Source organism: Nothoprocta perdicaria, unplaced genomic scaffold, assembly GCF_003342845.1.
Source record: "Nothoprocta perdicaria isolate Ctin4 unplaced genomic scaffold, notPer1 scaffold_5, whole genome shotgun sequence".
NCBI classification, from domain to species: domain Eukaryota; kingdom Metazoa; phylum Chordata; class Aves; order Tinamiformes; family Tinamidae; genus Nothoprocta; species Nothoprocta perdicaria.
In genome coordinates, this window is record NW_020455754.1 from 8,074,601 (window position 1) to 8,135,729 (window position 61,129).

The 61,129-nt window shown below is 47.9% G+C and overlaps 1 protein-coding gene across 2 annotated transcripts; it reads left to right on the top strand.

Annotated features, from left to right (window-relative positions):
- The first annotated feature begins 24,841 nt into the window (after positions 1-24,841).
- On the top strand, positions 24,842-50,254 carry ADRB2 (adrenoceptor beta 2). Of its 2 annotated transcripts, none has more exons than XM_026047580.1 (2): positions 24,842-25,962; positions 49,545-50,254. In XM_026047580.1, the coding sequence occupies exons 1-2, from the start codon at positions 24,885-24,887 to the stop codon at positions 49,577-49,579; spliced, it is 1,113 nt and encodes a 370-aa protein (XP_025903365.1). In that variant the 5' UTR covers positions 24,842-24,884; the 3' UTR covers positions 49,580-50,254. The 2 variants fall into 2 exon arrangements, 1 of the variants encoding a protein (XP_025903365.1); XR_003250689.1 differs by lacking the exon at positions 24,842-25,962 and adding an exon at positions 46,737-46,845.
- Positions 50,255-61,129: the final 10,875 nt, after the last annotated feature.

Consider the following 61,129-nt stretch of genomic DNA (forward strand, 5'->3'; position numbering starts at 1 on the left):
AGTGAATGGGAAAATATTCTGTAAGCACAGCTTTGTTAATGGAAATACACCCTCTTTCACACTCGCAAGGGATTTTTTTTTAAATAAGTTTTAAATGAGTCAGCCAACTCCATTTACACCTCTATTCTTTTGCAGCTTCATCCATGGTACATACTCCATTTTCTTGTTGGAAATAAGGGATCTGAGATCAAGGGATCTCAGAGTAAGTATTTGAGGCTCCTCTATTTCCACAGAGGTGAATGAAACTGTGGAGGCAGGAAGACCAGGCTCCCCAAATCCCTTCAAGAGGTGTTGTGTGTGTGCAGGTTTGACTTGGATTCATATTTATGTGAACATCCATGTGAGCAGCATGCGCGATGTCTTTGCAAGCTTTCAGAATGAAGCTACTTTTGTTATAAAGCCCTTGTTAGTGAAATTTTTCAAAAGCAAGACACAAACTTGCCAAGCTAAACTCAGTCCTGCAGAAACCAGCCATGGGTGCTAACACATGGCAAAATACTGTGCATTAGTATCTGGGTGTAGCTGAATTTAAGGATTAGCTGAGATCATCTCTAGCTCCTGACCCTCGGGCATCTGGGAGCTGTTTTGTGAATGGTACCTGTGAGAACCATCCGGGAGTGACTCAGCTGAACGGCTTAAATATTCCTTTGGAAACAGTCATATATTTCCCCGCCTATTGAAGATGTTGCTCTAGTACCTTAAAGCCAAACTGTCCAACCGTTGTGAATCACGGCTGCAATGCAGCTCCCAGCAAGTTGGGGCCATCCCTAATTTGCATCAAATAAACCAATTGCTCTCATTTTCACCCGCTGAAGAATGGGAGAATGGTCCCAGCAACCTGGGCTATATTTAGCCCAAACCTGTGGGAAAGTGCTGCAGGCGTGAAGTGTCACTTCTGGTGTCCCTAGGCCTCGTGTTGACAGCAGGACAAGAACCAGACCACTGTTGAGGACGATGAATCAGTAATTTTAATTTCCTATTCTTTCCTCAGTCCTTTTGTGGGTTTCTGCCCAACATTTCAACAACCAGCTGACCAAAACCATGGCATCAATGTAGAAATTGTGTTTTTGTTTTCAGCCTCCCTGTTTAAAGAAAGACTGGAAGTCTAAGAAACCTTTTTCTCATGCCAAGGAACTGAGGCTGCAGTGATTTATGAAGCATCATTTCTTCCTCCACCCATGTGTTCTGTCTGTGTTTGTTGCTCCTGGTCATGTTGCCCTCACTGAGCTTCAGACCAATTTCAACTTTGTTAAAACTTTATATCACCCATCCAGGAAGGGTTTTGATTGTCTCAAGCTGCGGTCCTCATCTTTCCTTATCTCAAAAACAACAGCACCAAGTGAGCGGAGTACTGCAGGCAGCCTCAAGTTTTATTCTATCAATCAGCCTCAATTTTAACCTTTTTTTAATTCCTGTAGCCATGATCACACACCTCACGGTCCTGCATCCACGGTGTTTTTTTGCAGGCTGTGACCTGGCAACTTCAGGGTAGCATCCTGAGTCAGTCAGGACTGCTCTGGAAATGTAAAACCCAGGATATAATGAAATGCACAATACTGATTTTTTAGATTCCTGTGACTAGATCACTTTCAGACAGAAATACAGGGTTTCCTGCACCAAATGCTACAGAAAGTCAAAGTACACCCAAGTGCAGAATGAGTTACTTCTGCTCTTGGTCACAACCATCTCTATCAACTGTACCAAGCATTATCAGCATGTGAATCAAAGGGAACTCAGGCCCTACAAAATAATTTGTACCTGCTGTGTTAAGACAGATCTGGAAGGACCCTCAAGATGACATTTACTTCAGCCCCAATATTATCTCATGGTCACTTCACGTGTGGTGCTGCCAACAGCAAATTAAAGAAAGAAAGATGATCCCATCTCCTTAAGCTCACACCAAAGATGCTTTTTAGTCAGCTATCTTTTGAGGTGGGGTAACTGTTCTGCGCTGGGAAACATGCCTGCATTCTAAAGTGACAACCAAGGCAGAGGAAGATAAATGGAAAGGCCTCAAGCTGTTGGCATATGAAGTAAAATGGAAGAGGTACAAATTAACCGATGACTAATGGGACACCGTAACCGTCTGCAAACACAAGAAGGCTGTACACAGGATGAGAAAAAGAAAGCAATTAGGAGAACATTGCAGGTATAGTTAAGATAAATAGAATGACTAATGAAAGGAAAGTGTAAGCTGAATGTCAGGAAATAATTCCTAACTGTGGAACAAGCTCATCAGAAGAATGGAAATGCAATTTCCTGAGTTATTCAAACCTGGACCAAACACTTGAGGTTTCAACCGTCCATTGATCTGACCACTTCCTGAGCCTTTCATCCTGTCTTGACTGATTTAATGGCAAAAGATGTTAAAGTCCATAGAGCCCAGCTAGATTTCCCATCTTGACCATGATCATCTTTCATTTCTTTAAACTCCCGGTCACACAGAGACCTTGAGTCTGTGTCTTAATGTGGTTCCTTAACCATGCACACCTTGGGTAAGGGGTAAGCAGCTTGTCATAGCGTTTTCCAGCTCTGATAGTGTCCCTTGGGGATAACCTCCTCTTGCTGTTCCTTTCTCAATGTCTCTTGCAGTTCTGGCAGTAGCACCCAACCTCAACTAGCAGAGCGTGCCATAGAAGAGAAGAGATGGCCTTTTCACAAAACTTGTTTTTGTGAAACTCTAGGCTCCAGGGCAAGACAGTAACGTGATTGGTAATAAACAAAATGGATCAGAACGCAGGGTTGTGCTGGGCTTCAATTCACTCCAGTCTCTTGAGCAGGGCTGAACTTTAACAACTCTTTCAGCAGAATTGTTAAAATCTTTCAGCCAAGAGTTGCAGAAATCATTCAGAAAAAGAATTCCAGGAGATGGTCAATACTGCCTGACTCCATGCGGTGCCACTGCTAGGTGGAGAGATGATGCCGAGGAGCAATTCACATTTGAAGGATTTCACGTTTTGTTTAAATATTGGGGTGGAAAGAAAACATGAGCTGTTTCTTTAAAAGTGAATTTTCCATCTACCTGCTGAATACACCTGGTGCAGGAAGTTGAAAACCCTTCAGCGACTTTTGAGCAGCGGTACAGGCTGAGAAATGGCACAAGAAGCATATGCGGAAGTGTCATGATTTGCAGGCGTGATTTCCAAGGCACCGTGAATTCCCCAGCGTGGTCACAGCAGAGAGAAATCAGCAGTGACAAAAGCAGCTCTTTGGGAAGGCTTGTGTGCGTATGCACACCGAGAGCCTGGGCAAGGGGTAATTCCCATAGCACGCTAGTGAACTTTGCTCACCACTTGTCATAGAAAGAGGTAATTAATGTTACTTAATGTTTGGCTGTTTCTCTCGGATTAGATGTTGTTGACTTGCTTGGTAGCTGCACAAAGAGGTTAAATGTTCCCTTCAGCCAGAATAGAAACAGAAAATAATCACCGGCCCAATGGTGGACACAGATCAAATCCTCCCCTTTAGCTAACAAGTAGAACAGGCTGCAAGGGAGACAACGTGCACTGTAGAAATGATTAATCTGTAGGTGATCAGGACTTAGTTTTTCTACAAACCTTTCACTATCCCAAAACTATCCCAAAAGGCACTTTACAAACCTGGTTAAGTAGGATGGGAGTTTGGAAACGAAACTGTGCTCTCAAAGAGGACATTAGACACAGCCTTGTGCTTTATTCATGCCATAGGCATCAATTCTTGGATTTGTATGATAAAATTTCCTTTTCTATTGATGAATATCTGTTTTTTTTATTTTATTTTATTTATTTATTTATTTTTTTTTTTGGGCAGAAGAGGGTTTTGCTCCAAAATAAAGGAGAGAAAAAATACTCCAAATAATTTCAACTTGGATGAAATGGAACATTGTATTGTATTCTGAAGACCTTCATAAGGTTTTTAACCAATGTTCTCTAAAAGCTTTAGAAGAAAAATACATTTCCTACTGAGAAAGATGCGCATTTATTTTACTTGAAATAAATGAAAGGTCTCATTTAGAAAATGCTGACTTTAAATGCTTTCCGCAGGTGAATTAATTCAGCATAACTATTCAAGTCTGGGAAAATACTTACCTATTCCAGCAAGCATCAGCTACCCAAACTTAGGAATTGAAGAGATACTTTTTCTGTAAAGCTGTAAAAATTACATATAGATGAAACAGAATAATCAGTGGTCCATGCTTTTCAAACTCCGGGAGCAAATCCTTCCCTTGATCCAGGGGAAAATGATGACAGTAAATGCTAGCCCACCCAGGTTAATCATGCATTTCATCCCCACTCCCTTCCCCAAGAATGTGACAAGTGGCCTGATTGCTGGTAATGAAGCTGCTTCCATCTTTCAGCAGACCATGAATCACTCTCCAAATGAGTCTACCAGAAAAGGAAACATGGAGAGACCTTGTCTGAGGGTAATCAGGAACCTTTCTTCTGAGCTTGGACTGTTAATCCTGAATCCCACAAAAAGGCTTTCTGGGGATTATTCGCCTTTCAACGCCAGACCAGCTTTTCTATAACCTCAGAGTTTAAGATCATAGTTCCTGATGTCACTGATTTACAGCATAGCATTATAAGATTCAGCCTAGGTATTGAATAGAAAACGCACAGCTGTGGGCATTGTAGAGGTCAAAAATCTCCTAACAAGTTACAAGGAAGGAATGTTACATTGATAGGACCAGAAACCCTGACTAAAATTGTGAAAATGTGATTAAATCCCCCTTCTTTTTCCTGCTAACTGAGTAACACTGCCTGGACAGCTACACAGCTTCAGGTGGAAGTAATTTACACTTATAGAAAACAAAGCATCTAAAATTAAAGAAAATGAGAAAAATGCCTTTTTTTTTTTTTTTACAATTCCCTTTGTACTTAATTCCAAGTCCAAGTAAAATTTAAGACTCATTGAGCTTAGAAGAGAACTTGGAGACTATCTATTAGGGCGTTATGCTGAGCTCACCAAAGAGCTGGGCTCTCAACAAGTGACAAGCTCTTACACCCATCTTCAACAGCAGGTTCTCGTGAAATCCGTAGCACCCTATTTTGACAGTCGGAAGGAGACCGTAAGCCCTGCACAAACACTGCTGTAGAGCAGAGAGCCCAGCCCTCCAGCAGGAAGCAGGTTATCTGCCCAGCTCATCTTTCAATAGACGCTAAACCAGTCTGTTTAACAGTCTAAACCAGTTGGTGTTTGGGGCTTCCCTCTTTGGAGCACCTGCAGTGATCTACGTAAGGACAATCTGCCTTGGAGTAGGTCTCCCATGTGATGAATTGCAGCCTGACCCTCCTCCTTGCCCTAAATTCATCAAATCCTGAGATCTAATCCCATCCATCAATTCATTAGTGTGAGGCAATATGCAAACAAGCCTTGTATTCCCTGAAATGTCCCCCGGGGCAGGTGAAGACTTGTGTGTCCCTAAGGAAGCTGCAGGACGATGCCAGCCTCGTGTCTCTGGGCTTTATAGCCCTTGCCAAGGCAGCCTGCGGAAGCTCTTGCTGCAGTTGGCACCTTGGCTGAAGCTCCACGGTGGCATTTCATGAGCAACAGAAGCTGTCCAGGGAATACAGGCAGCCCAAGAAAGCTGCAGGTGTTACGTGTTCCTCCCTGAAGCGAGGAGCTGTCTGCCAGAATCATCTTTGACCTTGCATCATAAATCCTGAGTGGTTTTTTTCCCCATTCCTCCATTTTTTCCCCCTTTCCTCCATTTGTGAGTGTTTTTTTCCCCATTCCTCCTCCCATGTGCTTTCTCCTGCCCACCCAATGCTCCCAGTGCTGTGTATCTGTAACTGGAACCACTGTTCCTAGAAAGGGCTCCCTGGAATAACCTAGTGATTGGCTCGCCGGCCTCCGGGGTGCAAGAGCGCTGTTCAGATCTGGCTGAACACCATGCTCTGACACCAAAACCATGTGCATTTTCTCACAAACACATGGCCCAATCTGCTGGCACTCGCTCATGAAACAAAAAGCTCAAATTGCTGTCTTTTTGTGTCGAAACATTTGGAAACTTCAGAAGATGTTCTGCTCTCTAACATGAAGAGAGTGGCGGTAATAACTTTCTTGCTATAGCTCTTTGAGTTCCAGCCCTTCAGCCTGGGGATTAAATAGACCTTTGGCTGTTTTGCTTCTGTTCCTGCCTCTGAAAATGAATTAAAGCCACAACAACAAACCTACATTACCAACACTGGACTCCGGCCAGAGCTGGAGTACGTTGCTGTTCAGTTATTTTCAGCTTGGAATTCCCTATCGTTTTCTATCATGTTTCCCCAGCCAAAACAGTGCATTTCAACAGCGAGATAAACGCAAACATGACCTGGAAAAGGTCTACCTAATCTTGTCATCATCTGCTAGCTGTGCAATCCGAATGGCTTGACAGGAGCTGCTCGTGTGCAGTGTTTTATCCCGAGCGTGGATTCTCATGCTTCCAGATGCTGTTTATCAGCTCCCCCGAGGAAGCCTGTCCCTGCGCTCACAGGGGACACGTTCTGCTCTGAGTCACACCAGGATATGTCTGAAATGCTTCGGTTGCCTCTAGTAGCACAACCGGATTTTTATCAATGTAACCGAGACAAGATTCTGCCCAAGATGTTCTAATAAAAACATGAGTCTGCCCTGGGAACCAAGGGCATGTGATCTGGGTTTCTTGCAGCTCACTCAGCACTATGGAGCTGAGAACAAGGTGCTGCTTGTGGCCTCCCAGAGGTGCTGACACCCTTCATGCCTTTCACATTACAGGGACCAGCTACACGGGGCTCCCAGCTGCAGACACGGAGGCTTCACATGGCTTTGAACTTTGCTTCTGATGGACCCTGTACCAGACTGATAGAATCAGTTGCAGGGGCAGGAGGTCCATGGACAGCAGGGAAACGTGGAGCTGCCATGGGTGCTGACACTCACAGCACTGCAGTGACTGCATTACCTGCACAGGTGCTTGCTACAGTTTGCAGCAGGGCTTGGAACTGCTGTTTTTATTTCCTTTTATAACCTTGCAACTAGAGGGGGCTAGTTATGCAAGAGCAAATGTTGGGTCTACTGTTCATTTTTGATGCATGACAGTGAATACTTCGCTGGCTAGATCTCTACACGCTAAGAACATCTTCTGCCCTTTCTTACCATTATTTTGTAAACAGTAATAATCAATTCAGTAAAAATGACATTCTAGGTACAGAACACAGAATAAACAGATACAGAAATACAAGTGACAGGAACACGGTCAGATTTGTGTGTCAGCAACACGTTTGAATTACACAAACCCCAAATGGAAGTGCAGAGCAAAACCACATTACCACCGCTGGCACCTGGGAGGAAGGAGAGGCTGCAGGCAGCCTCACACTCACACTTCCCCTTCCCTCCCCTTTGCTCCTGCTGCGGGAAGGCTGTAGGATCCACAGCTGGAGAAAACATCCCGGGGGGCAGTTCTGTGACTGCTGACACACTCCAAATGCTGTCCTTGTCCTCGGTGACAGCCCTGCACAGCCTGCTGTTCCTCTTCCTCGTGGAAAGCAAGCACGTCTGTGGGCAGTGGGTCAGGGGAGATGCCTGCCTTATTGCTTGGTGGAATTATAAGAAGTCCTGCATCCAGCTTCACGCAGTAAAAACTGGTTTGCGCTTTTCCAGAGCTGCTTCGTGTGCTTTTGGGTTCACAGCAGTTCAGGCTCACCGGGCCAAAGGCGGCTGAGTGCTTACGTACAGAATTGCTTCATAGTGGAAATGCAACCACAGTGTCAATAGGATGGACGGGCAGCCCGTCCAGATCGGTACGGACTGCGAAGGAGGAGAACTGAACATCGCATAGGGGCGCATGTGCAGGAAGGCTGGAGGACTCATGAGAAGGAAGAAGTGGTGTTGTGAAAAGAGTTGTGGAACTACTCGCACTGCAAACCTCCAGTTTACAGGAATGTTGTAATATTGGTGCTGCTGCTCGTGTGGATAGTGGCTGCCATGCAAAAGCACCTGGAAAATTATCAGAATTTGCAGGTTTGGGCTAGACTGGGCTGTGAATTTCTGGTGTGGATATCCAGGTGATATGGGCATGAATATAAATTGTCTACCTACTGCTGTAGGCATAGCCATGCTGATGTTGCATTGATATCATTTAACATCAACACACACGCATAAATCACGTTTTCTTTTGATTATTGAGTTCTAAATCAGATTGAAACCAAAAAACCCCAGCAACTCCAATTCTATTCACTCGATCTTTTTGCTCACTCTCCTTTTATTTGCCAGAAAACACGGGATACCATCTATCCACTTCAAATAAATAAAAATAAATGTAAAGGTTGCTCCTATCTCATCGCTGTGTTATTGGGTATCCAGAATCTGTAGCAGTGTCTGTGTCTAAAGACGTGCAAGAATGCTTTCCTGACCACCTCAGAGTACATTGTTTCCTCTTGCATCAGATGTACGAACGGCAACGTGGCAGTCAAGTGTTCTGGGTCCTGCTCCTGGTGCTGACACTGCTCTTGAGCAATCTGCTCAGAGTAGTTCTCCTGATCCACTTCTCCCACCTGGACAGTGTGTTGATGATCCAGGTGTTGTTATGATGAATGGACTCTCATTGGAGGTTCCCCAAGGAACGAAAGCTTTGCATGACCGATTCCTTAATCCAGGAGGCTGTGAAAGAGCCTGTAAACAAATAAAATATGAGCGGTGTTTCTGCCAAAAAGCCAGATCTTGCTGTCCTGCTCTGACAGGAGCAAAAGAAAGAAATGCAATGGCTTGGGCCTGGAAGAGCATTTTACCCTGGGTTCTGGGGAGTGTTTTTGCTCTTTTCCTGCTGGGACTGGAGCTGTGCCGAGATGACAGACAATCCTCTGCCTGGTCTAGCAGCTTCAAAGGCTGCTGCTATTTCCTTTGAGTCATCCTGGTGAAAGAGCTGATAAGGCTGGGCCAAGATGCAGCGCAGCGTTGGCCTCTCGCTGTGTCTGTTTGGGAAAGGCAGATCTCTCCAGAGCACCGTCACTCGGAGCCTGCCTGGCTCTGTGAGTCAGGGCTGGACCTTGGCGCTGGTTCCTCCTGCGAACAAACATGTTTAGTCTTCCGTGTGTATTACCTCCTTTTGGGAAAAGCTGCACAGAGAAGGTCATGCCAGTGGGAACTTGTTGAAGGAGCGGACCTCACGCTGTGGATGAAGTAAGGATGTTCCAAGCTCCACGTCCCAAAGCTTTCCAAGCGTCCTGAAGTCCCTCCACAACGTTTAATGGTTCAAGATGAGCTCTGACGCAGGTTGCTGACCCTGTGGAACTGCGGGAGCCCAAGCACGCTTGGAGCCCACCTCAGGGGACCCCGCGGAGGAGATCTACGTGCACGAAGTGCAGTTCTCCAGCGCGCAGACACAGCTTCTCGGCATGGGCTCTGCGCCGCATCCAGCTGCAGCAGAGCACGGCCACGGGGCATCAATATCCTGTGGCAATGAAAGAGAAAGATGGGGGTTTATTGATGTACCTAAATGGAAGTTCTGCTTTTTTCAGGGGTGAGGAAAATTCTGTAAAGTGTATTAGTTTTGACGTGGTCTTGAATTTTTAACCCAAACCAGCAATTTTAATAGGGCAGAAACACTCTGGGCAAGGGCAACCCAATGGGGTTGTTTTGCGCTGGTGTTTGGTTTGGGGAATGAGTTTCTCATTCCCAGTCCTGTGCCTGCCTGTTACCAACTGGTTTGTCTTTGCTGAAAAACACTCCCGAGATGAACTCACTGAATGCTGAGGAATAGCTAAGCTGGGATTTATAAAGATTTTGACTGACCCAGGAAACAGCCTGACACTCCATTTCCTTCTGCCAGCTTTTTTAAAAAAGAAGTGCTGTTCCCAATGGCCAAGATCCCTGGAGACTTTGACCACAAGCCGCTAATCCTGGCCAATAAAAGAATCAAAATAAGCTCAGCTGAACTCTACACTGAAATTCCTTTCCATTGCAAAGAACCTTTGTGAAAAATGAGAAATTACACTTTTCTATTTCCCTCTTTAGCTTCTAAAGTGTACAAACAAACAAAACACCCTCCTTGCCAAACTCTGTCTTTAAAACAATTTCAATGCAAAGCTGCCCAGCTGCTCTGAAATGATGACTCTTTCTTTACATCCATCTTTCTCCATGTTGAACTTTGTGCAGAGCTGCTTGAGTTTGCAAAGCGGCCATCTCATGGGAGATGCCGAGAGAGCATCCCAGGGTAGAAATTAAAGAGCAATTCCCGAATAGACTGGCACGGACGGCTACGTCAGCAGTATAAGACCAAAGCTACAGGCTTTGAAAATCACTCCCAAGCTGAAGCATGGTAAGCAGCACAGGGAGGTTTGCATGAAGGTTTGCCATGTGGCTTTGTGGAGTGTGTATGACCATTTAGTGAACTCTGTCGAAACAAGGCAAAGCAGGTGTCCAGAATACCTGGCTGGAGCTCTAGGCCCCTAAATCATGCTTGATATTAGTGGATTTCATTATTTTTTAGCGATAAACGTGCTGTGTGCTGTGATAAACGTAGCAGGGACACAGCTGTGGCATTGCTTTTTAGAGGGCAAGTTAAAAGAGACACTGAGAAGCCAGAAAAGCGGCAGCTTCCAAGGGGCTCGCATAAAAGGCTCGATGGATCGTTTCCACCCGCCACTTCCAACATCCCCTGTGATTCCCCGAAGTTCTTCCAAGACAAACAAACCCCCGTTTGCTGAGGCTTTCCCAATCCTCCTCCTGACACAAAAACTCTCTGGAGCACAGACAAATTCCCTGAAGCCGCTTGCTGCAACTGCTGCCTAATGACTCTCATGCTGCTCTTTCCTTATAGATTAATTCAAGATGCTGAGAGAGCCTGGCTGTCAAATGCAATTGGTTCCTCTTCGGATACCTACAAGAGACGAGGCTAAACAAAATAAATGTAAACCAAAGCAAACTTATAATGCAGGCTGCTGAGGAGCACTGCTTGCCAGGTAAAGGTCAACTGCTCCCTGACTGCTGCTGAATTGCAGGATTTTCTTTCTGCTCCGGTCAGGGAAACAGACTGAAGCAAGTGGGCACTGGTATGAAAGCCAGATTTGATGGGGACCATAATGGGCTGTGTGTCACCATTAGGAGCGGGTGTTCCTGGCCAGGGGCTGGGTACCCCTCCATGCACTCTGCAGGGGGATAAAATATGTTTGGAGGGCTCACACAGAGCGTTTGGGAAATGCAGCTTTGAGGCTCAAGTCTCTTATCGATCCCCTCTGTGACCCTGACTAACTCGCTTAACCTTTTCATATTTCAGTTTCTCATGGATAAGGAAAAAAAAAAAAAAAAAAGAGTAATGATAGCATTTTTCTGCCTCCATGGGGTGGATAGTGAGGACAATGACCTTAAAAGATGGCTTGGATACTTTGGACCTCACAGACTTCTAGGTCCTAGAACACCAATTCAAATTCTCATGCTAAATATTTTGCACAGTGTCAAACAAAGAGATAGAGCTTTGATTTTGCTATGGAGAAGTCACCGCAAAACTATGTATTGTTCTGAAGAACGCCAGAAATTCTATTTAATTTTATTTCTGTGACAAGAGGCTCTGTTTACATCCGCATGCCCAAACTGTAAAGAATCTCCAGACTTCACTGTGCAGGGCTGGGAAGCTCCCAACAAAATTCCAGGATGAGGCTAATATTGCCTAGTGGCCAAGTGTGCTGAACAAACCCTGGAGTCTTCTGCACGTTCAAACCATCATTGTTCAAAGTGTTCAAAAGCTAGGGGATGTGATAACAAGCGTTCTGCAAAGGATGGATTGCTATAACATCAGTGGAACATGCATGCTGCAAAAGGAAGAGTTCATCATGTATTCCCAGATGCCTCCACCAAATAATAGGTGAACACTTGCAGAAGCCTCTTGTTTGTGTTCTCAGACTTGAAGAAAATGACAGATCAAGCAAACCTGCCCTTATTCAATTTGTTGCCAGGTAAAAGTGAGTTTGAAAGAGGTGCCCAAAGTGGGAAGCAATCAGATTTTCTGCTGTTCAGAGATAAAGCACTGTGTCATGGTACCTCTTCCACCTGACTTGGTCCCTTCTCACCGTGTCAGACAAGTTTCATTAAAACTAAATGCCATCCAGCTGTGTGGATACTGTGTTTGACAGAAGCAAATCAGGCTCGTTGTCTTCTGCTGTCAGCTAATAACAGCAAGGGGCTTGAGCTTTCCATGCTTCAGATCAGCGGTTGCTGCAAGGTGCTTCACTTCACAGAACAGTCAGGCACCCTTTGGTGACCAACTGCCCAAAAGGGGCTCTCAGCAACATCTCAGGCCATTGAGGAACCCTGGCTGCCACTAGGCCTTTAAGAAACCCATGATTTATAATGTGCAATAGCAGCTATGCAACTTTTTTTTTTTCCCATTGGGTGAAAGATCCAAAGCTAACAATGCTCTGTCCTTATCAGCAGGAACATTTGTTGGGGAGTGGTCCAAAATCTACTGACGCAAGGCTCAGTTCTTCGAAGTGCTTTGTCCTATTCCCATATGAAGAACATTTGCCTCCAGTTAAATCCTTCAAGCTTTATCATTGGCTGTACATATAGATGTGCATAACAACACAGAGAGGGACACTGTGGTTAGAAAAATAAGGTTTCCACAAGTCCTTCTCCAAATCAGTACGTTAAGTGACAGATGGCTAACTATATTTGAGCTGTACTATTAATTACAATAATGTGGATATAAAACATCTACTTGCCTAGCCAGGAGTGGATAGCTACTATCCATTATCCAGTAATAACAGAGATAGGAGGATCTGGAGATGAACAGACTCATTTTAGACAAAGAGCAGCTGATTTGGCTCAACTGAAAACACGGATAAGAAATTCAATAGTGTTTCCACCATTACAATGGAGGGAAACTAGAAAAGACTTACTAAATATATGTCATTTCTTTCTGTTGCTAGAGACCTGTGTTTGCACCTCAGGCGTACCGCAAAATCAAGACACAACCTTGCATTTACTTTCAAGTCCAGATTATTAAGTTTTACTCTTTGACTAGGTGGAGTTTCACTTGAAAAGACGGACAGAAGTCAATGCATGGGATAACAAGCTGAAGTCAGGACGCAGAGATGTTGTAAGAACTGGTTTGCAGGCTGAGGTCAGAGGAGGAGATACTACTGCAGGTCCCAGCTGGGATGCACTGGCAGGATTCTGTGCAATTTTTCTTGAAGCTAAAGCTGTTCCCTGGCAGAGCTTTTATTTAAAGCTGCGCTAAAATTCTTTCAAAAAATGACAAAACCCAAAGTAAACTCGGCCCTGGTGGAATTCCAAAACTGTCCCTTGGGGTCTCAGCATTGTGTGCAGGTCCTGGAAACTTGGCTCCTGCAGTGGAAGTGAGTGCTCAGCCTTTGCTTTCGGTGCCCTAGGAGATGGGCCTGCTGCAGAATGTGATTCATGAGGCACACGGGGCTCAGACTAACAGCACACTGGGGACCTGGCCTTCAACCTTGCTTTTCCAACAGAATCCCACCTCTAGCAGCACAGAGGAACAAGGTGAGCCATGGGCATGTCTTCACACCCAGCTCGCCCACAGCAGACCCATGACCTGTGGAGATAGAACAGAAAGAGCGGGGTGAAGTCTCAAGGAGAAGATGAATGGACTATCCACTGAGGTTGCGTTAACACAGCAGGATTTCTTAGCTTGTTCCTCCCCTGTGACAGTGCACCAGGTTGGCTGTACAGGGATTACAGGCAAGTGGGGTCCGAGGAGAAGGCTCTTGCATCTCAAGAGCTCTCTCCACAATGAAGAACATCTTTGTCACCGAGGGAAGAGACCTGCTGCAAGTTTTATGACCTTAGCAAATTTGCAAACATTTTTACTGGCCCCTGGAGCCCAGAGAGCAGCAATAGTAAGAGCAGTGCTGCAAAGGCAGCAAACAATTATGAATGGGATTTTCAGCCTTGTTACATGTTGCTTTTGAGGGAAGAGAGGTTTTATTCACTTGCGTAACATTTCCAGCCTTGGATAAGTTTACAGCTGAGTTTTAAGCAAGATTACAGGTCCCAATACACAGTAGACCATGACACAGGACGACTGACTGTTACAAATGCTCAGAGCAAAAAAGGCTGTGAGTTTTGAGTTCCAGCATCACCCTCAATCACCTGCAATAGTACCATCATTGCTCGTCAGGGGCACTCTTATTTTAAATGTTTGCATGTGGCCCATGGCAGGAAGAACCCATTGCACCTCACCTCGGCTTCCAGGCTCCTTTGGGGTCCCAGCTGTCAGACTCTACACTGGGATTAGACATCCATGCCCATGGCATCCGAACAGGAAGCTGAGAGTTAACAGGAACTTTGCTTTCAAAGGGGATAATCACAGGCACATCAAACAGATCTGGAGCGCTCCCTTAAGCCAGGACTGCTAATGAGGTGTTTCCTTTCTTGTTGTTGATGCGCTCCTAATCAGATTCCTGTCCTATTCCTTTTCCAAGAATTGACCATGACAACGTTCTGACAGTGACCTGCAAAACTGGCTGTTTCTGGGGATGGAGCCTACTTACTGAACTATAGACAAGGCAGAGTGTTTTGTTTCTCCCCTTTCCTTCATCCTGGATGTGCTTGGTAGGTTGAGCCTCTCAACTCCAATATCTACAAGGTTTCTGAGATTCACAACCATGATTTTCTTGCCTGCATTTTTTGCCTAATTTTGCGTGCAAGTAGACTATAGAGGCTGTCTGAGAAGGCACAGATGGCTTTATGAAGAGGGCCCAACCCTGTGAGGTCGTGGAGATCCCCAGGGGACCGATCAGAGCCTCCAACCAGGCTCTGCTGAGCTGCATCTCCCAGGGCTGCGCCAGGCGCCTTCATTGCTGCACTTCCAGCCACCAGCCTGTGAACTGGGGTCTCTCACGGCTCCCACAAAAGCTGCTGACCTCATACGGATAATAATAATAATACAGACTGTGAGGACTGTTTAATTAATGAGCTTCAAATCCTTGGGGAAAAAGAAAGTGGCAAAGTGAATGCCCAAGCCAGGGCTCACGACTTCTCGGTCTCAAACTCTGTCTGGGGGAGAAGCCTGTTGTATTTGGCGTCACACACAGGGGAGAAGCAGCCGCTCTGTATTCTCTGGAATTTGGCTTTACCTCTTGAATAAATGCTCCACATCCATCCTGTCTGGGGAAATAGAATCCTTGAAGTCAAGCTGATAGCAGGTAAATGATAGACGTGCTTTTTAAATTATTATTATTTTGATATTTATACCCTTATAATTCCTTTTTCACATACCCATGTTCATTGTTATTTATTTTGGAACTCAAACAATATTTTCATTTTTAAAGCTGCACCCACTCAAACCCTGCAGCTGCTTTAACTAATGCAAAAGGAATGAACTGAGACTTACAGGAAAGAGAACACATACCTTCCTATAAATTGTTTCTCTCCTATCAGGGTTTATCAGCTAAAGTCACCCCGGTTTTCTAAATCTGGAAAGGAACAACATTCTTTCTCCAGATGAAGAGCGATCTTCTCTGGGATATGCTGTGCAGGACAGTTATAGACAGGGTAGCTGTCATCAGAGGTAAGGAACTGCTGGGTCTCCTCTGCACCTCTGTTTTGCCCCTAAAACCATCCATGGTATTTTAAGTTCAGACAGTCGCTTCGGAAGGCATTTAAGTTGTCACAGAAAGTATTTAAAGGAGTGAATTACTTCACCTATTATGCCCTTGTAAGAGAAAGACCCATGCTAAATTCAGATAGAGGTGGTCATAGCTCCTGGCCATTTAGCCATCCAGGCTGAGTGTCAAGGTCATCTGCAAAAGTTGGTTGACTTCTTACCCTGGAGAGGTAGAGTTCAGGCAGATGTGAACACATCACTCTCAGCCGTTTAATTTAGGTAAAGCAACAACAACAAACTAAAGTTCCTTTACAATATCCTGGCCAGGAACAAGAGTTTTATAAAGAGATGCCAGGGAAAAGTTCCTCTCGTTTCCCTCTGGAGCAATATATCTCCATTTGGATGTACACCAGCTCTGGGATGTGCGCCTTGTTCTCTCAACATCCTTCAGTCTTGAGAAGCAAAGGCGGCTGCTCCTCTGGGACTAGGATGTCTGTCTGCCACATGTGCCCTAAGCGGACACAGTGCCACACATATGGAAGAAGCTGGCGTTGTCCATGCCCCACATCCTTCTTGCTAATCCCGAGCAGAGGAAGCAGTTCGTACCAGTACCGATGCACAGAGATCTCTCCCTATGAGTATTTTTATCCACAACATACATATATCCAGCTGGTTGCCTGTAGTTACATTATAAATGAAACAATGATGACTAATGAATTCATAAGTGACAGGGACAATGGGAGCAAGGAGGAATTTTGGTGGCATGCAGAGAGTGAAAAACAAAACAAAACAAAAATGTCCTTGTCCCTTGTGCTCCTGCTGGGAAGCACCTTTCCTCCCCCGTGAAACTCCCAGGAGATGGGACAAGATCAGAACACAACACAACGGCTCTCATTTGACATCGGACATCACCGTAGGAAACCATCCAAGACCTCCTGTCTTGGAGGACCTCCAAGATAGTTTTACTAAATGAATAAAACCGCTTCCTTTACCTGCATCTCATCATCCAGAGATGAATGCCATGTATGAGCCCTGTGCATGCTGCTTCTGCTCAGCTGTGCACAGACCCTGTCAGGAACACGTCAGGCAAGCATGGCCATTCAACAAGAGCCCTTCAGATCCTCAGGCCAAGGGTCCCAGCAGCCATGTAGTCCTCAGGCTAAGGGTGTATCTGGGCAGAGCAGCCAAAAGGGATGCTAGAAGCCCTGCAAGCAAAAACTTTGTAGCTTGAGGAGAGGATCTCTGCCCCATGATAACATCTGTGGTGGCATTGCTGTCTTCTCCCCTCCCTAGCTATGCCTCTGCCACTCAAATTCTCTGAAACATCTCTCCTTGCTTTTCCTTTCCATCAGATGGTTATGTAAGCTGTTACAAAACCAGATGACTTTGACCTTTGAAGGGGGAAATCAATGGTTAGGCAGGGCTCAATTCACTGCAGAAACATTTACAGGCACTTCGAGACCATTGTATTAATTTCTTTCATTCTGAGGAGATGGCACTGAGCCAGCAGACATTATGCCCAATTCATACATTAAACACTTCATCATAATTCTCAGTTATTCTGCCCTAATATTCAGCTGTGCCGAATATTGACAGCTCAGCAGAAGTCAGAGAGATTTTCTGGGAGTGAAGTTTCTAAACCTGGAAACATAAGTGTCAAAGATCTCTAGAGGTAGGGAGGTCTCCATGGACAAAGAGAGATGGATACAGGTGTCTGTGTGCTAGAAGCAGGCACAGAGGTTGGGGTCCTGAAGAAATAAGCTGGTTACCAGGGCAGGACCATCACTGCAGCAACATCACCAGTGAAGACATTTGGATCGACATGTCCTGCTTGCCTTGTAGGAGAAGCCAAGCTGCAGACATGACAGGGATCGTATACCCGGGAATGCAATCAAAAAAGTCCTAGGACATAATGTGCAACCCTTTTTTGATGAAAGAAGCTGAGCCTCACAGTAGCATTCTCACAGCAATTGAAGGGAGAATGTTCCTGTTCCCTATGGATGTGTAGGGGATGCTGAAGGATACATGGCACTCAAAATACTCAGTCTATGTCTCCATCAAAGTGGTTAGTGTCCTCAGTAGAAAAGAAAACCCAGGCTTGCAAGCTCTTTTATCTATTTAGAGACAGACTTAGAAGTAATTTTTATTCCTCGTGTTTTGCACATGAGTTGATGGAAGGGGAATAGTTGAGTTTGTTTGTGCCTGTGAAGAGAAAGCTTTACACTAGCTTCCTCAGGTCTAGCTTCATTAAAAAAAAATAAAGGAAAAAAATCTCACCACAGATTAAAATCATCCAATTACCATACTATAGCAAATAAAAACACTATCCAGAGATGTAATCACATGTGCTATTAAAATACGGTAATAACACAAAACACCATTCTCAGATACCATCTCCTAGATGAATGCCACACACAATAGCCCTTCTGAAAGCAATTACTTACATTGTTTAAGGAGCTATACACAATATTTGTTCTGACGTTTCAGAGTGGGTTGAGGTAGGTAAAGAATCTGGGTGGTCTCAAGATTCAGTGCCTTTCACTTTCATGTGGCTACTTCAAATTTAGCCTATGTTTGTTAATGAGCAGAAAAATTGGGTATGGTTGATGTGTATGAGGTAGCGTACATGATATGAGTGGTAGATGTGCTGATAACTTCTCTTCAGATTCATGGATAAATTAAACACAGTTCACAAAGCCTGATGAAGTTGTGTATCCTGACCTGTCTGAGGAGGAAGGACAAGCAACATGGGAACCAAGTAGGCTCAATTCTGCCTAGGTTCTTTTGTCATACCCATCACCTTGGTTTCTTAGTGCTCAACGCCCTTCTTGCTTCTAGACATCATCTCCAGGTAGGTGAATTTGTTGATGTTAACCAGCAAAATGAGCATCTCTACATGTTCTGCAGATGTTTGTGGCCAGGACTCTTAATGAGGTCACTTTGTGGTATCGCCAAAGCCCTTCTTCCTGCATCTGTACACATACATCTGTATACCGGCTTTTAGACAATGGCAAAGGCCTAGTTTACATTGAAAAAAAGGATTAAATGAAGTCAAAATACCTCAAGATTGGCCCAGATGAAGCACATGCCTGTGGCATTACTGACTTACAGTAATGTCTGGGACTAACTAGTCCTCCTCTGGCTCTTGAATGATCCCTCAGAGTGCAAGGAGAACCTGATCTGACCAGCAGCCACACAAGCTATTTTGGATTTGATACGCAGCAGATTTGATAAGAAAGCTCTCCGGAAATAACAAATTTCCTCTTGGACTTAGTAGTACTGGGCACATATTCCGGCACACTGAGTTCCCTTTCCTCATGAAGTAGCCTTCTAAAATTAGGAATGAGGTGAAACTCTGGCCCCATTGAAAGCAGGGAGAACATTCCCATCATCCATGGGACCAGGATCACTGTAGACCAGCAGTAATGGCAGAGGGCTGAAAAGGGCAGAGTGCCCTTTATTTTGTTGTGTTATTTCTGTGGTGCGACATATATTTATGTCTCCATTTACATGTTTACAGTGGGGCAGTGCAAGTCTCATATAATATGGCCCTGCCTAATGATACTGAGCATTATCTGAGGATCTGAGACTTCCAAGGCGGAGAAAGATGACTGTTATCTTCAAGTGGGGAAAATGAGGCACACTAGGGAAAGTAACTGGTGGCATGGCTTGCTGTCACACTGCTGTCCTGCCCACGTCTGACCATTCTCACCAGCGTACCCTGGAAGCTGGGGCTCCCTTTGAGACTGCTGCTGCTATGTGTTCCCTGAAAGGCACCAAATCGTGCTGCAGTGACCATTTTTGAAAACATAATGTTACCAGGAGCTAGGGTGGACAGCTTCAGAAGAGCCCTGGATTTACTGCATCACCTCTGAAGAGCTGGGTGCCTGCCCTGTCTGTCCCATTCCAATCACAGCACTAAAGCATCGCCCAAGTCATTGCTCTGGATCTGCAATGGACAGAAAACGTCCTGGATGGATGGGAAATGACAGACACCTCAGTACGGCCACAGCATTTGTGTCAGAATCAGACCTGTCCATCTCACACCATGAGCCGTAAGCATGCAGTTCGGCCTGGCCCTCAGCCCAGCCTGCTGTGAAATGCGAGCTGCATTTGTGCAGCCTTACCTGCTCTTTGACCCTGGTGCCAGATGAGCTCACTGCTGAATGCTCTGTGTGTTGTGGCTAACGGTGCAAAACCACCAGGGTGCTGATGATGCCTTCATGGTGGGATGCCCTTTGCATTTAAAGGGCTGTCACTGTGCAGCGAACCCTGGCTGCAGCCTCACATCGTTCCAGAAAAGGAGATACCAGAGTGGAATCTCTGGTATCAAGAGACAATTGATGTCAGGATGGGCTCAGAGACTGCTGCTAGAGCTGGGTCAGGAGGCAGGAGGTGCGGGGCTGTGCCTGCAGATGGTCAGTGTCAGCAGGTCCTTGTGGTTACGAGCGTGATGCAGAGCTCCGAAACAAACAGTAACAACAATGACAAAAAAAAAAAAAAAAAAAAAAAGGCTTGATTTCTATTATTTTGGCACTCTCTTCTATTTCTCTTGTTCTTGCGTTTTGTCATTTTATAATGTGTATTAACCATCAGTATTGATTTACAGCCAAACAATTTGGTATTTGGCACCGGGACAAGGAATCTCTGATGCTCAGCTGTCCTAACCGGTGTCATGTTCCATATTAAGTATCTAAGTTTTCACTGGGGTCCTTGCTCATATTCACTCCTTAGTTCAGGCTAAAAAGGAGATAGCAACTGCCCCCTCCTGTGCCTGTAATAGAGATTAATAACCATAATCTTGCACACTCATCAAATAGGCTGAAAGATGCACAAAAGAGACCAAAGGATCTTGAGCACTCTGCTGCAAAACAGATTTTCTCCACTCTCTTTCTTTTACAACTCACAGCATCCTCTCAAATGACCTGCTCTTGTAAAATACTCTCCTCAGCTGGCTTGTCCTGCCTACTTGCTGAGGATGTAATATGGAAACTGCCTCTTTTTGCCTCCAGCAAGCTAGGAATCTTCCCAGGGCAGTGAGGTGCATGTGTTTGTTACCTGCAGCCTAGACAGCTGGACTGATGTCTAGGATATCTGATGCTGGATATGAAAACAGTATCCAGTATGAAGTAGGACTAACTGTCCATATCCCCCATGTTTAGACCATGCTCAAACTCTTCCAGTAGTTCTTAGAAAGTTGCATCCACCATTGCTTTTGCTTTATTTGTGCTCTAGCTGCTGTAAATCACTGGTTACCTCAAAGATCCAACAGATCTCAGAAGATGTGTGTTGTGAGGGTACTGTGCAGACCACAAGGTGCAGAGTGAAGCGTACAGAAGAGGTGGCCACAGAGCATCTCCATGCAGCGCTGGCAGAGCGGGTGTTCACAGCCAAAGCAAGGCACACTCAAATAAAAACATTCCCCAACCAGGACGTGCAGGATGAGGCCCCTCAGAGCAGGCGCTACCGCATGGTCTAAGCTCTGCTCTTTGATGGACCAGCAGCTTGCCAAGCTGGTCATCTACAGAAAAGCCTGGTATTAATCAGCAGCCACAGGAAGAGGACTGCTCTGATGTTATTTCCATACTGCTTTTGCTGCTTTACAGCCCCGCTACAGTGACATACCGTACAAACAGTATTATCAGTTATTTGCAAGAAGAGAATTTTACAAATTCCTCTCTAGACAAACACTGCCACTTCGGAGCCCTTGATTCTGGCCAGCTGCTTAATATCAGGCTGTCTTCTGCCTTCCAGGTTGCCATAAGCATCGGGGGAAGCAGGGTAGGGGCCAGTGTCCCAGCTGGCCCCACTCCTAAGCAAGGTCTTGTGGGCCCAAAGATCAGCTGTTTTTTTTCCAATTATGTCAGTTGGGCTAATGAAAGTGATTAGCTCTTCCTCTCGACCCTGCCTTTCTCATTGGTCCCACAGGCCCTTCTTCAAATGTCACCCAGCAAGGAGGGAGCACACATCCAATTATGAGAAGAGAAAAGCTTAGCGTGGTGACAAAGCAGCGGGGTCGGTGGCAGAGATGTGCTGCACGAAGCAAATGAGATGTGCCTTGCTGTGGCACCAGGCATTTTGGAGTAAGCAGAGTCCCAGTCCTGCTGACAACCCATAGAGGAAATGCAAACGTAACTCTTTTCCTCACCTCTCTGTGGAATTCTGCTATTACATTTGTTTAAATAAGAAGCCTCAAACATCCTTGAATGTGGATGACCACTCCAAGCACAGTTTTGGGCATGAAAACCTCCAAAGCAACACAGTCAAATTTAGGGTAATTAAATATATTTTTATGCGGGGCCAAATCTTGCCTTTTTGAACTTGTGTTGCCTAGTCCCATTTGCTATGGCCCATGGCTACACTGCCAAAGGCAGAAGGCACCTTGTGCAAGTGGCGTTCACTCCGACACACCTTATGCAAGTGAGCAAAGATTGTTCCTGCAAATAAAGAGCTGCAGGACCTAGAAGGAAATACCAGCCTTTTTGTATTTCCTCCACCACATCCTTAACCACTTCAGAGGCCCGGGACTCTTTGAATATAGCGCAACAAAGGCAAAATATTTAGATATAAGCAGGGTTTGATGATTTCTGCACCCTGGGCCACAGAGATTTCCGGAGTCTGGAAGCAGGTTCTGGAGAAGGATATGAGATGGTTACCAGAGAGCCTGCACTTGTCCATGTACAAGATGGCCTTGATGACCCACTTGTACCAAAGCAAAGACATCAGCTGTGACTGTCCCAGAGCTGGTGTTTTCTACTGAGACCCCAGATCTGTTTCTCCTCCTTTCCAAAGAGTGCTTCTTGCAAGGATGAATATTTTCCATGTTGGAAGCCAAATCTTTTTAAAAATGGTTGTTTGAATGTTCCTAAATGTTAGCATAAGCCACATAAAACAGCACACGCAACAGGTTATTAGAGAAGCTTATCTTTATTGCCTCCTGGAGTTTCCTGATCAACTTCTTAAAAAAGAAGGTGGAAAAGTGCAGTGAATATAATGCATAGTTACTAGAACTGCTTTTTCTTCCTCATTCCGCTCTGCGTTCCCAATATTGCACCTGTTTTACACCTCCATTTTCCATCAGTTTTTTGCAGTACTTCCACTGCAAGATGAATGATGGACAGGAGCTAGGGATCAGATATTGAGCCAGTCCTAAGTGAGCTTGCCTATGTTGGGATCAGATCCTTAGCTGGTGTAAAGTTGGTGAACACCCATAGAGAACAACAGACGTTTGTCAGCTGATTACAGTTGTGCTGATTGATTCAGGTGGGTATAAAACACAGCCCTGTTTACCTTAACAGTGATCAGTGGAAGCTCTTTGCTCAGCTAAGGATGTTGGGGCTTCTTGAGGTCAGTAATGGTTTCTAGTCTTCTATTTACCCAAATGCCCCTGGTTTCCAAAGCCTGGCATGTTTGCAGTAGAAAAAGGTGTCCTGTAAGTCTCCTCTTCATGTCCATTTATGTTAAAACCTCCAAAGTTTGCAGAGGAATATGGAGACAATAGTAGACACTTATATCTTAAGATCCTTGCCTAGAGAGCAGTCTTGCACTGTTGAAGCTGCCTATCATTTCCTGATGTTGACACCTCATTTGCCCCTCTGTTTTAAACCACAGAGCTTCCTCTGTGTACAGCCTGTTCATCTATAAATAGCCCTGGGCTCGGCTTGCACGGTTCGTGCACAACATGGGACACCTAGTGGCTTGCAGGGCCGAACCACGCGAGGTGTCTGGCTCTTCCACGGGGCGCTGGCACTAGCTGGAGAAACAGCAACCGGGAGCAGCTCCCCTCTGCGACCTGAGCCTGTCTGCATCTCCTTGGAGGCTGCACGAAAAGTGAGGCAGAAACCTGAAGCCCTGTCAAATTCCAAAGGCTGATGTATTTCAGAGGAGATCCCAAATTAGTAACCCTTTAACGGCGGCAGAAGGTTAGGCGAGTGTCTGCGGCCGCGGAGCCTGTCCTGAATAGGAGCAATGTTGGTATTTCTGGATGCTGAAGGGGCAGTGAGGGGGCTGTGTGTGCATGGGGCTGGGGTGGCTTGTGACCATCTGCCTCGGCAATGCAGGTGCCTACGGGGGCAGCCACACGCAGCAGCTCATGGCCCGGAGGCATGCGGGTAAATGTGCGCGAAAGCAGCTCTTTGTGTTCTCCCTTTCTCAGACCTGCAAAAATTGTAATTACTGGGCAAATCGCTGTCTTCGGTCTCCGCTGTCCTCTGCAGCAGCCCCTTGCGCTGCAGGAAGTGGGTGCGTGTTTACGAGGGGGTAGGATGAGGTCAGATGGTTTCAGCCCAGGCAGAAATGAAACTGAGCGGTGGAGTTACCTCCCTTTCAGTTAGAACGGGGTTTGCAGCATTCGGTAGCCCTTATTTAGCAAATATGTTTGCATTGGAGGGAAAATACTGGGGATGGTCTCTGGCATGTCTGGCTGCAGCGTGGTGGGCCTCAGTGCCCAGCAGTCCCCAACCAGGACACTGTCAGCCAGCGGGGGGACAGGGTCGCCCTGGGCTCATGTGGCTCCCAAGAAAGCTCAAATCCCAGCCCTTGGCCATGGAGAGGGGCTCCCAGTGCAGCAGGGGACTTACCCTAATGGGGACTGAGCGGGCACTGGGGGCATGTGGCGATGTGGCAAGTTGGGATGTGGGTTCAGGGACACCGTGGGACTCAAGGACACTGCGGAGCAGGGTGATGCCTGGAGCGCAGGGAATGTGTGGGGCACGTGCATGTGGTGGGGGGATTTGGGGACACAGGCCAGAGCACACGTGGGGCATGGGGACAGTGCAGGCCAGGGAGCACACGCAGGGTGGCATACGTGTGAGGCAGAGGAGCCCCTGAGACGGGGTGACGCGTGGGACAAAGCAGCGGGCATCGGGTGGTGGCACATGTGCATCGGGACAGACCCTGCAGAGCGTGCGAGGTGCGTGGGCACCGTGGCCGTGTGTAGGGAGGGGACACCCCGCAGGCTGCAGAGCGCTTGCTCACGGGGACACCACGGGGCAGGGACGCAGCGGGGTGAGCGGACCCCTCCGGCGGGCAGTGCTGGGGACACGGCGGGGCGGGGGGTGTCCCGGGGGTCGCGGGGCCCCGTCGGGGCGGGCGGCGCGCGGGGGGCGGCGCGGGGCGGCGCGGCGGGCGCTGCCATTGGCTGCCGCCGTGCTGATGTCACGCGGGGTGTCGCTATAAGGCGCGCGGCGCCGCGCGGGCTGCGGGCATTGGGACGGCCGCGCGACGGGACGGGACGGGACGGGGCTTAGCGCAGCCCGGCGCCTCGTATGCGCGGGGCCCCGGGGCCATGGGGGTGGCGGGCGGCAACGCCAGCGCCAACGAGAGCGCCGCCGCCGACCCCACGCTGTCGCGGGACCTGTGGGTGGTGGGCATGGGCATCCTCATGTCCCTCATCGTGCTCGTCATCGTCTTCGGCAACGTGCTGGTGATCACCGCCATCGCCCGCTTCCAGCGCCTGCAGACTGTCACCAACTACTTCATCACCTCGCTGGCCTGCGCAGACCTGGTCATGGGGCTGGCTGTGGTGCCCTTTGGCGCCAGCCACATCATCATGGAGATGTGGAATTTTGGGAACTTCTGGTGCGAGTTCTGGACCTCCCTGGATGTGCTGTGTGTCACGGCCAGCATTGAGACCCTCTGTGTCATTGCTGTGGACCGCTACTTTGCTATCACTTCCCCCTTCAAGTACCAGAGCCTGCTCACCAAGAGCAAGGCGCGCGTGGTCATCTTGGTGGTGTGGGTGGTTTCTGCTCTCACCTCCTTCTTGCCCATCCAGATGCACTGGTACCGGGCAGAGCGTGTTGAAGCCATCCTGTGCTACCAGGAAGAAACATGCTGCGACTTCTTCACCAATCAAGCCTACGCCATTGCTTCCTCTATTATCTCCTTCTACGTGCCACTTGTGATCATGGTCTTTGTATATGCCAGGGTCTTCCAGGTGGCTAAGAAGCAGCTGCAGAAGATAGACAAGAGTGAGGGGAGGTTTCACATTCAGAACAAGGAGCAGGAGCAGAACGGGCGAACTGGGCACCGCCGTTCCTCCAAGTTCTGCTTGAAGGAGCACAAGGCTCTCAAGACCCTGGGCATCATCATGGGCACCTTCACGTTGTGTTGGCTGCCCTTCTTCATTGTGAATATAGTGCACGTCATCCAGGACGACATCATACCCAAGTACGTGTACATCCTCTTGAACTGGCTGGGTTACGTTAATTCTGCCTTCAACCCTTTGATCTACTGCCGGAGCCCGGACTTCAGGTACGCCTTCCAGGAGCTGCTGTGCCTCCGCAGGTCTGCGCTGAAGATGTACGCCAACGGGTACTCCAACAGCAACGGCAGGAGCGACTACAACGAGGAGGACAACAGCTACCCCCTGGCAACGGATAAAACCTGTGAGCTCCTCTGCGAAGAAGGCTCCTTCCCAAACCCTGAGGGCTTTTTGCACTGCAAAGGTACTGTGCCTAGTGGGTAGCTTTGAGACGTGGTGGGCTCTGATGCGGCACATGTTCGTTGTGAGAACGAGCCTTTCTATATAAGGAAAAACAACCCCCCCAAGAGAAATAATCTACTTCTAAAATGCATCTAAAATCTGGTGGCTGCAAGAAACCTAAACCCCAGCGAGCCCCGTGCAAACAGGTGGAATGTTGCTCCGGGAAGGGTCGGATAGGCTGGTGCTTTGTGGAGTGACAAACACCGCAGCACCTCACTATTTAGAGGCAAACCCTTCCTGTGTGGAATGGGGGGTGTTTTCAGGCTGTGCGTGAAGCTCATCCCGGGAGGAGCTTCCCGAGCGGGCTGGCTGTTGAACTACCTCATGGACTTAGCGGGAATACGGGCTGCTGCGGTGGTGCCCTCTGGCACTTTGTGAGGGTGAGGATGCTGCCTTTAAAGTCTTCCCTGGTCACAACCAAGCTCCCCTGGCAGGTGCTGGCCCCTAGGACCCCTCTGTGGCCAGTAATGCAGCCTCGGGCAGTAGTCGCGGAGCTTTCCAGCCCTGGGAAGCGCGGAGATGCTGCCCTATGGAAAAGCCCCCGAAGGGATGCTAGGACCAGGGCTGCAGGGTCCGCGCGTGGCTCGGAGGGACCATGTGAGATCTGCAGCGATCCCCCGCAGTGGGGGCATTTAAATACCACCCAGACATAACAAACCCTTTTTGCCAAGTGCTATAGGATTTTCCTCTGAAATAACAGAAATAAATGGACTGTTTGCCCAGAATATGAGACTCTGGCTGTGGGAATCAGCAATGTGGTACTGGAAAGCTGGGAGAAATGCTGCTAAAATCACGGACCATCTTTTTGCTCAGACTCTGGCCAAAGCCTCCTCCAGGCTTTAAAACTCTTTGAGTTTCTTTGACTTCAGCTCCCAAGTGACAGTGAAGCCGCAGAGGCGGGAGAGGAGGCGACTTTATAATTTTCTTTCGAAGAGGACTGGCGCTTTGGGGGCCCAGCTGCAGCCCCGGATGCCTTTGGGTCAGTTTGTTTGTTTGTGAAGGGTTTTTTCCCCCCTCGCGGCAGGCTTTGCATTTTGTTCTCGGGTTGCAGAGCTTGGCTGCGCGCTCCGGGCTGTCAGAGGGGACGTGGAGGGGCAGACACGGGCGGGCAGGTGGGAGCGGGCGGCTCTGCCGCTGCCCGGTTATTCCCAGAAAGTCCCTACTTGGAGGAAAGCGGCGAGCCGGGCTCGGAAAATAGAGCGTGCCCGTTGCCATCCCTCCTCAGCCGCTGTGTGAAAGGGGGAAGCCGAGGGCTGGGAGGATGTGGAGGTGCCACGTCTTTTCAGAAGCTGGGGAAGTGGGTGATAAATGGGCTGGGGGGAGCTGCCACCTCTACAGGTAGCAGAGGGGGCTTGGGGTGATGCTCCGAGGAAGTGGCTTGCAGCATCCCGGGGAGATGGGAATCTGGGAGCAGGGGCAGAGCTGGTCTGTCTCCTGCAACCCCTGTGTGGCTGCTGGTCTCGCCTGCTTTGGGAGGACCTGCCACTGGTGCCTGAAAGAAGCAGCCCCTGGAATCACTCCTGTAAAGACGGGATGAATAGTGCGACCTGCTGGTCTCTGCCACAGCTGCTGCAAGGGGCAGGACAAGGACAAACTTCTTTGAGCTTTTGACACTCTGAATTACGAGGTCTCACCAGGTTTTCATGGGAAAAAGATAGGAACACCGGGAGTCTCCATTCCTTCCTTTTTTTTTTTTTTTTTTCCCTCCCCACTCTTTCTGCTTGGAAAGAGTGCAAGAGTTGCAAGAGTGTCTTGGAAGAGACCGAGCAATAGCTGTAAAAGCCCAGTCCTTTTCTAGCCCTCTGATGGGTGCTGGCTCAGCGACTCTTGCAGGCTTTCCAGATCAGGACTGCAGGCAGAGACAGGGAATGTGCCTGAGAAAGCTCTTTGCTCCTATCTCTTGCTATCAGCTCCAGCCTGAGTGTGGGGATGCTGGCCCCGGTCTGTGCCCTCGCCTGCTGCCTCCATAGGGATGTCAGCAGCTTCGGAGTGCACCTGAATTCCTTTGAGTTCACTCTTAAATTACTGTCTGTGCTGCTTAATCAAAGGAGGGGTGTGATGACATGGTGTGGTATGTGATTGCTGGAGGGAGAAGGTCCCATATTGACAAAAACATTTGCTCTTCTGATAAACATTAACAGGCTGTTGTGCTGGGGAAAACCCAGCACAGCCCCAGCAACCTGCAGAATCGGGTGGTCTTTGCTCCGTTCTACATGGGGATTTATGTTGTATAGCACATACGGAACCACACACTGGTTAGAGATGCACTTTAGATTAGTGCAGGTCCTTTATTGCTGTGTAGCACTCATGGGGATGTGAAAATTAACCTCTTGGTAGTAGCAGTTGATTTTTTTTTTCTTAATCTTGCCAGGCCCTTGCAATTTTTTGCAATATCCAGGGGCGAGGTAGGTTAGTGTTACTGAGAGCACAGAGGCAAGGGATGTGCAGTGGCATTAACTGGCTCCAGAGCGGGGACATGCGTGCCTGGCCTGCACCAGCAGCCAAACTTGCACCAAATTTGGAGCAGGAGCAGGCTGCCAGCACGGAGAAATCTGCTGTCCGCATTTCAATTGCGGTGTGCATTTTTACTGTTATTAATAATTGTTTGCATTTCAGGGGCACGTGTTGTGGACCAGGGCTTGACTGTCTAAATAATTGCTCTCTTTGTTTGGCTGCTTATATTAACACTTGAGATGTTGCTGCTGTAGGCTGCCAGGCGAGTAGCTGTCTTGTTGCAGAACAATTGCACTATCCAGAGCAGGAAAACGTGGATGGGGCAGGGTATGTTTGGCTCTCTGCACCAGGCAGTTGACACAGTGCTCAGAAACAGTGCTAGGAAACCTTGGGCTCAATGTGCCACTCATTTCTTTCCTCTTAGAAATTCTGACATGGGTAAAACTGGTGACCTGCTGAGTTCTGAAGGAAGCTCGAATCCGATGAGGTGGTCAGCAATGAGCCCCTGAAGTCCAGCAATCATTGAGATGTCTCAGATAAAAACACACAAAATAGTTTGATATGAGCCCAGTCACCCCTGACAAACCTGCCCAGCTCCCTGGCTGAAAAAGTTGTATAAAGGAATCCTCCTGCCGATTGAATTGTTTGCTAATGAAAAGATAATTTTATTTTTGCTAGACATTTAAAAATAGAGTACTTAAATTAAAACCATAGCTGGATAAAATGATTTTAGGGTAGTTAGGATTTTAGCCTAGCCGAAAATTGCCTCAGTTCAAATATATCTAATAAAACACACTGCAGTGACTTCGCTTGAGGAAAGTCCAGTGCTGAAATACCAAAAATGTCTATTGCAACCAGCCTGGACTGCAGTGTGTGCTGCTGGCTTTACCTTGCTCGCCCGCTGCAGCGGGTGTGAAGGTGCCTATAGCCTAGGTGGGATGCTGCTGAGCCCGGGGTGAGGAACACGGAGTGTTCCTGGCCACTTCGGCCAAGCAGAAGGTGTTATTGTTTTTAATGTCTGAGTCAAGATCAGTGCCACAAAGGCAGCTTTTGTGTTGTGACAAAATACTGACCTCCCTGTGGGTCTTGCTTTGCTATTTTTTTCCTTCTGGCAGCTGTAGTTTCCCCATGAGGAGCTGTCTTTGCTGTGCCCTCCAAAACAGGCATAGTGTTGGGAGCCATGGGCTCCCTCGCTTCTTGGGAGGCGTTCTTGGAGCGCTTTTGCTTTCTGGGAAGCCCAGGTCTTGGAATAAATTCTGACACTTGCTGCAGTACCAGGAAGCTTTGGAAATGGCTGGGGGAGTCAGTGCTGTGGAAGCAGAGGATGCAGAGCCCCACCTGGGAGCTTGACTCAACTTCTTTTTAGGCTGAGCAAAGAGCCTGGGAAGGCTCAGATTCAGGCTCGGATGGGACCTTTTCCTCCCACTGAAGTCTTTCTCAGCCTGCTTATGGCCAGTATGGGAAGGAAGGTTATTCTCTGCTGGTTACTTGATTCTGTTTCTGCCTCAGCTCTGGTTTCCTTAGTCCCAATATATGGTTAATGTGGAAGCTTTTACGCCAGAATAACTGATTGCAGAAGCCTGCAAAGGGCTGATGGCTCTGGGCAGCGACAAGTGCCAGCGGTGCCAATCCGTGCGTATCCCGTGGGATGCCAGGGCGGACACGCGGAGCGGGGCTGTGAGTGCTGGACACGTCCCGGCAGTGACCGCGGCGTCCCGTGCACGTCCTGCAGCAGCACCGTCCTGCCAGGCGCACGTGGGGCTCTCTTCGAGGTGCCTGTTGGGACGCGGGGTACGGCAGGGAGGGAGCGAGGAGCACCGAGTTGCTAAATCCTCCCGGGAAGCTGAAAATGTGCCAGAGCTTTGCAGTGAAGAAAGGAGAGCTCCGCGTGTCTGGAGAGAGCGCGGATGTGTGAGCAAGCACACAGCGTGCTCTTCGGCGCCTCACGTCACGGCCAACGTGCTCCTCAAAGGGCTTATTTATGTATTTATTTACTATAAGGGAGGTGTTTTTGCTGTGGAGGGAGAGTATTGGTAGGGCTGGTGAGGAGTAAACAGCAGGCTGCAATCCCTGTGCCAGCATCTCTTGCCCTTCTGGTGTTACAGTGCTCCCGCTCCGGGAGCCAAAAGCACCCGCAGTGGCTTTCATCCCCTTGTCCCTTTGCCATCCGCTGCTTCTGTGTGTTTCTTCTCACTGGCATGATGAATCCATTTCCCATGGAGATGTGGTTAGGAGCACATTCGTTCCTCTGGCAAGAGGGGGCTCTCCCGGCTTGAAGGTCCCTTTTCTGCTTTGTGTCAGCAGATGGAAAGTGCCATCCTTTTAAAAACACCGGGGAAGCCGAGGCTTCCTGGCTGGCGTTGGCAATGCAGACGTGAAGGAGGCTCAGGCAAAGCTGCCTGATGGGTGCTCACCCGTGTCACCCCAGTCTTTCCCCTTCCTCTTTGCAAATGCACCCAGTCTTGGTGCAGCACCTTGTTCCTTGGCTGGCCTGTGTCTTCTGCTAACTCAGAAAAGCTGCACTAGGGCCACGCTTTGTTTGCAGTGCACGCAAGGCCCAGGGCACTTCTGTAGATTTAGATGACGAGTCCTTTAGAAAAGCCGCCTTGGCGTGGGGTGTTGCTCTTGGCGGGGAGGGATGTTGTGCCCCCGGCTCCCTGACACCAGCGTTTCCTAAGGATTAATGTTCCTTTCATTGTAGTGTTTTAAACTTATATGTGGTTTCTCAGGTCTCCAGGTAGGACTGCAACTACTGTTTGGCATCTCCCAGTGCAGCAGTCTCTTTTGATGGGAAAACCTGGCTGGTTTTGAAACTTGAACCAAGCAGCCTGAGCATTTCTCCCCCTTGTTGTTTTTCAGTGGAGCTGTTTGGAAAGTGAGCTTTAGCTCCAAGCTTCTTGGGGGCAAAGCGAGTGTTTTGCAAGGAACACACGTGCCAGGCTGTGAGGCTGCAGCTGGGGTAGCTGCACCCTGTCCTCATCACAGACTTTCCTCCGGCGTGGCCGGTTCCTCTGGGCACCCAGGGAAACCTGCACGTGCTTGCAGTGCTATTGCAGACCAGGGCAGCGAGTGTTTTGCCTAGTGCTGCCTCTTGAGAGATGCCCAGGGCCCGAGCTGCCGCGGGGTGCCCAGGCAGGCTGTGTGGCACAACAGTCCCCTCTTGCACCCCCAGCTCCTGGACGGAGCCTCGTGTTTGCCTGCAGCAGAACAAAGTACAGCCAGATCGGTCAGGAACACAGGAGCTTCCTCGGGGTCTTAGCAGCACAGCCTGGGTCTAGACAGGGCTGTGCATGCTGGAAACTGGAGTTTACACATATCTGAGGAGGTTATCTCTCCTGAGTGTTGCAAGATCTATTTGTGCAAGCTGGACACAACCCTGATGCACCTGGATGTGGCAGTGAGTGTCTGCTGGAATTGCTGTGTGTGAGGGTGTTGATTCAAGCTCAGTATTTTTATAAGGCACTAAATATTTACAGCTCTTTCTTTATAATGAAAAAAGTGGATTTGCTGCTTCTCCGTGCATGCAATTTTAGTTTTTCTCCTGTTTTCTCACCCTCCCAATGGTAGGTGCATACAGTCAAATTTCAGTGCAATATTGTTAGTGCCAGTGAGAGTGGATTGGGAAATATTTACTGTTTACTGTCCTTGGTAAGGTCGATTTTTGCACAAGTGCATATATGTTTAGATATATGTGTGTACATGCGTGTATATATCTCCATTATCTATATACAGCGATATATAGATCTGTATATAAACCAGGAAATGTAAAGGCAATTTGTTATGCTAGATACATAGATGAAGATCTGTATGTTCAAAAGCTTGAGTATTTATTGCAGGTCCTATTGATTGCCATTGTGTTCAAATAAAGCATATTTATGGTATGCTTGTAGTCAAGTGTCATTGCTTGAAGTTGTTTTGCTAGATGTATTTCCCCCAGATGCTTCAAGACCAGCTCTGGAGTTCTTCCAGGCTCTGTGAGCCCTCCTGGCCTAGAAGAAGTGAAGAAGTTGGTGTTCAGCATCCCTGGGTGAAAGGGCTCTTCTCGCTGGCACCTTTTGTGTCAAGGCTTTTGCAGGCAGAGTGGTGGCTCTTAAGCCTGTTGTTTTTCTGGCCTCTTGGGCTTCAAGCAATCAGAGGCTGGAGAACAGCTCCCGGGCTTTCAGGTTGGACGGGGCTGAAGAAGTCCTGTCTCACAGCTGGGGACTTTAATCCCTTGTTGCTGGCCTCCAGTGCCAAAGTTCCCTGGGTCTTGGGAGAGACACAGATGTCCTGAGACCATCCGTTTAGGGAATATGAGACACTTGGAAAATGTAGGCTTTTCGGCTACGCCCAGTGCAGTCACTGCCATGTCATTGAGGGGCAGAAGGTGATAGCACAACAGCACAGGTCATTTTTAACTGTCCCAGGCTGGTTTGTCTCCTAATTAGGATTGGTAAAACTTCTTGGGGGTCTTTGGGAATGTTATTCTCCTGGCCTGTTCCTGTTGCCCAGCCCTGTTGTCCTGGTGCCTTCATTGCCTCAGGTGGTAGTGAAGAAAGAAAATGGCTAACGTCAACCAGGATCCTAGCCCAGCACGTTGCAGTGACAACAATTTTGCATTTTGTGGCATTTTGGACCGTGTTGAGAGCGTTGGCAGCAAAGGCCAGTGTGTGGCCTGCGTGTTTCAAGGGTTCTCTTTTCCAGAAACAACTGCAGGGAGCCATTATGCGGCTTAGGCAGGGATTAAAACAGGCACTTCCAAAACACAGCAGATGCCCAAATTTTAATCATTTTTGCGTTTTTCTAACTGTGTGCTTTCAAGGGATAGAGAGCCCTAGCCAGAAGTTGCTGATTGTATGTGGCCTGAAGCGGGAATCGGACTCATCCCTTCAGCTAGAGCTGCCATGCAGCTCCCCTCAACCCCTTTAAAATGGGGTGTTATTGGAAAGCTTTTCCCATCATGTCTTGTGGATGGTGCTTGCTCCAAAGAGGTTCTACAACCCAGACCCTGCTTCCCTGCACCGTTGGTGACTGGACCAAGTCCCACATGTCTCTGATCTCCCAGTGGTGCCAAGGCCGTCACCCTGCCAGAGCTACCTGCAGCCTCTCAGATGTGATTTGTTGCAGACAGAGGCAGTAACAACTGACAGGGGATCTCTTACCAGCCCAGGACTGCAGCCTATCATGCACACCACCTCCTTGGCAGCTTGAGTGGACTCACACCCTGCCACTGAGCTCCACAGCCTGAGCCCAATCCTCAGAAACGCATGACAACAAACAGGGCCTCAGGGAAACACCTGCCAAGTCCTTCCTCCCTCATGTAAATATTTTCTTCTCTTAAGTGTGTGAGAGTGTGAAAATTCCTCCTTAATCTTTTTGCTCTGTGGTTAAAGGAAATGCTTTGTTCGTGCCTGCATGGGGGGCAGCTTGAGTTTGCATGCATCAACTTGCACAAGAGTCACTCTGCTAAAAACTTTCCCCGTGGCCACCATTACCTTTCCTGCCTCTCAAGCCCACTGGTATCAGTGCACGTGGTGTCCACCATGAGCAATGTGCTGCAACTACCTTCCAGGATGTCCAGCTGCTTGGTGGCTTTTGGGTGGAGGTCCAATTTGCTCCTAGGTGTTTGAGGGACTGTGGTGTGTGGACAGCAAATGGGTTAGGGCAGTCTTCAGGAAACCTTCCAAACCCTTGCAAAATATCCTGGTCTGAAGTCTGTGATTTGCATCCTGTTTTATTTGACTTATGTTTGGAAATGAGTGGCGATTTTGCCCATGAGAAGCTGCAGCTGAAACCCTAGATAAGTTGCTTTAAGCCTGAAAGCAAATTGCTCAGTGAGAGACATTTTTCTAAAACACTTTTAGCAGAAAAAGGAAGAGTTTCTACATGCAGCACAGACCGTGAAGCCTCAGTGCAACTCCACGCAGGGGTGCGGGGAGGAGCTGCCCTGGCCCTGGGGTGAGCTGGTCACAGGGTGATTCGTAGTTCACAGAGAACACAGTTCAAGTGACTTTTCGCTGGTGGCTTCAAATGGGGCTTCCCTTCCACGTGATGTGGTGCTCCTGCAGGAGCGTGTGGGATCAGAGATGCATTGTGATGTCAGAACCGTGGGAAGACATTTGGTTTCAGAGAGAAGGCCAGTCCTCAATAATTGTGTGACGTGATCTGTACAGCTCATCTGGAAAGCTGAAAACGTTGAAAAACCTGTGTGGGTCCCAGTCCCTCCAGGGCACCCTTCTTAAAATGGGGATCCTTAAGTTACATATTTATAGCGTGGAAACCTCCAGGAGTGCCAATGTGCCATCCAGCCCCGATGAACCTCTCCGGTGCTGGTGGAGCAGTGTAGGGCAAGAGGCCAGGCTTAATTTATGCTCTTAGAGCATAGAAAGTGAGCGTTGTTTTATTTTTAAAGTTAACCTCCTTCACCCCACACCATGCCGCCTCCCTGCAGAGAGGTTCCAGTTTCATGGTGAGGAAGGGAAAAACAACCTCCATTGGAGTACAACATACTGGGTTTGCCCATAAATGGCATCAAGTATTTTATGGCATCAAGTATTTCCATTTCAAATCATTTCGCTTCTCTCCCGCCTGAAAGAATTAGTGCAGTTTTATTGTAGCACTAAACCCTGGCCCAGCGAGCAAGCACCTTGGGAAAACGATCTGGGCATGGAATAGGGGAGCAGGCAGGAGGTGGGGACAGGGTCTTGGCACAGGGCAGCAGGGCTATGTTTAAACCTGGATCAGCCGAGCAATGAGTGCAGGGAGAGCAGCCCATGCCAGGTAGCTTCAGGTCTCGCCTGGCTGGACCAGGTCTCTGTGCATTGGGACCCTGCGAGGGAGCCAGGGACAAACTGCAGCTGGATGTTTTTTCCATGCAAGGCAGAACACCTAAATCTAAAAGAGGAGTCTAGTGACATGTAAAGTAAGGTGGTGTTCAAGCGACGGCTCAACTGATAATGTCAGAGAGAAGGCAGGCTGCTTGGCAGAATTTCCTTTCTCCAATTTTTGATGCCTTGCAAAAGGTTTGGTTTCTCCTGGGGATGAATATTGCTAAATTAGAGCTGTCTGATTGCAAGCACAAAAACCGAGCTGACTGTGTCCTCAAACTTTAAGTATGGATTTAAATGACTAAACTTAGGTATTCAAATGAGACTTGTATGGGGACAGGACTCTGCAGTGTTCCGCTGACTACTGAGTAAATCATCTGGGATGTGTGCAGCGTTTGGGTCTAACGAAGGTATGTGGAGGGGGTTTCAGACAGAAAGGAGTGACAAAGAGACAATTGATCCTCCTGATTGGTAAAAATTCAGCAAATTCTGCCTCTAGGTGTCCATCCGTTGCCTTTTCACTCCTCCAGTCACAGGGCCAGGCATCACAAGACAGCAGTATAAATCCATTCCCTAGTCATGCCCCAACCCAGCCTGTCACTGGAGAAGGCAGAGAACATGCTCCACCAGCCACAGCTTTCAGCAGGCTCATTACAGGAGCTTTATGGCTCTTTCGTGCTGCTGGAGCGGGAAGAAAAGGCAGGGATTTACTTAAGAGGGAAAACTGCTACTGCAGCCTGAGATGGGTGCTGTAGAGCAGCCCTGCATTAGGGTGACAGCCCCCTTTGCAGTGGGAATGGGGTAAGGATAGGTGTGTGCTGGGCCGTAATGTTCCTCCTTCCAGTTTATCCCGCAAAATCAGAGCGGTGGAGGCTTTGATGCCTCCCTGCTAATATATAGGTCTGCCTAACGTATAGGTCAGATGAGTCTCCTACAACTCTCGCTATTTTTTTTGCGCTTGTTTGAATGTGAGGTAGAGACTTAAACTTTCTGCTCTGGAAGTTTCAGAGTGAGACACTGTCATCAAACCCTACAGCATGCACACAGAAGCATATCTGGGGAGATACGTGGGGATAAAACGAAGCTTGCAGGAGCACAGGGCAATTATTTCAAAGCAAGCAGAGCAGCCTTTCTACTTCCTTTGATCAAATATGGAATATGGTGGTGCAGGACGGGGGGAGCAGCTCAATAACCGGCTGGGTTGGGGGGTGACCAAGCAAAGAAGGGTTTCAGAGAGAGGCCTGGACAGGAAGAGAGGTGGAAGGCAGCCTGTGCTGCACAGTCCCACAGGGCAATGACAAGTTTCCATAGATGGTGGTTTATTGCTGGAGTCATGTGAAAAACCTGGCAATCCCCGTTTGCATTTTTATGAAGAGCTCCTGTGGGTGAGGTGAAGTGCTTGTGCCTGTCCCTCAAAGGACTGCAGAACAAATGGCCAACAACAACAACAAAAGTCCCTGCCAAGGGTAATGTGGGTTTTTCTTTTTTTTTTTTTTGAGTAAAAACCATAGCTTGGGAGAGCAGCAGCTGATTTGCAAACTTTGGGGCAGACATGATTGCAGAGTGCCTGCTTCTTCTCTTGTTGGCATTAATTGGAATTTTTAACTTCTGATGCCCACAGGCTTAGAAGCTGTTTCTTAAAAAAAAAATAAATAAATAAAAATTTGATGGGCTTTCTAGTAGTACTCCCCTCCTGTAGTTAGATGTGCCCAGTGCAAGTCAGTGATGGGCAATGGATGAAGACAGCCTGCTATCTTTACCAAAAAAAAAAAGAAAAAAGAAAAAAGAAAAAAGAAATTAGCCTTATTATACTCTCTTGATTCCCCTTATTTTCCATCCTTACCCTTCTGGATCTGGGACACTTTAGTCCTGCAGCCTGGTTCTTTCTGAGAACTAGTCTCAGGTGCACCAGATGCACCTTTTGCATCTTCTTACCTGTAGAAATCACAGAGCCAAGCCCGTGTGTTTGCAGACTCCCCTCCTACGCCTTGGCCCAAGGCAGCATGAGATGAGGCAACACATTTGCAATCTTCTCCCACTCCCTTGGTTCCTGATGCTTTGTGCAGAGCTACGATTTCCTCTAAAATGGTCACGCTTCTTCTTTCTCGAAGGCTGTTCTGCTGATGCCAAGGCGTGATTAGGGAGAGGGCATTTCTGTCCTTCCCCAACCATGTGGGCCTCTGTGGTGAGTGTGTCTGACAGATAGACAACCCAGAGAACCTTCCCTTCACCCTGGCACAGCAGTGGCCTTGGTGATAAGCAGGAGGTGCAGCTGTGAGATGGCAAGTGGGGGGAAATGGGGTTTTTGCACCGAGGGGGGTAGCTGCCTTGCGTGGGAGAGCTGAAGAAAAGGCTTCGGTACCCTTTGGTCTTCTAGGATGAGGACTCTGGCCCATTAGGGATGTGAACTGGTCCATGGTTCAGATCCAGGCTGGATTAGTCCTGCTGTACAAGTTACCTTGGAGTAATGCCTAGATACCCTTGATCTGGGGTGTCTCTAGTCCTCCCAGAGAAACAGTTATACTGTCCCTGGTGCCAGAATATTCTGCAGGCTTTGTGCATTATTCCTCAAGACCTCAAAAGTCTGCCTAAAGCCCCATAGCTGTCATGTGGAGTGATTGCTGAGTTGCAAGAAAATACACAGCGTGAAGATTTCACCGTGCTCTGAAGTGATTAATATCTAGGATTTAGGCACCAGACTAGAAATGGAGAGAGCTGAGGTCTGTGCTCAGCTGTGGTGACTCAGCGCACGTCTCGAAGCCACAGGGCACCTGCATGTGAGATGGAATCTGCCAGGCACCCGGTGCCTTTGCAGGGCCTCTGCGAAGGCTGTCAGGGAGCTTGGATAGAAGGTGCATCCCAACTGCCACATACTGTCATTTCTTGGCTTCTGCGCCAGGAATCTAAACCTCAGACCGCTACGCTTTCACCTAACGACTAAACCACTTTGTGACTTTGCCAGAGCTTACCTGGAGTGCTGGGAGGTTATAGGATGACTATCATTATGTCATTATGCTGCAGACACCAGGACTGATCTGGGAAGGATAAAATGAAATTGTTCTGACCAAGAGAGCAACTCTCGCTAGAGCAGAAAGTCCTCAGGTGTTGTATTTGTCAGATAGCCTTGGGTAACGCTGCCTAATTTAAAAGTAACTGCATACCATACCCCCCACTCCTCCCACCGCAAAACCTTATCATTTTCTTTAACCCTATGTACTCGTTAAAGTTTTCTCACCCCATTTCCTCATTTCAGCTAGTTATGGAAAAAAGGTTTTGTTTGTAAAGAACTTCCTTCCTTCCTCCCACCCTGCTGCTTGCATGATTCATTCAGGGATGCCGCATTCCTTCGTGGGTGATACAAGAAGCCAGCACTGAGGAAGCAATTGCATCATGAACATCAATGTTCAGGCCAGAGAAGCCCTGCAGATGCTAATGGGTACTTTTTTCTTCACATGCTAATTATAGCATCAGCAAAGCCAGGTCTGAGCTGAGGCTTTGCTTCAGGAAACCCCCAGTGATTTTAGCCAGGAGTTCCAGTTACTGCTAGTTCCAAGCAAACGACTAACAGAAACTAGACCTGTTAGGTCATTTGGGGCATTGCTAGAGTGCTCAGTGTAAACATGAGCACATAAATGCTGTGTTTGCCCCAGTCAGGGCAATGGGGTGCTCCCCAGTCCAAGCTGTTTTAGAGACACCGTGTTTTCATAGTTCATTTGTTCAATACTGACAGCACGATCAGCATGGGGCAAAAAACCCTTGCCATCTTCCTTTCCTTCTTTTGTATCTATATAGCTTAAATATCAAAGCCAGCCCCTTCCTGCTATTGTATTTCCTGTGCTTTTGAGCTGCTCCTCACTTTTATGTTGTTCCCCTCCATTCTTTTCTCATTTTGTCTGATGGATTTAACTAACATGTTGGCTCATTGCAAGCAGTAAATCTTTAGAGAACCCCTTTGATCCCTACATTTGATCCCTAGTGTAATACCAAATTGCTGTAGATTTGTATGCTTTTGAGATGGAATATATGTTTCTGCTAAAAACTGTCCAGTATTGCTATATGTCTTGAAAATTCACATGAACTGCCATGGAAACTAGGAGCTCTTTTTAAAAACCGCGTGTGCTCGTCTCCCTTCTGAGCACCTCTGTCTGGAGTGTCTGGCTTGTCACCTCCTGGGCTTTCTCCTGCTCCTCTGCTGGGCTTCTCAGGGCAGGCTTGTGGTCCCCATGCGCCAGTCTACGAAGGATTGCAGATAGTAAGCACGTTATTGTTAATAATAGAGACAACTGTGAGATGAGCTGCTGAGTGATTAAAGGGCTGGCTGGACTGGTCTGTGAGGCAAGATTAATAGAACTGAACATATGCATGCATCTTGCTGCTCCACCTTTTATCTTCCTCACATGGAAGTTGTTAACTTCTGATTTTCAGCAGTTTATGAAGAGCTCGGCTATGATTTCCTTGCCGACTTTCTCTGGATGGATTGCCAGCTTTCTGAAACCTTTGTTTCTGTGCACATCCCTGGTTCTTTATTGGCCATTTTAACACACAGTTGAAAGCCCCAAGGATCCTGAACCCTGCTACTTCTCTCACCATTGTAATGAGCTTTATGTGTCAGGGTCAAGCAGGGAGGAATTGGACAACTTTATAGAGCTGCTGGTGTGTCTCTGATGGGATGTTGCAGGCCTTCAGATTTCAGTGCAGTGAGAACTATGAAACTGATTAAAATATAACAAACCCGAAGGCCCTTCTCTGTCAGATCATCAGAGCAACGAGGGCAGCGTGGTGGCACCCCTTGTTAGCTTCTTCTAGGGTTGTCTCACTTTTGGGGAACCAGGAGAACGGGCCTTACCGTTGGGTTATGTGTAGCTGAGGTTTGTGTTGGAAAGCAATGGGTTCTCTGGATAAAAAGCCAACTCAAGGCAGAAACAGCAATTTCAGCAGGGGTGCTGAAGGAGAGGGTGCACCCATCAAGGGCAACAGGTCACCGTGCCTGAAACCATGAGCTCATCAACAAGCCAAGCTCCACTTTGCATGGAAGTCTTTTTATATCCCAGTGGCAGATGCCAACCGTTTGCTCACTGCCGAGCTGCTCAACCCCTGAGGGCTCATGTGGTGCAATCAGCAGCTCACAACTGGGCTCTGGGAAAACATGCCTTCTTGCTGCTGCTGTATTTATCCAGGTGTGATGTGCGCTCCACCCAAGGATTCCAGGTCACTGCCTTCATGTCGTTTGCGTTGCAGAACGAATTTAGTGGCCTCCTGCAAGGCTCTGTTGTGTCTATCTGTGATACCATCAGCCATGGCCAGCAGCTCAGGGTGCCAGCTGTTGCTTTGGCTGCTGTAGCTTTGCTTTGATGAAGGCAACCGTAGCGTGGTATGAACTCGGCGCCACGAGTCTGTGCGTTCCCTGCACAGGTTTAGCCCTGTAAAACCTGGGAGTGTTTATCAGTCCTGGCATAAACCTCTGTGCTCCACCCGCCAGTGCGGATGAGCAGGATAAGGGAAAAGGAATCTAACTTATTCTCAGCAAATAACATCTACTTAGGTGGGGAGTGGACAAATTCCCAAGGCAATTTTGAAAAAGGTTCTTAAGCTCCGGAGCTGCTGCTGAAAAAGTTACCGGAGACTTGTTACACAAGAGAGAGAAAACGGACAAGCAGGGCTCCATCTCCCCCTTCACAGTCATGGGTTCTAGTTATGTTCCTCGGTAATTTAGTGGGATGACAGAGCCTCTGGACTTCCCAGGAGCAACACTCTCCCCAAAATAACGATACAGCCAAGACTGCAGAAAATTGCCACTTAGGTTCCTCTTTAGGTTGCTTGTGCAACTCCAGTATACACAGGGTGAAATGGATGTTCTTACCCTCGAGTTTCTCTTGTACAAGTGAGAGGAACGACTTGTTCTTTTTTTTCCTAATTAACTCTATACTGCTTGAGGAGGGGGAAGGAAGGAGTACGTTAGATGCTGTACAGTGAAACCATACCCTGGTACGCAAGGGCAGTTCAGAAATAGGCTACTGGAAGAATGTGGCACAGGCCTAACATGCTGTTCAGCCTTCAGAATGGGACTTTCCATTTGTTATTAATGCGTTAGAAATCGTTGGGCTGGGATCCACCTATCCCAACCGGGAATCTCAGGGCTCGGACACCTTCCGTTTACTTCTCCGACGCCTCATGGCTCTGCAGCTCGGCCAGAGCAGGACACGTTCCTGGCTACTCAGGAGTCTCTGGGCTCTTTTTAATTGCAAGAAATAGAATTGGGAAACTACAGTGGCAGAGAAAACAGCGTGAGAACCCCCAGCAGCAGGTCAGGTTGTTTTAGGCAGTGCCCGTTCGGATCAGGGACTCGTGCCAGGAAGGATGCCAGCCGTGAAAGGGTTAATGTCACCTCCACCTTCCCCAGGCTGTTTCTCTTCCCCTTTTGTTATTTGTGTATTGGGGTAGCAGAGCTGCTGACACTGGAGGAAAGAACTGGCTGCATCTGAATGGTCTCCCTGTGCTGAATCAGTCACACTTGTGTAACTGCTCTTCCCCCAAGTGCTGAAAAAACTTAAGAGTTATCCAGTGTCTGCATTAAGAAAATCTAAAAAAAAAAAAAAAGGAGTTTTTTTGGTCCTTTCTTCTTTCATTTGCTTTTCTTTTTGCCTGCTCACTCTGAGCCTTTAGTGTCTGTGCCAGTGTCAGGTTTTCGAACTGCTGTTGGCCACCTCAGGGACAGGAGTGTATCTGTTACTTTCCACTCGCAGGTCAAATGTCTTCGAAATTTAAGGCTCTAAAAAAGAAACCCTGACCTTTATGAGTCCTGTAGTCACTCCTGAGAACAGAGACCACTTCCTGCCCCTGAAATGTAAGGAGCCTTACATTTCACCCGTTTCTCTTTCTACTTCAGTTCTCATGCATTGAAGGAACTATCCTTTCTGTCTATACCCTGCCAGGTCCGACTGAAACTGGTCTTGAACAAACCCAAACTGTCGGGCCTGAACAACCCCCGAAACACTCTGGGATTGTTTTTGCAATGGGACCACACCTCTGTGTGCAGCCCTCAGCAGGACGACCTGATCAGAACAGATAGTGGTGGCTTCCTCTTTCCAAATAGTGACATTCAAAAATGTGTCATCAAGTTCATCTTTAGGAACTGATGAGTTTGATCTGTCTCGTGGGCTGGAAGCTTTTCTTGAATATGGATTTATATGATGCAAGAGTAACACAGAGTCCCAAGAGCTAACAACATGTCCTTTCTCCTATAAACATCTCTCCTGGTCGACCATTATCCTGTCCCTCATCTTTTTTTTGCCACACCCCCATCCCAATAAATTAAGCACTTGAATGATACAGGGTTTTGGAGAATAGTCTCTCAAAAGGGAAAGGTCTGGCCTTTTACTTGCAGATGTAATATTTCATTTGTATTTGCAGTATTAGCATTAGCTCACACAGTCATTCGGAGTTGACAGAACTCTTGAGTTCAGGGGAGCTAGAAGCTGGCTGCAAGAACTCCGCCTAGTCTTGCAGCCTCTGCAGGGTTCACAGGCTGCCTGGGGATAAGGGACTTGGCGCGAAGGCTGTGAAGCATTTCCCACATCCGAGTCTGTTCCACTCGTGCCCTTGGGATCAGAGATCATCGGCACTGGAGTCTCCCATGGGAACTACGTCTGCAAGAGGGACAGCCACAGAGCAGAAATGCACGTGCGAGATGGACCTTTCTGGACGCAAGAAACACTCCTCGTAGTGCAGTGCAGGGAGCCCAGTGCCACTGCTGATTGTGGCAGTGATGCCTCCTCTTGATCTACCTACTGGGCTCAGTTGAGGAGCGAGGAGAAGGGAAGTCAGCCCCTGCCAGCAGCTTTTGAGAGATGCCAGTAGGACTCAGGATGGGTATCAATGCCTCTTGCTATGTCTCTCTTGATTGAGACAGGAACGGGGCTGAAATCCCTGTTTTTTGTTTTTAAGCCTGTAGGAACTGAAAGAAATATATGAGAAACTGGGTGCAAATCCACCTTCAGGACAAGTCTACACTCCCAGCAAAGAGAGGAAATTGCCACGAACCAACAATAGCATTGTCTATGTTATCAGCATGCAGGAGTTTGGATATAATAATGCACTTATCTCTGTCATCATTTGGGGTTTGCAGTGCGCCACAAGAGAAGAAAATATGTTTCTGCGTCTCAAGAGCATAATAAAACCCTGCATACATGGTGATCTGCACTTGGTTGTGTTCTACACTTGGCCAGGATGGCAGCGAATTCAGCTCCAGCAACAAGATGCAGCATCACAGTTAACATTAACTCTGTGGTTAACATTAACATTGCACGGGTCTCCTAACTCTGCAACAGACAAGCGTTCAGGTCAGGGATGCGGGGTTTTACAATTTGATTTTATATGTTCAAAGAGAATTGTTGTTCTTTTGGAATCTCCTTGAATCTGTTTACTGATTAAAAAGGCCAAGCAAACAATCTCCGTTCCACTTCCCCCAAATCCAAACAGAAACAAACATCCCCCCTCTGCAAAGTCGGGGCAAACAAAGAAGAGGGCGAAGTGAGATAACATGGCTTTTAAAATCCTGTTGCTTTGCAGCTGTTGCACATTCTGGCTGCATTCCAGAGTCACTTTGATCACCCACTGCCAGGAAAGAGAAGTCCTTTAACACTTGAATTCAGCGTGGACATCATTTCTCACCAAAGTAAATGAGGACCCATTAACGGGGGACTGTCACACACGTCAGTTTAACAGCCAGTGATCTTTGCTGAGACCCTGACATGCGAGAGAGAAGCTGAGGTGGGAAATCTGTGGTCTGTAACCATCGATAAATGACAAAGAGGACTTGGATCTTTCAAAATGTTTGATAACCAACAAGCAGAAGTGTTGAGTTAAATCGGTGCCAGGGTAGGAGGACACGAGGTGGCTTGTCCTTAGGGCTGATGCTGGCTGGGAAGTTGTGTCACAAAGTTGGTCTTGGCTGCATCGGCTGCTGGATCCCTGTTCCCCTAAGAGAGCTCATGGAGAAGGAGCACAAAATAAGCATAAATGGATTCGAAGGACAATGACAGGAGAGAAATGCCAGCTCCTGAGCTGATTAATACGTTATGGAGTGTTCAGAGGCATTGCCAGGTGCTTCCTTCTGAGATGCAGTTTTCTGCTTAAGTAAGTCTGCTCATAAATTAGCCTCTGTGATTGATTGATATATCTCGGTGTTCCTTCTGCTGTTGTGTTAAAACACAACTCAGCTTCTTTCCCAGTAACGACTGTTTCTTCTCTTACCTTGGTCTGTGAAGAAGCACTTGATGGTCCGTTTCATGTTAGTGTAGCCTATGGTCCTTTTTACATCCTGCACTTTAACATATGCTGCTTAAAGATCATAGCAAGATTTGCTAGCAAATAGGAGGTGACAGGTTGTTGAAACATGATAAAATAGCAAGAATTTTCAGTGTGATATTGAAAAAGGCAGGAAGGGAAGAGGAGAGAATCTGTGGGCAGCCTGCACTGAACACCATAAGGACCTAAGTCCCCTGTTGAGAAGCAGCAACTGCACAATGCAAGGCTGCCAACTGTCCGGTTAGTGGAGGGATGCTGGAAGGCTGTGCACTCCATTTGTCATGTCCTCGTTCCACCCTAAAACCTGCTGATGGTTGGGAGCTGAGTCATTCAGCTACGTCGTGGATATCTCCATTAGCTTGAGAACTGCTCCCCTGGAAGGTTCTGTCTCTTTTCTCTGGTGATGAAGCAAATCCAGAGGACTACCTTGGATAGATCTTCACAGTGTAGAATGTGATCAAATAAGGTGAAACAAGTCTCATCGTGATCAGGTAGAACTCTGGGTTTCAGAGCATATCTGTGCAACATCTGCCCCAGGGGCATCTGGATCTTGGCTTTATAGAGCTCATCCATGTAGACTAGAATTTGGGGTGAGCTGAGCAAGAATGGCTGAAGGGCCCTTCAAAGTCCTTCACTTCTTAGTCCTGCTGTAGCTGTGAGGGTCACACTCAGTTCCCGTTGACCAAAAAGGTCATTTTTATTTTCACATCAGCTCTTTACCCTCTAGAACGGCTGTCCTCTAGCGGAATCCAGATGTCTGCATAGTGAGCAAGGTGAGTGCACCTGATCCATGTCTGGACCACATCGGGTGCTTTGTGGGATGCACTAAGTGCATCCTCTCGTATCTGGCTTGTGAGCAAATACAGGTCTTCCAGCGGTGAGCACACATCAGTCAGGAACAGAGACTGCAAGATTTCATCATTTGGCTCCTGTTGCAAAAATTATATTTGGACTTGTGAACTCTGAGGAATTCAGGTCTCAGAGCAGAGGAAATGTTGGAATAGGTCAGGCAAGCTGCACTCCCACTGGGTTACTCGGGGCAGTAAATAGCACACATTCCAGGGCAACATCTGATTTTGTGCTTTTACGAGGCAGATGTTTAGGAGAAATGATACGCTGTTTATTTTAATTGCCATCTTCCAAACCTCCTTCGTACATGCGCGCACACATTCTGCGACCATAAATAAGGATTCTTTAGTCTTTGCTGTTATCTGTGTAGTTAGCCCTGTCTTCCATCAACGCCTGGATAGGGCGGTGTACTGCACACCCAATTCTTTTTGCACATCAGTTTTACAGTAGTGTAAATCAACTAGGTCTTGCTCCTTTCTCCACGACACTAGCATAAATCTGGAGTCACTCCACTGACGTCAGGGCTGCAATAGCAATGTAAAGGAAGATTAGCCTGCTTGACTTCAGAGCCTTGCTGCTGATTTACACCAGAACAAGAGCAGAAGTCGTTGGGCTCAGCGTGTACTAGCATTGCATTGCTGAGCAGCAGGCCAAATTTTGCTCTGGGATACGCAGGTGGAAATGCAGAACAACTCCACTGATTCCACTGGCATTATATTGATGAAAATGAGTTTTACCTTAACCACAGTTTGAGTCTCAGGGACCTCTGTGTATATAGTGCATTAGTGAAGGAAAAGAATAAGCCAATGCATTCCCATTTCAGGAGAGTCATATAGGGATGACTTCTCAAGATTTTCCTGCCTTCTATAAGTCTAGAAGTGAAAAACATTGGCTGTAAAAGGGCTTCTCATCCCTCGTGCTGGTGTGCTGAGCCATCAGCCCCCAGACTGCAGATTCAGGCAGAAGGACACGCAAAAGGCAGCCTTGCTTCTCACATATTTGCTCTCCAGGATAAACCTGGGCTGAAAAACCTGTTATCTGTAGGGATTCCCATACAACCTCGCTCTTTAGAAAGACTTTGGCCTGGAGGGTCTGGGTTTCTGGCAGCTGCTGGCTGGGAAGGTATAGGACCAAGTGATTGCCTCAGCCATCAGCAGCTTTGCTGAGTTAAGGTCTGTCAAGACAAGCTGATTTACACCAGCTGGCTGGCAATCTTCTGTTGGCATCTGGCCAACCCTCTAATTGTTCCTAAGTGACTTTCTTCTTTAGTAGCACGCGTTTGCACTGAGTGGCTCGGTTTGCACACAGGGAAATGCAGCCATGGGTAACACAACTGCTTTAAACTCAGTGAGAGTGAGTAGAAGCAGGACCATTTGACCTACTGGGTAGACTGGAGATGTCACAGAGCAGGATAGGACTTTGAGCTGCAGGTAATTAAGCCCTCCACCTATCCTATACCTATATATATATATGTATGTGTGTGTGTATATATATATAAATATATATGTATGTGTGTGTGTATATGTGTATATATATATATATTTTTTTTTTAATGGAGGACCTTCTTTACCCAGCTCTCTTTGCAGAGCAGCCTTCCCTCCACTTGCAGAGGCCACAGGCAGCAGGAGAGCCTGACAACAGTGAGAAGAACTGCAGTCCATCCCTTTCCAGTACTTTCTGTCCCAGGGTGTGCACGCAGCGCTCGTCTACAGAGCAAAGAAAATAAGACTGTTCTGCAAACAGTTGGGGCATAAGGTGGTTCCCAAGGCCCTGCTGTGCCTGTGCAGGGAGGGATGCCTGCTGCGAGGTGCACGTGTGGGACGAGGAGCTCAGGACAGCCAGGTTGACACAAGCTGCTGGTCTCACCAGGGATGGTGCCTGTGCTTGCTCAGAGGCACATGCTGCTCTCACCTCTCTCTCAGTTAGCACACTGGAAAGCAGCCCTGTGTTACTCAGTAGAGAAAATAATTTGAGCTAAGAGAATGCAACCAAATTTTCCCACCCTTTTTGTTCTCTGTAAAGTGATAGCTTAGATGATGAGTTCACTGGCAGGAGAATAGTCATGAAACAAAACTGTGATTGTTGTCATAGAAACCTGACTGTGAAAGTTAAGCTTATCCAATGAAGGAGCAGGAACAGGCCGTAGGACTTATGGGTCCCATCAAAACTAATCTGCATGGCTTGGATTTAGAATACTAAAAAGTCACCATTAGAATAATAATGTAATGAAACCTACAGTTATTGAGAAATATAGACTTCTTTCAGGCTGTTCTTAGTAAGAACTAAGTCAGGACCTTGGGGACTGATCTGTGATGGATGAGCATGTTTAGTTAGCTCCATTACAAGCAACAAAGCTCTTTCCAATTAGAAAAAGAGACAATTAAGTCACAGAGGTTGAGAGAGACAAAGTCAGAAACCTAGCCTTGCTTCAGGGCTCCCTTTTCTGAATGTGCACATGCCATTTGTTCCTCCTCCTCCTTTCCAGATAAACTCTTTCTAAAACTGACTTTGCCCTTGGAGTTTGCAGCGTGGTTCCAGTTTCCTTGCAAGCTTAAAAGCTCCATCTATAGGAGAGTTGAAGAAGAGCCCTTTGGCTTCAGCTCCTTGTAGAGGGCAGAGAGGCTTTCTCAGAGATTCCAGCCTTGTTCTGGAAAGCCTCCAGCACGCTTAGCATAGCGCATTGCAGAATGTCACTGATTTCATCTTTGTTGCTTCATATTTGGGTATGGTTTTCTTCCTCTGTTAAACCTTTGGTTCTGTTCTGCATGTCTATATGGGGCTGAACTGTCGATTGAAATCACAGGAGTTGCGGTAGCTGCTGGTATTCTGCATGGGAAATCTCAAGGATTTTCCAAGAGCTCCTGATTTGTAAGATTTCTGGACCATATTTATGACATTGTTAGGTTTTGATAGCCTGCAGTGCCAGGTATGCAAAACTAAATGATAACATGATTAATATGTCCAAATCATCTAAATCCAACTCATTTAGCAAATCAGTTTTTCCATAGCCTGGCTTAATGATTGCCAGCACCAGTCTACACTTCACTGCGCTAGCTGCACCAGCGGAAGTAGCAGAAGTAATTGCAGTCTGTAGATACTTTTTTTTTTTTTCCCCAAAAGGAGGAAATATAAAAGGTGAGAGACTTTTCTTCCTTATTTTTTTTTCTTCACTGTAGAATTCCCCTTGCCAATAAGTTCTGCAGAGTGCTGTTGATTTTGTGCTCAGGGTTTAACTCTGCATCCTTAAGTGTTACACCCTAACATTAAGAGTTGCCTTATCACTGAATAATCCCATGCACACATATCTTCCCCTGTCATTCTGCCCTGCACATCCACAACCATGGACAGAAGGGGTGTTTCCCTTCCTTTGAAAAAAGCTCAGCCTGCAAAATCCTCCTCTTTGCCTCAGAGAACTCAGGGCTCTTCCTCCCATTTGCTCATATCAGGATGCAGAATAAGCTCCAACTTTCACAGGACTGATTCATTAGACAGCACAGCCAGAGATGCTTGAAGGAGGGAAAAGTGGATGGGTGGACAGGCACTCTGCAGGGCAGATGGAGAGTAGATAGATTTTTTTAAGAAGTGCTGGCAGCTGGCACTGCTGCAAATTGTCTCTTTCATATCAGAACTTCAACTTCCGTTTACACAAGAAATATAACTTCATTTTGGATACTCAAAATTCTTCTGAGGGAGACACTGTGTTCCCAAGGAACAGAAATGTTCTATTTTTCCCTTCTTCAGAATCACTCTGTCTTTAAAAGCTTCTTCCCCCCAATGACAATCTTTGACATATATTTATTAAACTATCACTTTCAAATAATCAAAAGCACAAGCATACAAGTACTTGTTCTTTTCTCAACCTGAAGGTTCACTTCCCGTTTCTTTATTTAATATGTTCTTTATTTAATCTATCATCATTCAGATATATCCACAATCTCTATTCGTGGCTACTTTGGGTACTTTTGGGTATTAAGTCATCCAGCTATCCAGAGGATGCGTTCCCTACTGAATGCTTTTGTAGATCACTCAATTAGATAGCTATATACCTCCTGGCTTTGGTGTTTGAATACTCCTTTATCCCCAATGTCTACTGAACTGATTTTTTTTTCTTCATTTCTCTGTCCCACAGAGATCCCAAGGTGTCCAGGAATGGTTGACAGCTGAATGGGTTGATGAACTCTCTTCCTCACCATCCTGAGCTCATGGGAGCTCTGAAGAGATCAAGCAGGAGCACGGCCTCACTTCTCTGAGACTGGGGATGCTGTGGGAAGTAATTGCCTTGGCAAATGTCTTCATCCCAACTCATAGCCCATAGTCCATCGCTGGAGGAGAAGCTGATGAAGGATTAGCAGAGGACCAGGAAAAGCTCTACCAGCACTTCAAGCAGCAAAGGACATAGATGAGGGACCAATGCTAAGAGAAGCATTTTCCATCACTGCAGATGAAACCCACTTCATTCTGGGAAGAAGCCTAAAGACCCCTGTGAACAAAAGGAAGTGAATGTCCAAATCAGCACAAGGGTGTTGCAAGGTTTCCTTGTCACACTGCCCTTGGAAGGCACTTTTGAAAGTGAAGGGGATAGCAGGACAACCTGGCCCTCTCCAGTGGCTAATTTGGAAGAGATGTGGCAAGGTCACTAATGATCAGGTCAAGAGACCACTAAGTGAGGCCCTGTGCCCTGTCCATGTGCTGGCTAGGACTCAAAATGAAAGAATCTGACCAAGACTAGAAAGAAAAGGCTCGTGGAAGGAAGCTTTGATTGATTCCATGCTTGTTTCTCCTACTGGTGTCTTTCTGTCTGCCTCTCTTTCTCCTGAGGCCTACATGTACTGCATGTGGGGCACAGCAGCCAAGCAGGCAGACGTGGTAGGACAGCGTCCTGCCCAGTGCAGTGCTAGATGGGGCTGACACTGCACAGTGCAGACGTAACCATGGCCTTCATATGTTCTTTATACCAACGAATCCCAAACTGGAGTGCCTGGACTTAGAGGAAATAGAGGCTCAAGTCTAATGATGCTTAACTTGCAAGGAGCCACATGCTAACATCACCAACCACGCTGAGGAGCCAAGTTTGAACACTGAAGCCCCAAAACATTGCAGAACATCTGGCCTTTTCCTGTGGCTGTTGAAAGGAGCATGTGGAAGAGCCAGACACTCAGTTCCTGAATCTTGGACTTTTTAAACTTCATTCAGCTGAGAAAGAAACAGGATGAGAAGGAGTAAAAGAAACCCAGACAGGAAATGAAAGGAAAAAATGGTTGCAACCCATAGGAAAACTCGCACCTCTTCATTACAAAAGGTGTCCTAGCTGTCGACTGTTGTGCCAGCTGCGACGCTGCAGGTCCCTGCTCCCCGAGCGGCTCGCAGACCCTGGATGGGACGTGCCGGCACCAGGCTCTGCCTTGCACTTTCTGTCTCTTGGGCTTCCAGCGCCAAACCCATCCGTCATGTGCAATTGTATTTATTTATTTATTTATTTTCTGGCTGCTTGATGCCACGCTGCTACTGCAGCGTGAAAGAGGAAGGAGCAACGTGCTGCGTGTTTGCAGAACGAGGTGCAGACCAACACTCGCCCTCCCCTATGCGCGGCCTCAGTGAAATAAAAGCCGAGCGTTTCATTGCAAAAACCAGGTCTGTTGGAAGTCTGTGCTCAGCATATGTTAGATGGGGCTAAACCAGCTGAAGGGCTAGCGGGGGACCCCTGCTCTTGCCAGAGACCCGCAGCAGGTCGTGCACGCGTGGGCCGAAGCGTGGGCGAGGTGTCATGGGCAGCCCGGGAACACGTGTGTTTGAGGAGGAACTGCCTGCTGCTACAGCAGAAATACGTTCCCTGGGCTGACTGCAGGAGTTTGATCCTTTGGGAATTAAGAGCAGGCTAGGCACACTCCTTTTGGGAAGGACAGCGGGACAGCTACAGGCTGCACAAGTTCTGCAGAGCCCTGGTGGCCCGATTTTCTGTTTGCAGCTGTGACTGCTTATATGTCTCTGAGTTGCTCCTAATTCAGCCCAAATCCGGATCTCCCCATACAATACTGAAGCAAGCTCACTATCCATACATATTGTGCATACAGCTTGCATGCGGGAGCTCCGAGCTGGCCGTATCCACAGCCGGGCAAGCTGAACCAGCGTGCTGCAAGGCAGGCACAGATGTTTAAACGCCTGATATTCTTTTCCACGATTTCAAGAAGTGATAATTCATTTAGAGACCCATTTAACACCACTGGTTTGAGACAGGTGGGCTTGAGACTCTCTGTGTGAATGCCGTAGCTGTTTATGCCCAGCCTTGGCAGGTCCCCCTTGGCTGAACACTGCCACACTGGCAGCAACTATGCACAGTCACATATCCCACTGCATGAAAATCCCGATGCAGAAAGGCTACGTTTCTGTGGGAGAGGGCTGCTCTGCCCTGCACTCCTGCAGCCCCCTCGCTTGGGCAGGGGCGCCGGGGCTCCCTGGCCCTGCCGTGGCCCTCGGGGCTCCACTGCTTCCTCATCCCTCCCTCTGAAACGCTCTGCCACAGCCCTGTCCAAAATGAGGCGGCTGCCAAATCACAATCTTTCCCAAGAAATGTCCGTTTCCTCAGAAAAAAATCCTAGCTGTCTTGGATCATGTATTCTGTGCTGGAAACACTGCCCTTGGGATTAGTTTTCAGGTTGGAAAGACACACAGGATCTTTGTAGTTCCTTTTCTTACAAATCTTCTCTTGTGCAGGAGCAGTTTGCAGCAGCTGAAACAGATTCCCTTTCTCTGATAATTTGCCAGCATGGCCTGAATGCAGTGACCAGCTTATTGCTTTTGTTTCCTTGCGGAGTTATAAGAACTGGTGATGGAAAAGATGTATAAGAATCCATCTGCCCATAGCCACTCAGGTCTGCTCTATATATTTCATTTCCTAGTGATGTGCTGAGCCTATTTTTAAATGCCCCTGGCACCAGGGTTATCATTCTGTCCCTTGGGAGACTGTTCTGTAGTTCCAATCAGGAGCTGATATTAGAATTCCACCAGCATTTCCTCCAGGAAATTTCATTATTTCTAGTGATCGCATGCTGTGATTCTGTGACACTTGCTCTTCCTCACGCCCTGATCAAGCTTTACCACTTGCTCTGCTTTCATCTTTCCTCCTCAGAGAACCTCTCCAGCTCCCCAATTGCTGCTGCTCTCAGTCCTTCCCACACCTTAGCCCAGAATTAGCCTAATTGCTCGTTAATGCAGCCATGAAAGGCCTGTCAGGGATCTGCACTCACTGGCAAGGTAGCAGGACCTCTCTGCAGTGCACTGAAGTTAGCACAAGAGCCAAGGAAGCCTGCGTGGCACAGCCAAGGTGGGAGCACAGAGATGTTTCTGAGAAGCAGAACAGTTTATCCTGGTGCTGCCTTGAAATCCTTGCTGTTGGATGAATCCACAGCCCTGCAGTGATGGACCCTGCACCCCCGGAGCAGCACGGACGCCCAGCAGCCCCCGTGAGCTCAGAGCAGGGGCGCGTGGAGCGCTCGCCTTGGCACGCTGCGAGTGCAGCACTCGGGCAGAGCACTATTGTGAGTGGAAGTGCTCTGTTCCCACCGAACAACTTGTTCCTACCAATAAAGTATGAAAAGTGCTTCTTTTCAGTCCCTCTCTCCTCTCTTTTTTTTTTTTTTTTTTAACCACATTTTTTTTATCGTGCAGCACGGGAGGAAGAGGCTGCACCTGGAGAGCAGGAGCAGCAAGTCATTGTGCTGCCTTAGGTGTGAGGATGGCCGGAGGGGAGATCCCTGGAGTTCCCTAAGCCAGAGGCTGAATGCTGACAGACCAACCGGAATTGAAACGTAATAAGCACCCAGAGAGGATTGCAGAGCTGCTCCAAGGAGTTTGCTTCTGCAACGTAGGTAGCAGATGCAGCATCTATGGGAGCTGAGGGAACAGAGCTGTGGGATGAGGCTGGAGGGGAGGCAAGAAAAGCAGCTGGGGTAGGTACAGCCCTGGCACCTAATTTGGAGCAGATGTGCAGGACAGGTCAAAGAAGCAGGAGGAAAAAAAAATCAGAGGGGATGTTGAGGCTTCCAAGGTTTTCAAAGGATCAAAGTGGAGGTATCTGGAGTTTCCCTTCCGTGTGATGGCATTAGGTCCTGGGTGCAAGTTCTCTGCACAAATGTCAGGTCACTGGTGCAGCAGGAGGCTCCTTCCTTGTCCCCCTGGAGTCCCCAGCTGTTCTCCTATGACTTGGGGCAGTGACAGCATTATAGCTTTCCAGAAGCAAATTTCAAGGGAAGTGTTTTGTCCCTGTGCACCGGAAGAGTGAAAATGACACATTTCCAACAATTCATAATTAGACAATTAATCATTCCAGTTTTAAACATGGAAGGGCTGGAGAGCCTCGGTCCATAAAGATGTTCAAGTCAGAAGTTTTGCATTGTGTTTTGCCTGCAACTGTCCTCTAGTGCTTAGAGAGCACACGGGATATCAGGAGCATCTATGCTATAGTCCAGGTCCACTTAGTCCTGGGACGAGTCCTGTGGTGAGAGCAGCATGAGATACCAGAGGTTTTTGGTATGTCCTTAATCAAGGACATACAAAGATACAGCCTTTAATAAGGCAGGAGAGCTGTGTAACCACAGACGTCCACTTAGCAGTGTGGTACTATAAAACCACTCAATATCTCTCATGCCCTGCTTTCTAAGGACATTTATGAAGTCCCCTCAGGCACAGACGTGTCTGGTGCAGACCAAAGCACCTGCACGTCCACCAGGAATGAGGTTTGTCAGATCTCTGCAGGCCTTCAGGATGGGTTTTGCCCATGCCCCAGACTTTGTATTTGATTTTGTTGGGCTCCAGGATTGGCTCTGCGTTTCATTACTGGGCAAATAGTGTTTCACTGAGCCTGGTTTCCTGAGAGCACCATCTTACTGTCTCCAGATACCCCATAACGTGTCCAAATAGCTTTCTGAAGTTCCTAAACCTTTAAAGCCATCCTGAAAAAAAACGCTGTGAGGAGATCATATTGCAGCACATAACTGCAATAAACCTTCTCTTCATCCTTTCTTGGTTAGAGGTATGAACATGAGTTATGGCAGTTTAAAGCTCTTCAGAGCAGCATGTAAAACTGCTTTCCCAAACGGCTGGAGAACCTTGCTGAGATGTCAGTGCTCACAAATGCTGCTGTCTGAATGGGGCGATTTTACGAGTCCATTTAATCCTTCCAAGAATTGCACGCCTGCCTGTGCCTGCACCGTACAGCACACGCTCTTTGCTCCCTGGCTCCTGGCCTGCTGCCCATTCAAGGCTCTGGCACTGCGATCTCTTACACCAGATGAGCAGCCTCATAATTTGCAAATATAGGTTAATAAAAGACACCACATCTGGCTAGTGTTTGTGCTACTGGGCCAACAGCAGAGGCCACATAGGAGTCAGGGGCTTCTCATGTGTTGAGTCCTGTTGAGTGTCCTGTTGAGTCCTGTTGTTTCTGGGCACAGGTTTTCCTGGCGGAGTGCAGTGAAATTGAGGAGACCATGCCACAAATGACTCAAACATGGTTGCTCCATTCCATAACCACATCTTCCCATTCTGGAGAGCTCCCATGTTTAGCATCCTTGCTAAAATCATATACCTGGGCACTAGCTGCTTGTCCTGCCTTATCCTGCCTTCAGGGACGCGTGTCTCTTCTCAGGATTCTGTCCCAAAGGGCACTGCTGGCACAGCACCAAGGGTGTTCCTGGTCCTGTTCTACAGCACGACCAGCCCCAGCTCGTGCCGTTTGCCTTGCCGAGGCTGAAGCTGATTTCTGCATCCTGTAGACACATTTGCTTTCAGTTCCGTAGGCACAAAGCCTAGCAAATGCTGCACTAAATAACTTTGCTAATTTACCCTAATTTTGATTATGATGAGTACTTTTAAATCTCCGACACTCTGTTTTGGTCTCCATGGAAATTGATAAAAGGGGTCACATTTAAATTGCAGAATCCTGATGTGAGGACAATGATCATCAGTTACAGAAGGGATGGGGACTGGGCTATTTGTCTGCTTTTCTTTTGTGTACGAGTCCGTCAGTGAAATTCATAATGAAACTGTGAATCTGCACAGAGCTGGTTGTCATGTGAGAGCAGGAATGGAAAAACAGGAAGAAGGGGTGTTACAGAAATGGAAATTATGGTAATTAAAACTCAAAAAATAACAGCAAAATGTATCCAGGCATCACGAACGCCAGGCTGCTGCTGCTTCTTTGAAAGTTGCTGTGACTTGAAGTTGAAAAAAGTCCAAAAAAAAACTAATGCTGCTGTTAACTATTAAGTGTTTTCCTGCGATTCTTGCAAAGAGAACTGCAAGAAAATTGCAAATTTCCTTGCAATTCTTGACAGCAGCCTCTGTGTGTACCCAATTTCATTGAAGAGTTAATCCTTGATCGAAGCCTATCAACCCCAAAGGAAAGGCTCTCTATGCTACCAGGATTGCAGATGACTTAACTGTTTGCAAAACTAATATCTAGGAGGCGATGAAAGCTGGGAACTCTGGTTAAAGCAAATGAAGAGGAAATTAAAGTTCTCTGTTTTCTTTTATTATCAAAACCAAAGCAAAATGAATCCATTGATCCAAAATGAAGATTGCCGAGTTTCAGAGATTCCCTTATGAAAGCGCAATCATCCATGGTGGAGGGGAAAAATTGAATTTTGATGGAGTCTCACTCTCTAATCCCTAAATTGTGACTGTCCTTAGTTAAATGGCACTTTCAGATCTCCATCCTGTGGCCATAGCTGAGCACTTCACGCTTGTTCGTGCATGAACTCTGGATGGTTGGGGCAAATAGATCAAGAGTCCCATCTGGGAATGAGCTCCAGGTGGTGGGAGCCGGGGTGCCACCTTGCTCGGCTGCGCGGTGGCCAAGACAGGACCATCTCCGGGGGTCATCCCCGTATCTGCACAGCCTTGACGTGAGCAGTGGGCCTTGAAGGGCTGCAGACGCTGGTGTTTGATGGCTCCCGGTATCCACTGCTTTCACTCAGCTGCTCCCCTTTTGCAGCCAAAGATGAGATCATGCCTCGATTCCCATTATGCGCTTCCTGTCATTTTAACCCTTTTGTTGTTTACTGGGATTGTTAAACTCCGTGTTTGGTGCTAGGAGAGCGGGTTGGCTCTAAGGTGGGTCCCGGCCACATGGGAAGCCAGGAGGGACACAGCAGCCTGCGAGGAAAAGGCAGCCTCATTTGCAAGGTCACTACGTGAGATAAAACACCAGCTCTATGGGAGAGCTTGCCTGCAGCGTGAGCTGGAAATGGCCAAGTGGAAAATCTTGGAAAAAAACATCCCACTTCCCCTTTCCTCACAGGGAAGGAAGAAGAGGTCAGTGTGGTAGGTGCAGGACATTTTACTTTCCACCGATTGCCGTGAAACGGCTCCAAAGGCCGGGGCAGCTGCCCGTGCTGCCGTGTTCGCTCCCGGGCGGCCGCTCTGCAGAGCCCGGATGGCGGCAGCGGGACCGTGGTCCCGAGCCCGGCACCTGTTGCTGGCGAGGCCGGGCTCTGCGGGGCTCTGCACTATTTCTGGAGCCTGCTTGAGGGCAGGAAGGATTAGCGCGCTCCAGATTCCAAGGAGCTTGTTGTGGAGAGGGGAGCGCTGCCCCCGGGCTGAGCTCAGCTCTGGGGCCTCCCCTTGCTGCTCTGGGCAGGAGCAGATCCCGAGCACAACGTCCATAAATACCACCCGTGGTCAAGGCAATGACGGGGTGTTTGTGAGTGCTGAGTGGTGCCCTGCGCACTGAGGCTGCTCTCCACACGTGGTGCAGTGCAAAGCATCCTGCATCTTCACCTGGGGAGGCCCTGAAGGAAGGAAGAGGCCGGGAGAGGAGGAGAAGCATTTTCTGGCATCAGGCACCACCAGGCAAGTACCTGGAAGGCTTCCAAGGAAAGATGTTTTCAACTTTCTGGGAGCAAACACACATCATCTGCTGCTGCAGCCCCTGCTCTGCCCGCAGTTGCCTCTCTCTTCTTGAGTGCTACAGGGAGACGGGACCATTAGCCCCCATGGTGCTCAGGTCATATAGCAGAACATGCCCAAATACATGCCCAAATAGCAGAAAGCTTTGTTAGTGTTTCTTCCCACCTTCTTCCTTTCTTTCCACCTTTCTTTTCACCTTCACCCCTGGCACCAATCTGCAGCCGCGGTCCTGGAGCTGTGGAGCAGCACGGCACTGGCTGAGTGCTGAGAACAGAGCGGTTCCAGTGCAGGATGCCCTGCTACATGTGGCGTGGGGAAGATTTTGGCTAAAGCAGAGCAAGGGAGTCACAACTGCCACACTCGCCTCTACTTCAGTACACAGATAAATGCAGGATACTTCTTAGGAACAAGAGAACAAGCCAGTCCCCGGAATAGAAACGAACACCCATTTCATTAGTTAAGATTTCCCTGTGCTTATTTAAGCATCGATTCCTGGGGTTGCTGCACACTGTATAGAGCTGATTGACAATTACAGAATGTACCAGAGCAGCATCCCCAGCCCGCAGCTGGGGGCTGCCGAGCCAACTGGGGCGACTCAGTACAAAACTGGCAGCTGCCTCTGCAAGATTGCTTTTAATAGGGAACCACTTCACTGCATAACTTTGAAGGAAGCAAACATGTTCTTAAAATGAATTTCCTCAGCTCAGCACCCTGTAGCTGTTGGAGTCAGGACAGTACATCCTCTTCCAAAGCCATTTTGTCTCCTTGCTCTTCTTTCTGCATGAAGATGCATTTCCTGCAAAGCTCAGCTATCCATCCATTTGGGGTGTAGAAGGGCCCTCCTAGCTCAGTTCTCCTCATTTTACTCTTTCACACAGACAGTGAGGAGAAAGAGTGCATATCTATCCTAGGTTACATTGTCTCCCAAGACATTTCATGTTCTCTCTTTCCTCTTTAAGGGCAGCCTAGGCACTGCACATTGCCCTAAACACTGCTGAGGATGTCCCTGGGACTTTGTCTTGTCCATTGGGAGATTGAGCTTCCAGATTCAGCCAGATGAGGGTATCAGAGAGCAATGCGAGGGGTCTTTCCTCCACCAGCACTGCCTTTCTGCAGACTTCCCACCTTCCCAAGGCCCGGGGAACCAGCCTGCTCCATGCAGTCATTTGCCTCCCTTGAATGAACTGGGATCAACTTAAAATACCATGTGGCAACAAGGGCTTGGATCCTGCTCTATTATTAGCTTGGCTGAGGAACAGGAAAACCTTGCGCATTTGGCCAGTACTTGCTTGTTTGTATATTCCCCATCTTCCTCTGGGACATCAGGTGCCATGACTGGAGACAGGATATTGGACTCAAGGCAGAGATGGTGTCAAGTGCCCCTTTCCTACGAGTTGCCACCTACTTGAATAGAGAGGGGGTCTTCACGCAGTCCTAGCACTGTCCTAGAGTGGTTTCCTATCTACCATCAGGCAGGGATTTGATGCCTTGTACCAGGTAAGAGCCTGTATCCATGAAGGTTTTGCTGCTTGGAAGTCCGTGTGATTCACTAAGTCCTGGCCTGTGTGCAACCTTGCTGCTGGCCGCGCTAATATCACCTGAGAACAAGTCAGCACTTTCATAAAGTGCAATTAAGTAATGGCCTCATCGCTATTCATTTCTTGAATGTATCCTCTCTCGTGCCCACATGAATCCTAATGTGCTGATAGTGAATTAATGTGGGTGCCCTGGGCGTCCCTGAGGGACCTGCAGTGATACAGATTATTAATAGCCCATCATTATTTCCTCGGGGAACCTGTTGCATTTGGCGCGTGTAGACAAATCCTTGGAGCAACCTCTTCTTTCCGGATGTGGTTTCTTTCTGCTCTGCTCGGGGAGCCAATGTGGCTGCAGGGAGGCTGGGATGGCAGCAGTTCCAGAGACCTGGAATCTTAGAGGGATTATCTGAGGATGAAACATCAAGTAGTGTATATCCCATATGTAAAATGCCCAGCACTGCAGGAACTGCTAATTGGAATCATCATCCCTTTGATCGTAGGTATATGTGTCTTGGCTGAGTCATGCTGAGACATCCTTCTGACCTTTTGAATATTCAGCTTTTTGGGGATAAGCAAACAGGGAGCGATTCTCTTTTAACAGACTTAGTAATAAGGCAGTTGCTGAGATCGTCCTGCTCGTGTTCTTGTGTGATGAGTCAATATCTGACTAGCTAATGTAGTCAATATCTGAGTAATTCAACCTCATGGGAGCATGAGCCTACAGCAGGAATATTCCTTCCCAGCGCCCATTCTACCAAGCAGGCAGGAGAGCAGGACCAGGCCTGTTGAGACAAGCAGCATTCGCTAAAGCCAGTGCTAGGACTAGCCCAGCTCAAGGCTGGGGACCATCCGTAGCAGCAAGGTAAGGGCAGGAATGACAAGGCAAATGCAAAGGTGCCAAAAGGGACAGAATCAATGCTGTGCTGGGACAGGAGCTCAGGGCTTGGGTTATTTGGGGCTGCCACCAGCCATGGGTGACTCTTGGAGGTCTGCTGACCCTCGGAGCAGCCTAAGCCTGGATTTCTATGGGAAAGGGTGCAGGGAGAGGGGAGGTTTGCTCCAGCAGTGGATGGAGTTTTGCCTCCAGACCCTGGATGCCTCCCTGGGTGCAGAGGCACCGAGAAGTCGGGTCTCTGAGTGGCACTGTCATATTGTCCCCTGGCATGGCATTTATGGCATTCGCAGCACAAGGCGTCCCTCGTGTCACTGTGGGGACCAGCAGGCTGGCACTCCTGCCTGCCCTCTTGGCGTGTGACAAAGGTTCGTTTGTCTTTGGGCTCCTAATGAGCTCCAATAATGCTCCCCTGGGAGAAACTGAGACTAACGACTTTAAGAGATAAATAGAGCTCCTGCCAAGCTGAGCGGATTTCTTTCTGCAGAACCAATTTCCCCGCCACAGCTTTTCCCAGTACATTCCTGCCTGGCTTTTCTTCCCCTGGAATTGAAAAATGTTGGATATGGGGATTTCCACAGGAGTTCTGGGGATGCAGCTGCACTAGAAAGGATTCTCCTTTTAGGGACCTTTTACTGCTATGTTTATATGTATCTGGTTTTGGGGGTTTGGAGGGAGGGGTGTTCAGTGGGTCAGGTCCAAAGAGAATCTCCCCTCTCAGTTACATCAGTGTAAGTCCAACATCACTGAAGCCCCTATAGCTATTCAAGGACAATTAGCAGACTTATCAGAGCTCTGCTTTTTCCTGGAAACCTCCCCTGTTCACATTCCCCCATGCCCTCACATAACCCAGCCCCAAACTCCTGGGAACCCTTTTCTCCGTGGTATTATTAGAGAGGAGAAAAAGGAACCTGACTCACCGAGCCCTGCACCTGTGTCTGAATTTCCCACCAGACTTTCCAGCAGGGAATGCAGGTTCATGTCAGGGCTGTTTTTCCATCCCCTTTTTGGGGTTCATCTTTCCCAGGCAGCGCCTGCTGGAGGAGGCTCCGTGACCCGCTCCTGGCACGGGCAGATGTCGGTCTGTTGACAGAAGTGCCCTTCATGCCTGGCCGTAACCTTCATCCCTCGGCAGCCTGGTCCCGCTCTCATCCCGTCCTGGGTGCCCGCACCAGGGACGGAGCAGTTAGAGCAGCTCCATGGGCTGGAGGTGCTCGACGTCCTTCCAGCAGCGCAGCGAGGGGTGCTGCATGCTGAGGGATGCAGTGATGCAGACCCTGCAAAGGGTCCTCCGGCCTCACTTGTGCAGATCTCCCTATTTCCTGCCATTTCCCTCTTCTCCTCAAAATACGGAAAAAAAAAAAAAAAAGTTCTGAGCAG

Bases quoted from the DNA above. Each gene is read 5' to 3' on its own strand.
- ADRB2 (XM_026047580.1), top strand. From the start codon at position 24,885: ATGGGCATCCTCATGTCCCTCATCGTGCTCGTCATCGTCTTCGGCAAC. The intron at 25,963-49,544 runs GTACTGTGCCTA...TCTGTCCCACAG, and splicing joins GGGCTTTTTGCACTGCAAAG to AGATCCCAAGGTGTCCAGGA.